The following is a 72089-nucleotide window of genomic DNA, read 5'->3' as shown; positions in this document are numbered from 1 at the left end:
TGCATACCGTGTGATCCCATTTACAAGACTTCCTGGAAAAGCAAAACTAGTGTCAGAAATCTGGTTAGCTTTTCCAGGATCTGGGGGAGGGAGAAGGTGATTGACTAGAAAGGGGCACGAGGGAATTTATGGGGTGACTGTGATATTCTGATATTTTGATTGTGGTGCAGCTTACAGGACTGAATTTGCCAGAACTCATAAAACTGTACATTTAAAAAGAGTGAATTTTATTGAATGTAATTATTCCTCAGTAAGCCTGACTGTAAAAACTAATTTGACATGTTTGTAGCTCCTGTATATGGAAATTGTTCCCATTGATCTTTTCTATCTGGATGTCCTTATAGAGAGATAAATATTAATAGTAACACTAATGATGATTATATATCAAGCTGACGGGACTTCGGGTGACATTTTGCATTCTTTATATACTTCTGTACTGCTTGATTTTTAATATGAATATATATTATTTTTAATAAAACAATAGTCATCCGTCTTTTGTTAAAAGTTCAAAATAAAGGCTCAAAAAATAGAAAGGATCAATAAGATCTGAACCAAGGGAATCCAGACCATCACTGAGATTCCCGAGAGAGAAGATATATTTTCACTGGGGGATGAAGTCAGTCTTTTTTCTGGGTTTCGGGTCACGAGATGGGCAGGTATTTTGTAGATGAGTCATCATATAGGTTGTTACATCTTCACAAGATGACCTGCTTCCTGTTATCTCTCAACATTCTTTAGTTCTAAACATACGCCTGACTCATAAGTTTCTAACATTTAGTCTTTTTTGAAGTCAGTGTATTCTTGGAATGCTCATATAATGGAAAGTTTCTTTAGTATTTTTATGTTGTCTACACAATCTTTTCTCAGTCTTTGGGAGAAATAATTACACATTATACATATATATTAAATATGTAACAATAAATAACATGTACAATTGTACTCGTACTTATGTTAGTCACTCAGTCAGGTCTGACTCTTTGCGACTCCTGGACTGTAGCGCACCAGGCTCCTCTGTCCATGGAATTTTCCAGGCAAGAATATTGGAGTGGGTTGCCATTCCCTTCTCCAGGGAAGCTTCTTGACCCACATAGCGAACACAGGTCTCCCACATTGCAGGTCAGTTCTTTACCATCTGAGCCATCTGGGAAGTCAATAATTATGTAATAAAGCTATAGTCATGCTACTGATTCCCCTACAGAAAAGCCAGCAACTAACCTAGTAGCACTGAATAAATTGATATCATATCCACCATCTGATCTCAACCTGTGCATCAGCTCTTCCACACCTGTCCTACAGTTATCTTGGGAATGACATCAATAGGAAGAAAAAGAAAAACCAAAATGTTCAAGTAATGTTGCTAGAAACGATGGTACCAGTTAGTAAAACTGAACATTGCAATCACTGGAACCAGTTCACAGGTTTCTCCTTAAAGCTCTCAAGACTTGAGCTAGAAGTAAAGATTCATAGTTCTTGTTTGTGGCCTTCTGATGGCATGCTGCGGATGTGTAAGATGCTTTTTTGTGAATTACATAATCTGAAAGCGAGGCCAAAGTCCACTCCTGCCCTTTCACGTTCCTGCCCTGCCTCCGAAATAAGATGCAGCCCCCTGGGGCACTTGCTGCTTTGGCTTATGCAAGCCTTTCAGAGTGGTCAAGACCATAATGAAGGCTTAGTTCAGAGTACTGGAGTGTTCTATGGCCACCCACTGAGGTTCAAGGGCCAAATCTTACCCTAGATCCCTTCTAGTCTCATGGATCCCATTCAGCTTATGAGATTATCTTCATTGCCAAATACACTTCAAAAGGCTAGCATTTCATAGTTTACTTTTCAAGTTTTTTAGACCTACCATCTACGTTACCATATATAAACTCAAAAAAGAACTAACCAGTTATTTTTATCACTTCTCATCACGCGCTTCAAAATTTTTAGGAAAGGATAAAACGTGTAATAATGTAGGCATGAACTTGAACACTTGGCTCTTTGTTTAGAATTTCTCTAGAATATCCTTGGCATCTCTGTAGAGAAAAAAAAGGGTAGGGTGATGAGTGCCAAATCGTGCTTCACACACACCCACTCCATTTTCCATTACACTTTTCGGGGATATCTTTTTTGGAGGAAAATAATTTGGCCTTATTCATATAAGTTTCCATAAAGATGCTTAACCTTAAAACTTTATATTTTTTAATTGCAGTATAGTTGATTTACAATATTGCGTTAGTTTCAGCTGTGCAGCAAAGTGATTCATCTGTATATATATTTTTCATCTTCTTTACCATTATGGTTTATTACAAGATATTGAGGATAGTTCCCTGTGCATGTGTGTTCAGTCACTCAGTTCTGTCCAACTCTTTATGACCCCATGGACTGTAACCCTCTAGGCTCCTCTGTCTATGGTATTTTCCAGGGAATAATACTGAAGTGGGTTTCCATTTCCTCCTCCAGAGATCTTCCCCACCCAGGGATCAAACCCACATCTCCTGCATTAGCAGGAGGATTCTTTACTACTGAGCCACCAGGGAAGCCCGATAGTTCCCAGTGCTATACAGTAAATCCTTGTTGTTTATCATCTATTTTATATCTGTTCATCCCATACTCCTAATTTATCCCTCCTACTCTCCCCTTTTGCAGCCATAAGTTTGTTTCCTATGTCTGTGAGCCTGTTTCTATTTTGTAAATAAATTAGTATTATTTTTTAGATTCCACATAAATTATATCATATGATATTTGTCTTTCTCTGTCTGACCTACTTCATTTAGTATGATCATCTCTAGGTATATCCATGTTCCTGCAAATGGCATGATTTTATTCTTTTTTATGGCTGAGTACTATTCCATTGTATATGTATCCCACATCTTCTTTATCCATTCATTTGTCAATGTAAATTTAGATTGCTTCCATATCTTAGCTATTGTAAATAGTGCTGCTTTGAACATTGGGGTGTGTGTATCTTTTCAAATTAGAGTTTTCCTCTTTTATGAATATATGTCTAGGAGTGGGATTGCTGGGTCATATGGTTGGTTTATTTTTGTTTTTTAAGGAAGTTCCATACTGTTTCCCATGATGATGTAATTTACATTCCCACCAACAGTATAGAAGGGTTCCCTTTTCTCTACACCCTCTCCAGCCTTTACTATTTGTAGACATTTTGATGATGGCCATTCTGACCAATGTGAGGGGGTTTTGATTTGCATTTCTCTAATAATTAGTGATGTTGAGCATCTTTTCATGCGCCTCTTGGGTATCTGTATGTATTTTTTGGAGAAATGTCTATTTGGGCCTTCTGCCCATGGTTTTGATTGAGTTGCTTATTTTTTTTTTTTTATTGAGTTGTATAAGTTGTTTGTATATTTTTGAAATTAACCCCTTGTTGTTGCATCATTTGCAAATATTTTCTCCAAATCCATAGGCTGTCTTTTCATTTTGGTGATAGTTTCCTTTTCTTTGCAAAAGATTTAAGTTTGATTGGGTCCCATTTGTTTTCCTTTTATTTCTTTTACCTTGGGAGACTGATCTAAGAAAATATTGCTACAGTTGATGTCAGATAAGACTTTTTATTTTAACATAAAAGGACAAAAGGGTGGCTCTCTCAACTTAGCATTCCTATTTAAAAGTTCTGAGTCAATCCATGGCACTTAACATTCCTTTTCTTATAAGTAACTGTTGTCCTTGGTAAACCATCTGACAAGCTGGTAAACACAAGGGTTTTCAAGCAAATGCAATGTGTTACAAGTGGACCCAGCAAGTCCATAGGCAAAGATGGAAAATTATGAACTGAGAAAGCATTTAGGCTGACTGATGACTTGCTCCCTGACTATGCCTAAAGAGTTTTAAACCCCTGCTAGAAACTCTTTTGAAAGAAAAAATGAGGTGGACAGCAAAAAAGTAGGATATTTTAGGCTGTACTGAGAGAGGTATACTATTAATGTGGTGCCGTCTGGTTCTGCCCCACCAGCCACTGCTCAGGCCAAATCTGGGACGTGGGATTCGGTGCAGGGAAGCACACACTCAAAGGAACTTAGAACCTGTAATAAGGAAAGGAAACATCATAATGAGAGGACTGGGACTCATGAGGCATAAAGGATGCTTAGCACAATCTGGGTCACTTAGCCTGGAACAAACTCAGCATGGCAGGAAGGGACATTGTCACCAGCTTCAAGCATCCGATGAACTGTGGTTTGATGGGAGGTGCATATTGTTCAGTGTGCCCCATATGGTGTCAGTTCAGTTCAGTTCAGTCACTCAGTCGTGTCCGACTCTTTGCGACCCCATGATTTGCAGCACGCCAGGCCTCCCTGTCCATCACCATCTCCCAGAGTTCACTCAAACTCACGTCCATCGAGTCGGTGATGCCATCCAGCCATCTCATCCTCTGTCGTACCCTTCTCCTCCTGCCCCCAATCCCTCCCAGCATCAGAGTCTTTTCCAATGAGTCAACTCTTCGCATGAGGTGGGCAGAGTACTGGAGTTTCAGCATTAGCATCATTCCTTCCAAAGAAATCCCAGGGCTGATCTCCTTCAGAATGGACTGGTTGGATCTCCTTGCAGTCCAAGGCACTTTCAAGAGTCTTCTCCAACACCACAGTTCAAAAGCATCAATTCTTCAGCGCTCAGCTTTCTTCACAGTCCAACTCTCACATCCATATGGTATAACTTAGACCAAAGGGTTGAAAACTGCAGAGAAACAGATTTCAACTCAAGAACAACCGAGGATAGAGGAAGAACCTTCCAGCCAGTCTCAAGACAGAAAGAACTGCTTGGGAGGTGTGAACTGGGTTTGTAGCTACTCTGGGGTCACTTTAGCAAAGACAGACTAGCCATGCAGTGGGAGCAGTAGACAGCATTAGCGGAGCAAGGAGATAGAGTCCATGGAACAAAGTGAGATTGTGGAGTGAGAGCGTGGGTGTACTCCCGTGATTAAAGACTCACAGTTCAATTGATGAAAAAAGAAAACACAAAAACATTTCTTTCTGCTAGTAGAACGCTGTATGGGCTGGGAAGAAAAGGTGCTGTGTGTACTGAGGAAGTCTTTGAGCAAACCAAATCACAGTATTGGAAGAAACACACTTCCCTCTTTCACACAGTTCTGAGGCTGTTATAAAGATTTGATTGTTTGAAGAGCTGAAAAACTACTGCTTAATGAACAGCCACAGTCTGGTTTCAGGAAGGGGAAATCACAACTTAGGGGCCATTCTAGACTGTGAGTTTTACTATTTAAGAGTTTGACACTGTAAAGTCATGCAAGGCGGTGTGCACATTTATGGACTAGAAACATTGTGGTTTGTTAAAAAATATTTTTCTTGCAAGTGATTTGACAAAATGTTATTTTTGATGTTTTAGCAAAATGGGCTACTATAACCTAAGTAAAACAGGTTAGCATTCTTAACACAGGGAACTGTAACCTAACAAGTTTTGGAAAGCCTGAGGAGTGGCAAGATCCTTCTAATTTAGGAAAACATTCTTCGGGTATTTTTATTATTGTTGCTAGCATCATTTTCACCTTCTACAGAGTTACCAATAAAATGTGATTACTGACCTTAATAACAAATAATCCACAATGCATCTGTGATTTTTTTCCCTCAAAAATTTTATCCATAAGGATAAACAACAGTTGGGTAGAAAGAGTTGCTTTTTTTTGTTTGTTTTACTGAATTATCATGGTTAAATCACACTATATATATATACACATACACATACACACAGACTTTGCATTGTTGTAAGTTTTCATTATAATTTTGATAAGCACAAATTTTATGAAACCTACCATTCTAGATTTTTTTGTCCTTCAGCATCCAACATGTTGTTTGTCCACATTTCTTAATTCTGAACTCTTATTGTGTTAATCTTACTCTGTAAAATGTTTTGCTGAGTGTCAGTGACTTGCAAAGATAAGTCTTTGTACAGAGTCCCAGAATCTGCAACTGTTAATTTATTTGGAAAAAGAGCATTTGCAGATGTGATTCTCTGGGTGGATCCCAATGCAGTTGTATGTATCCTTATGAGAGAGGCAGAGGGAGTTTTGAAAAAGACACAGAAAGGAGAAGGTGATGAAAATGAAGGCAGAGGTTAGAGTGATGCAGTCACCAACCAAGGAATGATGGCAGTCACCAGGAGCTGGAGGAGGAAGGAGCTGAGTCTCCCCTATACCCTCCAGAGGGAGTGTGCCCTACTCACACCTTGACTTTGGACTTCTGGCTCCCCAAACTGGGAGAGAACACGTTTCCTATGCTTTACTGCCTCTCCATGAGACATACTGAAGTTTTCTTTACTCACTTGTCACCTGGGCTCTCACAATTACTGCCTAACACACATTCTACCTCCTGCTTTCCTTCTTTTCCACCCCTAACCCTGGCAGATTAATTTTTTTTAACAATGTGTTTATTAGCATAGCATTCATTTATACAAAACCCGCTAATGGCTATCCATTTTCTATTGGATTCAGTGTATTCAATTCACTTTACTTCAACTGACATTGAAATGCTCTTTGCAGTACAAAAGTCATCACCGTGGCTCGCGTTTACAGTGTCCCTGTGTTCCAGGCACCATGAAGCCCTCCACAGAGCCTGCCTCCTTGTCTCCTTTGATCTCCACAACCCCCCAGTGTGGCAGGAACCATTAACATTTGATGGTTCTAAATAAGGATCCTGAGGGTGAGGCAGGATTAGACCTGATCCTTCTAGCTCTGCAGACTAAGGAGAGAGTTCAGCAAAGAGACTCCTCCACACACGCTCCCTTCCTGAGTCTGCCTGTCCCCGGCCCCAGAAGCCTCCCTGTTTCCTGACTTCCTGTGCTGATCACGTCCTCAGCTTTCTCATCTCTGCCTATCCAGCTCATCCACATCCTCTGAAGTCTGTGATGGGTACTAACTCTCTCAGAAATGGTACTGTTGAGCCTGTTTGCAGGGCAGAAACAGAGATGCAGATGCGGGGGAGCAGACTTGTGAACATGGGGGTGGTGGGGAAGGAGGGGGTGGTGGTGGGGAAGGAGAGGGTGGGGTGAACAGAGAGTGGCATTGACGCATATGCAACTATCATGTAAGATAACTAGCGGGAAGCTGCCGTCTAGCCCAGGGAGCTCAGCTCAAGGTTCTGTGATGACCTAGAGGGCGGAATGGGGGACCGAGGTGGGAAGGAAGTCCAAGAGGGAGGGGCTGTATCTATTGTTGCTGCTGTTCAGTCACCCAGTCGTGTCAGACTGTGACCCCATGCACTGCAGCGTGCCAAGCCTCCCTGTTCCTTACCATCTCCCAAAGTTTGCCCAAGTTCATCTCCATTGTATCAGATATATCCATGCATATAGCTGACTCAAGTTGTACAGCAGAAAACTAATACAACATTGTAAAGCAATTATACTCCAATTAAAAATAATAATAATAATAAAACTTTTTTTTTAAGGTCGCTTATTTTCCCCTTAGTGTATTCCCACCTCCTTCAAGTCCTCATGTGCCCCAAGGCCTCACCTGGCCCTTTCTAACAGTCCAGAGTTTGTGTACCTTGTCTCACTGTTGACTTCCACGCTCACTGACTCTGGCTCTGCCTTGTTATATCTTCTTCATTACAGGGCACACTGGACATAATAGTGACTTTGTATTTGTTGAACTTCAATGCCTAGCATGTCTGTCCTGCTAGAGGTAAGACTCTTTAAGGATAGGAACAAAACTATAAGCACTTTGGTGTGTTTTATGGTCTTAGAGACAGTGCATCATATATAGTTGACTCTCAAATATTGAATGAATGATGAATAAAAGAATAGAGTGAAAAAAGGAATCACATAAGCTCTCTGGGTTTGGTCAACTATGAAATAAGGGAATTGAGATAGACTGTCTCCAAAATTCCTTCAGATCTCAAATGTTATGAGTTGAAGATTCTGTCTATTCTAGTATTTCTCTTTTGCAGCAGGCAACAACAACAAAAAAAGTGAAAATACCCCCCAGAATTTAATCTAAGAAACCATTTTAAAAAAACCTATTTTCATACTTTATATTAAATTTGATACCAAGTTAATTTCTTTACTCTCATTTATACCAGAAATCCTTAAGCATCAAAGTGAACTAGAACATTTCAATTGTTTTAGAAGATTATCCTGAGTGTACAGAAGGATAATGATTAAAATCTTGATTACAAGAAAATATACATCTATGAAAGAACTGTGAAGTTGCTACTGTTTTAGAATCAAGTCATGTATCCTTAAGGGGTAGAGGTTGGACATAATGTAAAATATCCACTCAGGAAGTTCTACAGAATTTCCTTTTCACAAATGCCAAGCAATCAGTGTCAGTTATTCCTCAGAGCAGTGGCAGATTTCCAAAATTTTTGTTTTATTAATGAGGACTCTGATTGTAGACCTGTGTTCATAGGATCAGTGTACATAATAGCCAAAATGTGGAAGCAACCCAAATGTCCATGACTAGGTAAGGAAAGTATGGTGTATTCGTACAATAGTATATCATTCAGCCTTAAAAAGGAGATTCTGATGTACACCACAAGGTGGATGAGCCTTGAAGACACTGTGCTGAGTGAAAGAAGTCAGTCGCAAGGGATGAATATTGTATGATTATATGAGATATCTAGACTAGTTGCATTCACAGAGACAGACAATAGAATGGTGGTTCTGGGGGTGGGGTAGGGAAGAAGAGTTAATATTTTGTTGGGGGCAGACTCTCAGTTTTGGAAAAGGAAAGAGATCTGGAGATGGATGGTGGTGATGGTTTGCACAATAATGTGAATGTACTTAATGCCGCTGAAGAACTATATATTTAAAAATCGCTAAAATGGTAAATATAGTATTATTTATAGTTTACCACACACACACACACAAAGGGAACAGCGATTTTGAGCAGGGAAAAGGGCAACTATATCAAGACACAAGAACGAGGGAAGTATAGAATGTATCTTTCTCTGGTCCATATACTCTGACCAGATGTCATCCAGATCAGTGAAGAGACTCATCTTGGGTTTGCTCAGGTTGCTGTATGTGAAAGGCAGAAATAAAGAGACAATTCCGCATGAAATGAGGGAAAGTATTCAATACAATGATTTCTGTTGCATCATGAGGAAGAAGGATAAGAGGCAGGTCCCATTAGCCTTCGGCAATGGGCTGTCTTGTGCTGTCCTCGACTATTATGGACTGCAGTGTATATCTCCGGAGAAGGCAATGGCACCCCACTCCAGTACTCTTGCCTGGAAAATCCCAGGGATGGGGGAACCTGGTGGGCTGCTGTCTATGGGGTCGCACAGAGTCGGACACGACTGAAGTGACTTAGCAGCAGCAGTATATACCTCCGCCACCCCCACCACTCATAGGCTGAAGCTTTACATAGCGATGAAATGGTGTTTTGAGATGAGGCCTTTGGGAGGCAATCAGGGCTAGGTTAGAGTGTAGGGATGGAGCCCTCCTGATGGGATTCACTAAGTCTGTTCTCCTTCCTCACCCCATCCCTGAGTGCACACACCAAAGAAAGACCATGTGAAGAAATAGCCAGAAGTGACCTTCCATAAGCCAGAAGAGCCGGCACCTTGATTCTGGATGTCTAACCTGCAGAATTGTCAGAGAGAAGGTTCTATTGTTAGGACAGCCACTCTCTGGTATTTTGTTCTGGCAACTCGAGCTGATTCATGCATGTACTAGAGACACGTGTGTGGTAGGGAGGTTTGATGTAGGGTGCTGACATTTGCACCCTCGAGCCTGGTTGAAGCAGGTTGTTGTTGCTGTTTTTATTGTTTAGCTGCTAAGTCATGTCTGACTTTTTTGGCAACCCATAGAGTAGTCCTCCAAGCTCTTGGGTCCATGGGATTTCCCAGGTAAGAATACTGAAACAGGATGCCATTTCCTTCTCCAGGGGATCTTTCCAACCCAGGGATCAAACCAGTGGCTCCTGCATTGGCAGGCAGATTCTTTACCACTGAGCCACTAGGATTGAAGCAGGGTGGACAGGTTTAAATACAGCAAACACCACACCCTTTGCCACATCCAAGGTGAGGTGCCGGGGACTGAAGGCTGGTGCTGAAACACACCCAATAGAAGGGCTTGTGTTTGTAAAACTTCATCCTTTGCTGTGATCCTGAGACATCTGGGCCCCTCAGCACCTCATTTATGGATATTATGAAAGTCTGCAAGGGAGGGAATATATGTGTGCATAATTCTAAAGAGTGAAAATAGTGTGGGAACACATTAAAGGAGGAAAGATGAAAAAGAATAGAGCAAAAGGATCAAATGTGGAAGAAAATGTTGGCAGGGCATGTGGGGTGTGGAAAGTGGGAGTACGATCTCCCAAATGCTTCATGGCCCCCGGCATAGTCACATAACATAAAAATTAGATTTTGACTAATTTTCCAACATACGACTTGGCTGCAGAAGTAAGAAACATAAAGAGATAGTCATTTCTGTTATTAGAAGTCTGCAAAAATAAAAATAGATTTGAAAATCTCACCTCATCTTTCCAGTTCCCCAGACATTGTCTCCAGCCCCTTTGAGATTGGTCTTAACCCAGGGCAGCTCCATCCTTTCCAATTAAGCCACACGTTCCCCTGGAGACTCAGTCAAGGGTATCAGAGGCACACAGATGTCTTATCCACAAGGCACCAATTTCCCCCTTTAATTGTTTGCCTGTCAGAATCAATATCTCTCTGGGGTCTGCTTTTGGGGCCCAGCCAATCCGCTCCATGCTGCTGATACAGCTCAGCTTATGCCAAACGGAGCTGCCGCCTCAGTCCCCATTAAGGGGACAAAGCACACCATCATCCCAGACGTCACACCCCATGGCTATGGCAGACACTGTGACTTGAAAATCATAGACTGTCAGAGAAGGAAGGGGGTCTGGAGACTGTCTCATCCCAGCCTGGCATCTTCCTGAAAAAGAGACTGAGGGGAGCCCTCACACACACTGTGAGTTCCTGCCAGAGTCTGGCCCACACATACCTCTGATTCTCAGGCCGGTTCTGTTTCTACCCTGCCTAGTACCTCCAGAGCATCAGGTTTTAAATGATCTTCCCTCTGATCACATGGCACATTTACCTTTGATTTTAGACCTAATAAAATATGATTGGGCTTCCCTGATGGCTCAGATGGTAAAGAATTCACCTGCAATGCAGGAGACCCAGGTTCGATCACTGGCTTGGGAAGACCCCCTGGAGGAGGGCATGGCTACTCACTCCAGTATTCTTGTCTGGAGAATCCCCATGGACAGAGGAGTCTGGCGGGTGGCAGTGACTGAAGTGACTTAGTACATGCACACCACAAAATATGATTGACCAGTTGCATGCTTCCAAGAACCCAAGACATCGAAAAGAAAGAAGAGTGGATTAGAGCACACTGGAGACCAAAATTCTGACCATGATCCAACCTCTTATGAGTGACAGGCCAAAAAGGTGATGTCACTGAAGCAAAGGCAGCTGATTATATTAAGGTCAAGGTGTAGAGGACATTGTTTTGACCACCCAGCATCTTCTGAACTCAATGCCTAATCAAGCAATTTCCTACTGTCATGTTTGATCAAGCATGTTCCTACTGTCGGAACACCTAACTCTACTAAACCATTCCAATAAAGGTTTTAAAAAAGAAACATAGGGGACTTCCCTGGTGGTTCAGAGGTTAAGAATCCACCTGCCAATGTAGGGGACACGGGTTCGCTCCCTGGTCCAGGAAGATCCCATAAGCCACGGAGCAACTAAGCCCATGTACCACAACTACTGAGCCTGCACATCCTAGAAACTGCTCTGCAACAAGAGAAGCCACCACAATGAGAAGCCCACGCACCACAACTAGAGAGTAGGTCCTGTGCAGCAACGAAGACCCAGTGAAGCCAAAAATAATTAATAAAAAAAAAAGAATAAAAGCCAGGTTCACACTTGCCCTGGCCCCGTATCCCAGCTCAGCCTATGCTGCAGCCTCAGACATGAAGTAGGGGGCAGATAACCAGAGAGGTGAGATCTGTGGAGGACAGGGCAGTAATGGGCATCTGTGTCCCAGGCTGCAGGGGTCCTGGGGCCAGGGGTGGCATCATGGTGATGGCCCCACACCAGTCAGGAACCCTGACCATGTCATCCCAGTGCCTGGCAGCCTTCTTGCTCAGTGTCCGGGTCTCAGTGTTCTTGGCCCCAGACAGCACTTTGTGACTGGCCCAGACAAGGCAGCTGAGAGGGAAGGGCTAGGGGTCTTCTCTGAGAACTTGGCCATAACAATAAGAAATCTGAATATTGTGACTTCAGCACACTGTAGCATTAGTAATTTTTTCAGAGAAGTCAAATGTAGGCAGACTGTAGTTTTTCTTTTCCTTTCAAAAGTATTCTTAATGAAAAAGTTTGATCACTAATTTGTAGCGCAAACCTTCACCTGGATTGTAAATAGTAAGAGTTGATGAAAAGACTGTATTGGAGTGATTTGAAATCCCAAAAAAAGGTATGGCCATAATTATTCATCTCTGAAGAAGGATCAAGTGATCATTAGCTCTCCCCCCTCAAAGTTTTGAATTAGTCAGAGTGATCTCATTTAATGAAAATGGGTAAAACAAAGACTCTAATGGGTTCCATAGTGATTTTCTTGTGAAATTTGTTATGGGAAGCAGGTGGAAAAGAAAGATTCCCCTGAACTCATGCATAAGGAAATACACTTAAAGAAAATGGGTAATTTTATGCATCAGTGGGTTCTGAGTTCAAAACAAACTCTGAGAAGTGATTTAGTCACCTTTGCACCGATTAGTGTATTCAGCAGGTGTCAAGAATAAACAGGCTGCTGGATTAAAGGGAATAATAGTAGTTACTGATGACTGTATGAACACCTTCCCACGGAGCAAGGAGTGCGTCTTGAAGTGGTTTTCACAGGAAGAACAGGCTGTGATGGGGGCTGACCTCCGAAAGGCTGGAGACAAAGCTCAGGGTAAAGGAAATGCCAGTGGTGTTCTGCTTTCATTTAATCATGGACATTAACATCGCAAGTTAATTTGGAAAGCAAGGGGAACGTTCTGACAATGGGCTTTGTACCTTCTCAAACAATTACAAGAATGAGAACTCTAAAAAGGGAAGAATACCAGAGTAATAGAAATATTTGAGGGATTATTCATACTGAGAGTAACTAGACCCTTAATATGCTGATAAGGTAAAACCTGCAACAGTGGAATTTTCCTGAGCTAGCTTCTTTCAGAAATACAAGTAAAGTTTAACTTGGAGGATAATATTTATGTCAGTTGCACTGAGGTTACACATTATAGAATAATTTTCTTTGAACAGTTAATAACTGATTTTTGAGATATGGAAATTCCTTAGTTCTGACTTCAATTTACTGCTCTTTCCGTAAACACAGAACTACCTTGTGGTGTAATAAAATGATGGATAAAGGGTGTTGTGTGACCCCCTCTGGATGTTTTTATACCCCTTTGCTAGGCACACGTGCCTGCAATGTGTGTGCACTTACAGAGTCATGTCTTCTGCAGATGCTGCAGCCAGGAGGTTCTTATTTGAAGGATGACTTCACGGGAAAGTAGTATCAGTGTGTTGATGAATTTCATTCAACAGTTTCCAGCTACTCTGATGATACCTGTCCTCCGTTACATGAACACTTGGGGGAAAAAGTTACCACATGCCACTGATTAGTATGTATTACTGAACCACTGGAAAAGGTGTAGTCATTAGTAGCGACCATAAACATTAATGGTTGAAAAGGATATGCCTCACAACCTCTTCCATGTAGCCATGAATAAAAAAAAAAATTCATGGAACACTGATGGATATGGTTTCAAGCCAAGAAATAAAGAGAATTCAAAAGTTTAAAGGGTTTGACAGTTCCATAGCTGAGGTTAACATTCTACCTAAGCACAATGACTATAATACTATGACTTTTTGACATATAAATAGACTCTGTATCTTTAATGAATATTTTCTTATTAACACACTATTTCTCCAAGAAGACAGAACAAAGATTCTGATAATACATCTAGTTGTGTGATATCCAGGAAACTCATAAATATCCTATGCCATCGAAAGTTTTAAAATTTATATTGTACATAGATCATTCTGGCAATGACAGAGAGGGAATATAAGAAGGGAGATTGGAAAGGAAAATATTTCAGTAGTCTGTGTCAAAGAGTCTTGGAGAAGACTCTTGAGAGTCCCTTGGACTGCAAGGGGATCCAACCAGTCCATCCTAAAGGAAATCAGTCCTGAATATTCACTGGAAGGACTGATGCTGAAGCTGAAACTCCAATACTTTGCCCACCTGATGCGAAGAACTGACTCATTAGAAAAGATTCTGATGCTGGGAAAGACTGAAGGCGTGAGGAGAATGGGATGACAGAGGATGAAATGGTTGGATGGCATCACTGACTCAATGGACATGAGTTTGAGCAAACTCTGGGAGCTGGTGATGGACAGGGAGGCCTGGCATGCTGTAGTCCATGGGGTCGCAAAGAGTCAGACATGACTGAGTGAATGAACTGAACTGAACTGAACTGTGTCAAACATAAGAGAAGTCTGAACAAATGCCATGTGCTTAAGGAAGGAGAGACAGGGAGTTGTTGTTTTAATTTAGAAGTTAAATCTGTCATACTCAGTGACTCATTGAATAATGGGCTGGATGAAAGAAATAGAAGAATCAAGAATAATTCCTGGGTATTTCAAAGACAGTATTGCTTAGGCTTAGTCAGAGACTTGTGGTAAAATAAATATAAAATAAAGGCTACAAAAAAAATCATTAAACTAACTTGTGGCTTCATCAATTGGCATGTTGGCCTTATTGCATAGTCATTATCCCTGGGACAAAAATCAAAGATGAAGTAGGGATAAAATGAGCAGTGACATGGAAAAGGTGTCAGTTCCAAGTCTTCAGGAAAAGCAAAGCAGATTGTTTGAATGCTGTGAGCTTCAGTATAGAGGCCAAGGCATCCTATGATTTAATTAAGGTGCGTTGATCATAAATCTGAAACCCAATTGTCTACGATGTTCCACACATTGTTGTGCTGATATGATCAGAGAGTAATATCCTGAGAGACTCTTGCCTAGGGATTTGTTTCATTTTTAATGTGTGTTGTTTAATGGAGACACGCAGAATGCCAGGCTTTGGGTCAGTTTGGTACAATATTCTGTATGTGTGTGTATGTGTATGTGTGTGTGTGTGTGTGCATGTATGCTGAGAGAGACAGAGAGAAGAAACATTGCGATCGTTCAGACTAAGCATCTGATTCAGTAACTAAAAGCAAGGACTAAGTTTAATCCAGAGCCCAAGGATAGTCCAATGAAAGCAATGTGATGACCAAGTTGTCTAACACCATTTATAGACATCTATTTTTCTCTGGGTCAAGGCTGACCTCATTTGGTACAAATCCAACATCTGCAATTGCAACCAAATGAAACAAGATAGAAAAATTAGGTTTGCATTTATTTCCTAAATAATTAGCCCTGGAATTACCTTGTTCAGTCTAAAATGATGAAGCCATTTATAAAATGTAATGCCTAGCCATCTTTTCAGAATACATGTATTATGCAGAATGGTTCCAAAACCAGATTTTTCCCCTTGCTTTACCCAAAAATTTGAAGAGAAAAATTTCAGTGAAATCATTTATGGCAGAAATGTTTTTAAAATATTAAGGGGCTTTTGGGGGTAATTATATATTCTTATTACTTACATCCTCATATATAGAGAGTTTTCTAGCAATGGTTATAGGATTTTTGGTTAACATGCAAAGATAAATTTCTGTTTGCTAAATTATTCTTATTAAGGCAAATGTTGAAATATTTATTAGGTTTCAAATAATGAGTTAAAAGCTCCTTAGCATGGAAAGAAATATGTCTTTACTGGACAGTTCTTATGAGGTAGGCATTGAAACAAAATCTCAAGGTTAAAGTTTAATTGTTCAGAAAATACATGTAACCAAACCATTGGAAACCTGAATTTTGTGATTAAAAGAGCATCCTGCTTTCTTGTTATTTTAACTTTTAAGTCTTCAGTTTTACAGAATGTGAAACAGTCACCTCTTAATAAAAGTGTAAGTATGATAAGAAAGATCTATTGTGAAAAGGGCTGTCATGTGGATTGTCTGTCAATCAGAATTATTATGAGTAGTTTGCCCTATTCTTTGTAAATTCTATCAGGAAGTAATCTTTTTCCTGGAAATAATATTTTCAATGAGCATATTAGATATTTTTCTATCTGTTCCTCAAAATCTGGGTTAAAAATATTACTTGAGATAGCAGTGTTGAATAAGATGCCACTTTGCAATAATATTACTTTTTCAAAGCTCAATTTTCTGAGTGTCTCTTTGAGAAATACAAAAAGATAAATTATTTTTAAATCCTTTATTTACATATTTTCTACTATATTAAGATAACAATGGTAATATTAGAGGCTGCTGCTGCTGCTGCTAAGTCGCTTCAGTCATGTCCAACTCTGTGCGACCCCGTAGATGGCAGCCCACCAGGCTCCCCGATTCCCTGGGATTCTCCAGGCAAGAATACTGGAGTGGGTTGCCATTTCCTTTTCCAATGCATAAAAGTGAAAAGTGAAAGTGAAGCTGCTCAGTTGTGTCCGACTCTTAGCGACCCCATGGACTGCAGCCTACCAGGCTCCTCCATCCATGGGATTTTCCAGGCAAGAGTACTGGAGTGGGGTGCCATTGCCTTCTACAAGGTCTCAAACAGTTATTAAAGACGATATAAAAAGACCATCTTTGGTAAGGCTGAGATTAAAAAGAAATTCTAACTTCATAGTTGGAATTATAAATATATAATTAATATATAAACAGCATATACATTAATATTATATAATGATTTATGCCTATAAATCAATTATACATATGCACCATGCATGTTCAATCCTAATTGCTTTCTGTATCTTACTAAAGATGCTGTAGTAAAGCACCTCCTAAGGTGCTGGTTTTGTATTCTCTAAATTACTTCAGTTCACCTCTATTGAGAGCAAATGGTTTAGCTGTTCTGGGCTTTATGCGTCATTCCCAAATGGGATATTAATTCTGTGGCAAAGTAATTAAAAGCTCCTGCTCTGAAACTGGCTTTACCATTAACGAGTTGCGCACTTTCAGAGAGGCTACTTAACCTCACTAAGCCTCAGGTTCCTCATCTGTGACTTGCGAATAACAATAGCACTGATTCCATGGGGTGTTTTGAGCTTTACATCCATGGAAGCTTTCTGTGTGATGACTGCCTGGCGCAGAGTAGGCATGGGATAAATATCAGCCATCATCACCATTATTACTAAGAACCAAAGAGAATACAGAGAAGCCTATGTTCCATGGGGCCACAAAAGAGTCAGACTTGACTGAGCAACTAGACAATAACAACTGTATCAATTAACTATGAACATGACTTCTCAGGGGAAAAGGCCTGCATAAATATCTACTTCCCTTTCCATAAAAGAATAGCAGGGTCTCTGTTTATATACACGGAGAAGGCAATGGCACCCCACTCCAGTACTCTTGCCTGGAAAATCCCATGGACGAAGGAGCCTGGTAGGCTGCAGTCCATGGAGTCGCGAAGAGTCGGACACAAGAAGGAATGCTACGACATTGGGAGACTGTATTTTTGTGCTTCAGAAGTAGAGACAGAGATGGGGAGGGCTGTCGAAGCTTGTAGGCACCGATGAAGTGAGTGTGTCCCACCTCCCTGCAGATGTGCTAAATGGAATCCAGAGGGGCCCGAAGGAAGAGGCTTCTTGCTAACAGTGGTTTCTTCAGCCTCAGAACTGTGTGGAGAAGCTGTCTATCTCTGAGCAAGTAAAAAGCCTTCCCTTGGGTGACTGTATGTAATACCCAGAGGCAGGTAGGAATGAAAAAGACTGTTCCAGGGACTTCCCTGGTGGTCCAGTGGTTAAGACTTTGCCTTCCAAGGCAGGGGGCACAGGTTTGATTTCCTGGACGGGAAGCTAAGACCCCACAGGCATGCGTGTGTGCTAAGTCACTTCAGTCGTGTCTGACTCTTTACAGCTGCATGGACTGTAGCCTGCCAGGCTCCTCTGTCCATGGGATCTTCCAGGCAAGAATACTGGAGTGGATTTCCATGCCTGCCTCCAGGGGATCTTCCCCACCCAGGGATCGAACCTGTATCTCTTACATCTCACGCATTGGCAGGCAGGTTCTTTACCACTAGGGCCACCTGGGAAGCCCAAGAGCCCACGTGCCCTGCCGCCAAAAAACATAAAACAGAAGCAATATTGTAACAAATTTATTAAAGACTTTTAAAATGGTCCACATTTAAAAAAAAAAAAAAAACCTTAAAAAAATATTTTTTTAAGAGATCGTTCCTCTGACTCGGTATTTCTCTGAAATTTCTGATTAAACAGATAACAGTACACACAGCCCAACGACAGAAGCAATTTGTCAACATCTCATGCTGACATGTGTGAGATAATCTCAAATCCAATTTTGATATTGTGGAGTGAACTTGATGTTTCATTGGACCAAGAAGAGGAAAAGCACAAAACCATGCAGTTTCCCAGGGAGTTATGGCAAAGCTCAGGCCTCTAAACAGAGACATAACCACCTGAGACACCCAGCATCATGTAGGGGCAAAGCAATAACGCCAGCTTGCTGGGTGATCCAACAGTGACTGTGTCATGCCCGTAAATCAGCTGTCCCCAATCCGTAAGCTTCAAGCCCCTGGGGATAAAGGGTAATTTCAAGGAGTTCATAAAACAATCTAAATTGAGCTTGTTGATAAATGATATATATGTATGTATACCTATGCATACACAAAACATACATAATACAAATGCATATACATAATACTTTTATTGTGTGTAGCAGCTACATAAATATACTGTCAATGTTAGTGTTTTATTTTCTCCATCAAGAGATACTAAAAATTTTTCATTACAGAGATCTGTAGAATGTTTTGGCTCAGAAAAATGACTCTCATGTGAAAATGCTGGAATACACAGCAAAACAATATTCCATTCCTAAGACATAACACTCTTCTATCTCTGAAGCATGATGACGCACCTGTGAGAATGGTTAAACACTTGAGTTTGCATTTGGTTTTAATTGTCCTCTCTGTCTTTTTGTAAGTGTTTGCACATACTAAGTCATGACCTCATATGTATGTATGTGCTTATGTGCTCAGTCTGACTCTTTGTGACCCCACGGACGGTAGCCCACCAGGCTCCTCTGTCCATGGGATTTTCCAGGCAAGAATACTAGAGCCGGTTTCCATTTCCTTCTCCAGAGGATCTTCCCAGCCCAGGGACTGAATCCACATTTCCTGCAGTTCTTGTATCGCGGGTGGATTCTTCATCCACTGAGCCATCAGGGAAACCTGACCTCATATGAATCACCAAGTCCAAGACCACAAGGGCAAGACGAATAGCATAGTCAGGGTTCGTTAAACAAAAATCAATGTTCTCTGCTGTCAGAAGAATAAAACACAAGCTCATTTGGGCCCAGCAGAGGGAGAACGACCCTCTGCCTCAGCTGCATATTCGTCCTGAGCCCAAGGTAATAGTCCAAGTGATTTCAGGACAAAGCTAATTTGGGACAAGATTCACTGGCCTTACCACACTCACTCTGTTTTACTCTCAGGTAAGAACAGCAAAGTAAATATCAAAGTTATTCCAGGAGAAAACTGGGAGACTTGACTTAAAATGCTCAGACATCTCAAGGTCAAGAGCATGTGTGGAAACTGGAGTGAAGCTGTATTGTCTGCACTGTGATGGCTGAGTGTGGACCATGGCCGTTATCCTCAAACAAATGCTTTGGAGGCAGGACTGCTGAAGGGGAGATAGGAAGATGTCAGCTTAGTTTATGGCCAGTGTCCACAAGCAGAATATAAAAGCTACATCATCTATATAGATGCAATATTGCTGTTTGCTCTCACAAGCAATGATTTGTTTTATACATCTCCAGAATTATTCAATATTATTGAATTGGAACTCCATCCAAAATTGAAACAACTTTTGTTGTTTATTTATTGATGCTTATTTGAACCAACCCCTTTAAAGACATTGGAAAGTTACTTATAAATATTTGTGAAGATATTTGAGTCTGAACCAGAAAATTTTAAATCACTTTTGGCAAGGCTATTTTTTGGTCTGAAATAAATATTGCAGTTATTTATAAAGTTGTCATTCATAAACCATTGCTTAAGAATATGCTTAAGAATATAAGAATACTATAGCATGCTATAAATAAATAACCATCAATGAATCAATGAATGAAATATGCCCATTCTTCATATGATTCTACACATATCTGGGATTATATGCAGAACTCTGATTCATATGAATATGATAATATTATATCTGTATCGATATGAAAAGGTGAAGATCTTTCTTCTAATAAATAATTTTTTATTATTATTACACCCCAAATCCCCACTTGAGAGGAAAAATTTACATAGAATTATGGAATATGTGGAATTTATGTGGAGGATTTGTGGTTCATCCATTCCTTCAGACACTCACTCATCATTGTTGGTTGAAACCAGACCATGGGATAGTGGAGGTTCAGATCAAATTTCCTTCATAGTCGGTTTCCCAGCATTGCCTTTTGGTGTTATAATGTTAATTTTTGTGCTGAGAAACTATAAGAAGTAGCCATCTCAAATCCAGTATATGTGTACATACATAGTTTTGGAAGTTTCTAAACTTCATATGTAAAGATATACACTATATGACTATATATAAGTATATAAAATTATAGAGAGAGATCTCCACCAGTGTATGCCAATGCCAGCATATACCTACTCTTTCATTAAGAGCCCTGTGACCTAAAATTCCATATAAGAAAAACATTTTACTCAATTAATGAAAGAGTAAAATATTGAGTGACATCACACACCAGATTTTACTTGCTATGAAATGCTTAGAGTGTGGCTGTGTGATACAGCCTAATTCAGTAGAGTCCATATGTCTCAGCACTTAGTTGAGCTGGGAAGAGATTTAACAGTCTTTAGTGGAAGTTGGGGTGACTAAAATCCACTAATACCACACTGTTTAATTTATTGTTGCTCTAGAACACATTTTAAAATCTGGGCTAATCCTCTTTCATTTTGTTCTTTTTTTCTCTCAAAATATTTTTTCCTATTATTTTATCTCACCCTTTAAGTTCACTCATGGCTGAAATGATCTGTTCTATTATCTCTGTGTATGGTTTCTTTAAGTCTACTTTGCCCAGGGAAGTCCAGTTTATCCCTGTTGTCCCAGCATATTATTTCATTCTCAGAAGTGTCCAGATTCAGAAGATAAAGTATATGCAGTAAGTCCCCTACATACGAACCTTCAAGTTGGGAACTTTCAAAGATGTGACGATGTGGCCAGCCCCCGTGTGCCAGCCATTGTACTGTACTTTTCAAGGTACTGTACTATAAGATTAAACATGCTTATTTTTTGTGTTTTTATGTATTATTATTTGTGTCAAAAGTATTATAAACCTATTACAGTACTATATACCTGTAATTTATACGAACTAGGTCTACTCTGAGTGTGCTCATAAATCCAACTTGTAAGTTCAACAAACTTAGCTAGGTACCCAACTAACACAATACCTAGTTCGTATGAAGGGAACTTACTGTAGTTCCCAGTTCTGTCCGTTTTGTTCTTGCCCACAGCGCTCGCCATCCCCTGACTTTCCTGCCTCCCGGGTGTCCATCCAGCTTCATCGCCTATTTTGTTCCATCCTCCTGTATCCGTTCTTCCTCTGCCACCGTCTCTACTTTGCAGTCCTAGTGAATGTCCCCCTTCTGCTTTAAATGGCCTAAAACATGTAATAAATAATGAATAAATTAGCTAATCAATTCTCATGTTTCCCCCAAAATGTTTTACATTTATTTTGTCAAAATTCAAGAAACACCTCTATTGAAATTTTCTGCTTGTTGGTCTGGATATTAGTATTATTGTTGGTTTTGATCCAATAATTAAAATGTCTATAGTAGAACTTTTGTCTTGATTTCTAGTCCTATTAATGTCTTTGTGAGGCAAAATAAATTAATAAAGAACTAAAATTTGACATAATTAATGATATAAATTATGTTTAATTCTCAAAAAGTCTTTTTTTTTAAACTGATTTTGTTTCTACTTGGAGATCAAGTATATCAGTTTAGAAAAATTGGTAGTAATATGGTCATAAAAACATTTTGTATACTTTATCTTTTCTCAATTGAAGTAAAGAAAAGTTTGGTTTAAGTGGGACAAACCCTTTAGGTTATGCAGAGTGTTAAAATATAACTCCTATCCATATGTCTTAATAGTCTGGAATGCTATTTATTTTATATACTTTATAATCATCTAAAGGTGGCCACTTTCCATCTTTAAGCATTTCTACTTAGTCAAAGCAGGAGAGGATGGAGTGTATCCAAAATGAGAAGCTGAACCTAGATGGAAAAAACCATGATTACCACTGAGATCCTAGCAGCTGCTTTTTTTTTAAAGCCCTCCATTTCACCATGTTGATTTTAAAGAAAAATAAACTTCGGGATTTTTTTGCCCTGGAGAATAGCAAGAAAAAAAACTTGACCACTGACTAAGCGCTTGATAGCACGAACACTTTGAAATGTTAGCCGACACATAAAAGCATCAAGCACTAACCTTGCAGGATTGAATGTTACCAAATAAACAGCCGGATACTGCTGGCATTAACACCTACTATTGTGTTGCATTAGTTTTATGGATACAATAAACCCTCCTGGATGATGAACATTTTGTAATTCAAAGAATGACTCATGGAAAAATATAGTTTTCATTTACTAAAGTGCTGTAGGATTGAATTTAGAAATGTCTTGCTGTGTTGAAATTGATTCAATTTGAATGGCAATCCGAAAACTACAATAAATGTTAAAAATGTACGAGTATGTTTTGCTTCTTTTGTCTATTTGGGAAAACAGAAGCAAACAAATATAATAATGTTCCTGGGACCCACTGCACAGTTATACCTTATTACATAAGCAAGCATTATCTAAAACAGTCACGATATCGCTTCTGTTTGTGCAACAAATTAAACATAAATGAAATAAAGTCAGTTTCTGAAAGGTGTTAGATGGCATCCAATAAAGCATCGCAACTAAAGTTCATTCTGTCAAAAACTCTTTTGAATGTTTGTATATCTTGATTTGGGTTTCCCTGGTGGCTCAGTGATAAAGAATCCACCTGCCGATGTGAAAAATGCAGATTTGATCCCTGGGTTGGGAAAATCCGCTGGAAAAGGAAATGGCAATCTGCTCCACTAGTCTTGCCTGGGAAATCCAATAGACAGAGGAGCCTGGTGGGTTATGGTCCATGGGTTTACGAAGAGTTGGACACGACTTAGCAACTAAACAAGACCAATACCTTGATTTAGATTGACCTAATGGGACAACATCTGGATTTTTTGTTGTTGTTTAGTCACTAAGTCATGTCCGACTCTTTGTGACCCCATGGACTGCAGCATAGCAGGCTCCTCTGTCCTTCACCATCTCCTGGAGCTTGCTCAAACTCCATGTCCATTGAGTCAGTGATGCCATCCAACCATCTCATCCTCTGTCACCCCCTTCTCCTGCCCTCAATCTTTCCTAGCATCAGGATCTTTATCTCCTTGCTGTCCAGGGGACTCTCAAGAGTCTTCTTCAGCACCACAGTTTCAAAGCATCAGTTCTTCAGCACTCAGCCTTCTTTATGGTCCAGCTCTCACATCTGCACATGACTTCTGGAAAAACCATAGCTTTGACCATGCAGATCTTTGTTGCCAAAGTGATGTCTCTGCTTTTTAATATGCTGTCTAGGTTTGTCCACTGCAGATGGTGACTGCAGCCATGAAATTAAAAGACGCTTGCTCCTTGGAAGAAAAGCTATGACCAACCTAGACAGCATGTATGGATGTGAGAGTTGGACTATAAAAAAAGCTGAGGGCCAAAGAATTGATGCTTTTGAACTGTGAGGTTGGAGAAGATTCTTGGACTGCAAGGAGATCAAACCAGTCAATCCTAAAGGAAATCAGTCCTGAATATTCATTGGAAGGACTGATGCTGAAGCTGAAACTCCAATATTGAGGCCACCTGATGTGAAAGACTGACTCCTTGGAAAAGACCCTGATGCTGGGAAAGATTGAAGGCAGGAGGAAAAAGGGATGACAGAGGATGAGATGATTGGATGGCATTACTGACTCGATGGACATGCGTTTGAGCAAGCTCTGGGGGTTGGTAGTGGACAGGGAAACCTGGCGTGCTGCAGTCCATGGGGTTGCAAAGAGTTAGACCCGACTGAGCAACTGAACTGACTTATAGGTTTGTCATTGCTTTCTTCCAAGGAGCAAGCATCTTTTAATTTTGTAGATGCAGTCACCATCCACAATGATTTTGGAGCCCAAGAAAATAAAATCTGCCACTATTTCCACTTTCCCCCCATCTATTTGCCATGAAGTAATAGGACTGTTGGGCTTCCCTTGTGGCTCAGCTGGTAAAGAATCTGCCTGCACTGTGGAAGACCTGGGTTTGATCCTTGGGTTGGGAAGATCCCCTGGAGAAGAGAAAGGTTACCCACTCCAGTATTCTGGCCTAGAGTATTCCAGGGTCACAAAGAGTCAGACACAACTGAGTGACTTTCACTTCACCTAAATGGAACTGTATGCCATGATCTTAGTTTTCTGAATGTTGAGTTTCAAGCCACCTTTTTCACTCTCCTCTTTCACCCTCATCAAAAGGCTCTTTAGTTTCTCTTCACTGTCTGCTGTTAGAGGAGTTCTTTAAAGTATCTGATAAAGTCATATCTAAGGATTCACCAAGTGATTCTTTGAAGATAAGTCTAAAGCAACACAGTTAGACAGAATCAGTTTAAACTCAGAATCTGTACTTTGCTTTTATCTGATCTCAAGAATTAAAAGCCTTAAGCAATCACCTACCACTAATGATTTTCTCATTTCTTCTTGAGGATTTAATTAGATCAGACTCTAAGGAGCATAAAGACTTGTTGGTCATCCCAGCAAGGGAGCAGTTAGAGGAAATGATTTCTTAACACCAAGAAATGTCTTTCTTTGGGATCTTAAAACTAGAGTAGATTCTCATCATTCTGGATTTTAGGATGCATGAATGACTTTTCAAAGACTCATTCATTGCAATGGTTTACTTTGAATGCATTCCCAGAAAAATATTTTTTTGAGTTCTGAAGGTTAAATTTTTTAAAAGTTCACACAGCAAACATAACTTAATCTTCCCCTATGGGAGAGGGTTAACTCTAAATCACACTGAATTTAATTGCAGCAGGTCCTCATAAAACCATACAACTTTCTCAAGGCTTTCAACATACATACCTTCCAATATGTATAACTGTTTATATACAGAAATTAACAAAAAAAAGAAAGAAAGCAAAAGAAAATTTGGAGTGCCAAAATAGATACGTCTTCAAGTAGTCTCTTTCTAGTCTGAAATTCCATGATCCTGGGACTGGGTTGTTTTTACAACAACCTTGATCTTTTTACAACAAGCTTGATCTAATCTTTGCCAAAGTTGCAACATCCAGCTATAAGCAAAGAAACACAAGAAACACAAAGATTAGAAAACTGGACTACAGTGTCCCTTTTTCTCTGGGCAACTTAAAAAATCAGTACATTTTCTTTCCCTTTAACTTTGGGAAAAGAAAAATAATACTGTATCATTGCATTTGGTTGCTTCACTAAATCTCAGTTGAAAAAAAAAAAGTTGTACAGTACCATTTTCCCATTCCGGTGGAATTTCTATATACAGATCATCTTCAATATTCCACTCTTTCTTGAAAGTATGCTTTGATAATCCAGTCAACAGAGTTGCCATTCTAATATGTTACCTTAGAGAAGCCACAGGTAACTTTGCTGTATAACAAGTTACATAGTCACACAGCGGAATGTTATTCAGCAGCTGGTTCAGAGTTTTATGGTTTATAAATCGTGCAAATATCTGAGATTTGGAGATGAAAGGTACTATTATGTTATTACCATGAATGTACGATTATTTAAAATACTGTGGTGTAACCCAGGCCTGCAAGAATCTATTAAGTTAACATTATGCGTTCTTTGGGTTTTGAGGTTTCTGAAACTCATCCATCATTCAGTGCCAATTGAGATTTATAAATACCACAAAGGCTAACGATCAGGCAGCTTTGTTTCATTTCTTTGCTGCTCCCTCTCCCTCTTCCTGTTCCACAGTCTTCCTGACCTCTATAACCAATCATTACTTCTTTATAGTCATTTGAAAAACAGTGTTGAAATGTGTATACACAATCGATTTGTAATTAATTGGAAATGACTTTATGGGGCTGTCTGATGCCCGCTGGTAAAGGAAAGCCTGGGTTATGTCTAATGGGTTTCTTTCCACCTCGTTCAGCTATAACGTGTGACGAAAAGATTGTAAATGAAGATGGACTGTGTAATGAATTATGGCTCTCCAGATTGACATGAAGGACAGGGGAACAAAAGGCTTTCGTCCGAAAGGATGCTCCATAGAACAAAGTCACAGGTTCCCCTTTTCAATTCTTCACATTATTTTGAAAGGTTCTTTGGCCTTTATACCACTTTTAACAAAAATTTTATGTAATCAAGAGAACCAAATGAATGGCAGCTTTAAGAGAGATCTGAATGGAGCGTTTATTTTCCAAGCAACTTTAGCTGTGTTCAGTTTCATCTCCCGTGAGTCTGCTTCTAAGGGCATTCACATGTGCTCCATACGTGTTTTATCTAACACCTTGCAAAGCATTTTCTTAAAATGTAAGTCTTGGCAATATTTTGCATATTGACTCAAAGCCTAAAGTGATAATTAACTCAAAAAACCATTATGATGTATGGAAAAATCGTTGTGCATTGGAAAAAAGCCATCTATTTAGTGAAACAGTGTAGAACCTGGAGAGTACAGATAGACGGGTTGGATTGCAATCTCACACTGACATTTGATGTCTATTTATTTATTTGCTTTTCATTTTTACCTTTCTTTCCTTGCCCTTCCTTCCTGCCTCCCTCCCTTTTGCTCCTTCTTTTAGAAATATTTATTAAGAATTTCCTATGTGCTAGACTTAGACCAGAGAGAAAAAATTAATAGGTCCTGATGAACAGGCTTTAGGGTCTATTGGAGAGAGACATTAATCAAATAATTGTTTCACTGAAAATGTATAATTGCAGAGCAAAATATATATTCCAAATGAAAGGAACATAGCTCTATAATAGGGTTAAAAAAACAAACAAACAAATCTAACAGTGATAGCTTAGAATGTTTGACATCTGGAAATCGTGTATGAGGAGCAGCATTTGAGTTAGAATATGAAATATGTGGAATTAGCTCAATGAAAGGAGGATGGAGGAAGAAGTAGCATATGCAAAGATCCTGTGATGGGAGGTTTATATGAATTGTGTACCAGAGAGCAGAGTGAAATGGTCAGTGGTTTAAAATGAGACTGGATAAGGAGTGTGAAAAGGTGCTCGATATAGTCGTAAAGAAAATGCAGACAATGAAATATAACCTCATGCCTGTTATGATGGCTGTTATAACAAAATTAGGTAAGTTTTGGTGAGGATGTAGAGAAATTGCCGCTGTTGTACACTGTTGGTAGGAAGGTAGAATGGTATAGGCACTCTGGAAAAGAGTACAGGAGTTCCTCAAAAATTAAAAATTGAACTATCATATGATCCAGCAATCCCACTTCTGCATGTAAATCCAAAAGGGTTAAAATCAAGATACCAAAGAGATATCTACATACCTATGTCATTTGGAGCACTATTCACAACAGCCAAGATATGGAAACAATCTCAATGTTGATAAAGATGATGAAGAAAAGATAGTATGTACATATAATGGAATGCATGCATGCTCAGTTGCTCAGTCATGTCTGATTCTTTGTGACCCCATGGACTGTAGCCCGCCAGAGCTTCTCTGTCCATGGAATATATTCAGTCTTCAAAGAAGGAAATCCTACCATTTGCAACAGCATGGATGAACCTCGAGTTCATTATGCTAGATGAAATAAGCTAGTCATAGGACAAATGTTGCCTGATTTTACTTATATATCTAACATAGAGAATGGAATGGTGGTTACCAGGGACCTGGGGGGATGGGAAGAGAAATGGGGAATAGTTGCTCAATGGGTATAAAGCTTCTCATATGCAAGATGAATATGGTCTAAAGACCTGCTGTGCAGCACAGTGCCTATAGTTAATATTGCACTGTGCACGTTAAAACATAGTAAGGGGGACTTCCCCGGCAGTCCAGTTGTTAGCACTCCATGCTGCCACTAAAGGGTGCAACAAGTCCAATCCCTGGTTGGGGAACTAAGATCACACCAGCTGTGCAGTGCAGCCCAAAAAAATAAATAAAAAAGTAAAATATATTGAGGCTAGAACTCTTGTTAAATGTTCTTACTACAATGAAACACAGAAGAACACACATTTTTGGAGGTGATACATGTATTTAGTATCTTGATTGGGCGATGGTGTCACAGATGTAGACATATGTCCAAACTCACCAAAACGTATACATTAAATATGTGCAGATTTGCGTTTATCAATTTATATCTCAATAAAGCTTAAAAAGTTAATTAAATGAGGCTGGATAAATAAGGAGAGATCAGATCTCATAGGGTCTAAAGGGTCATCAAACTGCTGAAGGGTTTCGAATTAGAGAATGCCAAGACTCAATTTTTTCACTGTAAAAGGGCCATTAAGTTGCAATATGAAGAGTGGATGAGATGGAAACAAGAGTGAATGCAGAATAACTAAATGCAGAGGTTATTTCCGAGTCTAAGCAGAATGAGGTGGACTCCTATCCCTAATTATTGAAACTAAATTAGAAAAATAGGGTCATCACAATGGTCTTTGGTCTGTTTCCATCTAGGAAATATTTGCATAGATGTGGCTTCCCCTCTAGGAACTGACCAGAAATCATAGCAGGGAGAATGACTGGAAGAGTTATACTGAACACATCAGGCTTAGTGCCTCTCATACCCAACATCACTTTCCAGTTAAAGCCACCCAGTCACCTGCTCAGAGAAGTCATAGTCATAAGTTGCTCAGTTGTGTCCGACTCTTTGCAACCCCATGGGCTGTAACCTACCAGGCTCCTCCGTCATTGGGATTTTCCAGGCAAAAATACTGGAGTGGGTTGCCATTTCCTTCTCCAGGAGATCTTCCCAACCCAGGGATTGAACCCGGCTCTCCTGCATTGTAGGCAGACACTTTACCATCTGAGCCACCAGGGAAGTCATTGCTCAGAGAAGTACAGGGAGGCAATTCTTTAATAATGACTATCAGAGTTGATCAGATTAACCTCCCAATTAAAGGTAGTTCTGTTTATGGGCTGATTCTTGAAGTGATCTGCTATGTGAATAGAGTGTTTGATGCCCAAGATATGACACTCCAAGTACATCTTCCTTCGAATAGCGATTCTCAATGGGAGCAATTGTACTTTTCAGGAGGTATTTTCAGCATCTGGAGACATTCTTTTTAGTCCTAGGCTAGAGGTATCGGGTACGTAAAGGACAGTTGTTGTTCAGTCGCCCAGTCTTTGTGACCTCATGGACTGAAGCATGGACAGGGATACTAGTAAACAACCTCCAAAATGCAGGACAGCCCCACAGCAAAGAATTTTCTGGCCCCAAATATTAATAGTATGGAGGCTGAGAAATGCTGACTTCCAAGAACTGATGGAGACACCCATATACCAGGAATGTGTTCATGCATGCTTAGTCATGTCCGACTCTTTGCAACCCCACCAGGCTTCTCTGTCCATGGGATTTTCCAGGCAAGAATACTGGAGTGGGTTGCCATTTCCTTATCCAAGGGATCTTCCTGACCCAAGGATTGAACCCACGTCTCTTGAATCTCCCGCACTGGCAGGCAGGTTCTTTACCACTGGTGCCACCTGAGAGTAACATATCATGAATATGGAAGACAAAAAACAACTCCTCGTTTAGCCATGGAAACTACATAAGAAATGTGATGATTAAGGAAAACAGTCTAGACATGATCTAACAGGGTAGCAGTTATCTGCAGCACCTTGGATATTTATCCAGCCTTGTAACTGATGCATGAGTGATATGGATAGCCTGTCCGAGTAAGTCAGAATGAACCCACAGAAGCAGCGTCTCATACACAAGCCTCTAAACAAAATCAAAGCAGAAGCCGGAAGAAAACCTTTGTAGCTCTTAAGATGGTTCCAGGTGTCAGCAGAGCATTTGTGTTGTTCGCTGAGAACAAGGGATGTTGGGGGAATCTTGAAGAATGAATTCTTCCGTGAACTTATTCAGCAACATCAAGTCCTTTCTCTTATGGCCCAACATAGTCAACTGGTCTCCTAAAGCAGAAACTTATTATTATTTAGTTCAAGCTCCAACTTCCTTGGGAGATTGAAAACTATCTCTCAGATATTTGAGTACAAGAGCATTCTGCCTAGAAGTCTGTCTCGAGTCTTCCTTTCTCCACTGTCCTGTCCTGCTGAAAGCAGATGCTGGCCAGGTCCTTAAAGTGAGATGGGCACAGGTTCTGCATCCAGACAAAATTTTGTTCAAATCCCAGCTCAGCCACTAGTTAGATCTGTGGCTGTGAACACATTCCTTAATTTTTCTGAGCCTTAGTTTCACGGTATGTTCAATGTAGTTAATATCCCATCCTAAGCAGTTGATAATTAAATGAGATAATAGAAAATGCATGGGCCTTTTGCCTGTATAATTAAAAAAAAATTTTAATCCTAATTTCTGATTTGGAAAAGCAGTCAAAGTGAGAAAAGTAAAATACATACTGTACTAGAAGCAATTGGACACCCACAGGCTATTTAACCACTTCACAGAGACATGACATTAGATTGAGGTAACTTGAAAGACATGATACAGTGATCTAGCTTCACTGCTTACTGGCAGTCTTTTTATCATCTTTTTCATTTTTATTTCAAAGATGTCTTATTCCCTTCCTGTCCTCTTTCCATATCATGCATCTCTGGGAAACCCAGCCCAAGGTGACACATATCTGATGCTCAAAATTGCATGTTGAATTACATAAGTAAAGTGTCCTCTCTGCTTTTCCTATGACTTACCTTTCTTATATAATCACAGCAACATCAATTACTTCTGTCATAATGCTCCTAGGGTCATTCCCAATGGCTTTTACATACATTATTTCCTCAGAAATAGGGTAAATAATTTCTGGCCGTATGAATATATATTTCAGATTCTACCAACAAGCAAAAAAACTGACTACTATTCTGAACTATTATTCAAAGAAATGAATAACTTTAGCTGTCTTCATTAATGTCCTTCCTCATTAATCTTCCTCAATAATATGAATATTATTAGAATTTCCATTTAAGGAAATGCAGACTGTATGTCATTCGCATTGGATTAAAAGCAATTCTAAGAAAAATATTATAAAATCAGATAAAAATCGTGATGTTGTATGTCACATTGTTTTAAATATTAAAGTAGCAAAATCTTCCTAGTTCTAAATTCAGGATGTTTGGGATATTTAAATTGGTCTTCATAGTTTCTGTAAAAGAAAACTTTTAAATTCACTTCTTTTATAGATCGTGAATGGCCAGATAAAAATCAGAACTCAAACCAATTCCCACCATCTCTGATGTAAGCTCCCATTCTGCGAGCTAGATGACTTAATGGAAGGCTGGGGCAGATCATTTTACTGGAGCACAAGATGTCTCTGTCCTGTGATTTTTGTCCTGCCTTCGCAGCAAGTCCAGTCATATATCACACACCTACTTTGGCTGTAACTGGAGACAGCCGATGCACAATAGGGCTGAAAGAAAGGTGCTTTTTCAGCCAGGGAACTTTGTAACAGATTCTACTGCATCTAGTGTTACCACATAAAGTACTCCTATTCCATCCTTCCTAAAAGGGCTTGTGTGATTGAAAAGGAAACAAACAAAGCAGAATAGAGTGGGTATGTCTGAGAGAGTCTGACCACTCAACATTCCAAGTGTGATGCAGCTTAAATCTTGGAATATTCTAATTTTATTTTTTAACTGGCAAAAGACATTTACAAGAAAACAGTGTGTGTGTGTGAATTTTCACTAGTTTCCCTCAAGAAGCTAGGATGTTTCAAAGACTCAAGATGTTAAAACTGGGAACTTAATACAATTAATTTTGAATTTTGAATCAGTTCAAAATGTTGACTTATGAATCAAGGCAACATTTGGAATATTGAATCTTGATTAAAATGAAAAGAAAGAATGTTGCTCTTCTTTTTCTGGTAAGAAAAGTATAAGAAAAGTCATCTGCACAAATTCACAAAATATGTTAGTGCTAAAGATGGGTCATCAAAATGCTTTTGAATGACCTATTTAATGAGACTTGCTGTCATGGTGGTTTGAATATTGAATATGAAAAAAAACTAGGAGACTTCTACTTTTGTTGAGAGTCCCTCAGCCCATGGAAAGCAGACTTGGATGAAAATGCCGACACGTTCCTTGGCAATTATATCTGACTTCCTCTTCACTGAGGATACAGAAGATCAGAGAGGCAAAAAGCAGGTAAACCAGATAGCTCTTGGCTTAAGTAGTACTTTTGTGATATTTGTGGGTTTCAATTTTCTGTGGCTCTCTTCCTCAGAGACATTAGACAGCTACCCTTTAATCTTTTCCTGGGCAGCTTTAATCTTTCTCCACTTAGCCATTTCTAAATTGGGGATAACACCAATACCATGAGGATTAGCTAAGCATATTTGTAGGTACTTAACAATCAGTGTAGGATTTTTTTTTTAACTTTTCAAAATGTCCCTTGAACATTGAATCTCATTTCTTATGGAGCTGATCAAGTTAGCTATCTCCTAAGAGTGAACTGTTCATGAAGTGAAGATGAAAAACTCAAATACTTCAGAATGGTGGCTTTGAAAAAAGATTTCATTACATGGCTCCCTGTTATCCTGGGAGAGTATGTCTAACAATAAAGTTTGGAGAGAGGGAAAGAAAAAAAGAATGGGATCTATTTTAACTGGCACAGTAAGAAATAGTGAGACTATCCATGAGAAGTCACAGATCTATAAGATCCTGAGCTCATAGGCTACCACAAAGAAATTGACATTTATTCTTTTATCAGCCTGCCACTAAGCTGGTTGCTATTTTTAGCCAATTCTTTAATGCAGGATGCTTACAAGCCTGCTAGGATTTCACAGGGACACTGGGGGTCTTCTTGAAAATAAGTAGTCCTGCATTCCTCAGCACTGCGAGGATCAACAGTCTCCAGAAGCCTTCACTCCTAGATATTAGTTTATTCAGATACTCTACTATAGGTTCCACCTGTTACAGGAATATCATTGATTGCATTAAGCCACTCTATGGCCCCAAACACTAGTTAACATGGGGAAAATAGGAGTCTTTCACATCATGTAAAGCATTCTTCATCTTATGAACAGATTCAGTTGGCAACACAGTCCCTTAATAAGTGAGCTCTTGGTTCAGTTACCAGTCACCACAGCCCTAATCAGGCACATGATTAGGGAAACATGAAGTTTCCCTACAGGTTTGACCTCTCTGGAGATCAATGACCTCTCTGGAGGTCATGGACTTAGCATTAAAGATCATGGTTAGCTCACCACATGATCCTGCACTCCCTCTCCTGGCAATATATCTGGAGAAAAGCATGATCTGAAAGGATACATGCACTCCAGTGTTCACTGTAGTGCTGTTTATAATACCCAAGACATGGAAGCAACCGAAATATTAGCTCATAGACAGAGGAATGGATAAAGAAGATGTAATACATATATACAATGGAATATTACTCAGCCAATAAAAAGAATGTAAGAATTCTGTGATGGAAAAAATAGCAATGATCTGCATAAGAAGTTTTGTGAATTTCTGCCTCTCTCTTCATTAATTAATTCATGAATGCAACATATTCTTATAAAAGTTCAAGTGCCTGCAAAATGTATGTCTCTAAAAACTCAATGCATTAATACATCCACCCTATTGAAACATAATTTCCTTAGTAGCTAAGTTAGAGACATACTGATTAAATGAAGAATAACACATAAATATATTTAAATGGATAAATCATGTACAATTTTATGATATAATTAAGTGAAGACTTCTGTGTAAAATTGCACAATCATATTAAAGACAGTATTATGATATTTCATTCTTATTCAGAATAGAGAAGGAAAAAGGAAGAAGGAGGGAATGAGGAAAGTGGGAAAAGAGAAAAGAATCAATCTAGCAATAAATGTTAGTTGAGCAACTACTATATACACAACACTATTTCAGGAGCTAAGGAGAACGTTTTTGTCCTGAAAAAGTTTATAGTCTGATTATGGTAAAAAACAAAAAAAAAAGTATTAGACAAAAAATAAAGGAAAGAAAGAAGAGAGTGACAGAGGGAGAGAAGAAAATCATAACAAGGATATGTAAACAAATGGTCTGGTCTCAGTATATAGGTGTTCAGAGTACAGGAATAAAAATGGGAGAAAAACAATTCCTTTATGAACTTTCTCCAAGGTGCCTCTTAGGGAGGAAACTTATTTCATACTAAAACCTCGACAAAACACCTTAGGAAGCCATTTGGACTTTGAGGGCCCCAATGTCAAGAGGCAAAGAGATTACTTAGAAACAGCTGCACAACTCTGCTTATGGGATGGCATGGAATCTGTGTGAGGGAGAGCAGAGAAGGCAGTGGATACAGGGGAAGAAGGGGATTGATCCCCTAAAATCTGGAGAAATCATGCTGAGGACATCAGAGGGTTCAGGAGGTGGTGCTCGGTCATCCTGTCGTAACCCACGCCTGGTTTTACAGTGCCGGCGGCTACGGCCAGCAAAAAGGAAGGGCAGTGAGTCTAAGCTCCTCTAAACTCTGTAGGTGAGGATGATGACATATGTACGTCGGCCAGTGACTCCTGTTGCCATGAAAAAGAGGATCCTCTCACACTGTGTTAGGTCACCTAAATATAGTCCTATAAACCTTTGCCAAACCAATGCCATTAAGGATCTAAGCCAACTGCATGGCTTGTTCTCTTTATCCAAAGCCAAGTTTTTATTAGAAAATGTGAAAAGAACAGACAGTCTCCCCAAAGCATTTTTCTTGCGTTGCAGGGCTGCGTTCCCTGGGAGCGTCTGAGACCAGCGTCTGTGCAGACTCCCTGGAACAGACGGGCCACCCTGTATTCAGGTCTCGCCGTTTCTGGCCTATCCTCTGAAGGGAACACACCCTTTCCCAGCCGCTCATGAAGAGTTTTGCTGTCCATTTTAGATGCAGATGTTGAGGAGTCACTTGTCAATTATCCCTCTGTGATGTGTTCAGCTCTCTGTAATCAATACCTTAGCACTCATGGGGAAAGCAGAATTCTTCTTAAGCCTTCTGCTTTAAAATGCTCCTCCTGAAAATGCCTTCCTCTGCTAATTCAGTGTGTGTGTGTGATTACAGCATGGAAGAAGCATGTAGATTCCATGCACTCAATGCTCTGACGGCTGTTTTTAGCCACTCGTCAGAAAGACGAGATGGTGAAACATCATGGTGACTAATAATGGCCAATTTCCTGAAGGAATGTCTGAAACACTAGCACCCATACTGCCTTCAAAGGCAGCACAGAGCACGTGGATAATTACATTTTCATGTTGGTGGAAGCACCATCCACCCAGTGATTTTATGTCTCCTTTAGCATGACAGCGCTTTTACAGTGTTCTTGCAGACTCACTATGAAGTGTGGTGTTTAGCAGTAACCATTGAAGTAGCAGGCAGGGCTGCGATTGAATGACCTCTATGGGTCTATTAGCTTCCCAGAGCTGCTGTAACAAATTCTATGACTCACACAATAGGAATTTATTCCCTCCGAGTTCGGGAAGCCAGAAGTCCAAGATCAAGGTGTCAGTGGTGTTAGCTGTGGTTGTTCCCTTCTGAGAGTTGGCAGGGAGACTGTCCCAGGCCTCTCCCCTGGTGTCCAGTGGTTTGCTAGCCATCCTTGGCATCCCTTGGCTTCTTGATGAGTCACCCGCTCTTTGCCTTCATCTTCACATGGTGCTTTCCATATGCGTGTGGGTCTGTGTCCAGATTTCCCCTTTTTATAAGGACAGCTGATGTGAACAGCAAACAGTCGACTCATTGGAAAAGAACCTGATGCTGGAAAAGACTGAAGGCAGAAAGACAGCAGAGGATGAGATGTTTGGATGGCATCACTGCCTCAGTGGACATGAGTTTGAGCAAACCCCAGGAGATAGTGAGGGACAGGGAGGCCTGGCATGCTGCAGTCCATGGGGTCACAAAGAGTTGTACATGAATTGGCAACCCAACAATAACAACGTAAGGACACCAGTCGTATTGGATTAAGTGTCCACCCTCTTCCTAGCATGACCTCTTCTTAACTAAGTTAACAACAACCTATTTCCAAATAAGGTCACATTCTGAGTCCTGGGAGTTAGAACTTCAAAATATGAACTTGGTGTGGGGAACACAATTTAACCAAGAACGGTGGTATTATGGTAAAAGTAGGCCACCTGAAATTGGAATCCTTCTTGAAAAGATCATAAAGCTTAGATATAGGAGCTCACCTCTGACTGGCTGTTCACTCTCTCTAGCCTGCTGCGCTACATGCTTTCCAAAGATTCCAGTTTTATTCTACATCGAAGAGTTCTTCTTCAAAGCATTTTTCTCCAGAGGTTAAAAAAAAAATTAAGTCTTTAGGGAAGATATGTCCTCAAACTTTGCCCAGTAAGTTTCACTGGAGGCCTTCTCTCCAGCTGGCAATTTTGCTGGTTTTTCCTTTAACCCTCACACCCTCATTGGATAATTTGCTGCTGTTGTTGTTCAGCTGCTAAGTCGTGTCACTCTTTGAGACTCCATGGACTGTAGCCCACTAGGCTCCTCTGTCCATGGGATCCTCCAGACAAGAATACTGGAGTGGGTTGTCATTTCCTTCTCCAGGGGATCTTCCCAGATCAGGGACCAAACCTGTGTCTCCTACATTGGCAGGTGGATTGTGTAACACTGAGCCACCTGGGAAGCCCCATTGGCTAATATTGTAACTCAAAAGCTGTTTGAATAAGCATCTAGAGGATGAAGGGACTTCCCTTCTTTTCTTCATGTATTCATTCCACAAATGGCTCTGAGGACCTCTCTTGATGATATGACCTCTTCAGACCCTTAAGGATAAAAACATAAATAAGAGACTCTCCTCGCTACGGGGACTTATACTCTAGACTTATACTCTTGTAGTAAAGCCACTAAAGCCCTACGTTCTTCTCATTCAAGAGCCCATCAAGTGATGCCTATTTAAAACCATGAGACATAAGCCACCACTTCACTTTAGTAAGAAAAGGAAGAGGTGGCAGGGAGGGGAAGCGTGGAATACAGTGTGATCTGAAAACACGATGCTGCCCCGGGTGTCACTGGAAGTCAGTCCCAGACCGGGGTTCCTACAGTCAGCTCCCGCGCCTCCCACTTTCCGTGCAGTGTTAGCGGAGACTTGCTCATCTCTTCTTCCGTACAACATCTCCTATTCTCTCTACCCTTTCAAACTCAACCCCATTTTTTTTTCTGAATAGCATGTTCATTATCTTACTCCTGCTCAGATGCTTTCAGTGGTTGCCCACTTCTTAGAGTCTAGACAAGTAGTTATTAACATTTTGCAGTTCAGATATGGTTTTGATCATCTGAGAGAACCTGGGATCCTAAATGCACACACGCACACACCCTTATTCTGACTCAGTGCTCTTCGGTCCATCAACTCCAAGTTAAACCATTTGCTCAAGAAGATAAGAGCCCATACTTCTTGCCCCAAAAGTCAAAGCTCTCTCTCACCTACCATTCATTTCCAATGACTTGGCCATTGCTGAAATCTCAGTTGTAACTCTCCACTCTGATAATTATCTCCTTTCATGTTAGATGACTTATTCTAGTACTGCCGCTTCAAGAATTATTTATTTCCTTGAGAATTCCAGGGCATTGGCTCTACTAAGTTCTCATTGTCCTTCAGCTCTGCTTCCCATGTGCCGCTTTTCTTTCTTTTATAATTTGTTTAAACTTTTTGTTTTATGTTGGAGTATAGCTGATTAACAATATTGTGATAGTTTCAGATGCACAAGAAGCAACTCAGCCACACATGTATATGTATCCATTCTCTCTCAAGCTCCTCTCCCGCCCAGGTTGCCACCCATGTGCTATTTTTCAACAGCATGGTTGCCATTTCTTGTTTATGCAATCACCCCCTTGTATTCTCCCTTAATTCCTTTGTCCTTCAGTTTTCCCTTTGTATACTTATCTGACAATATACCAGTCTGGTTAAGCCCAACTCTCTAACTACTTTATATCTGATTCAAATAACAAATGCAACTAAAGAAATACACAGAAGCATGCTTATGGGTCTTACTTTAAGAATATGACTACACATTTCAACATAGGTCTTTCAACATAGGTCAACTATACACTGACATAGGTCTTAATATTGCCTGGCAATTGTAACAAATTTCCCAATCAATATTCTTGTTCACAATCCCAGAGAACTTTTTACTGATATCTTCTTTTTAAATTTTCAACCTGTACCCTCCAGCCACACAGTATCAGCTGATCATCTTACTTTATGCTTTTTTGAGAAAGCAGAAGTATTCTGATGAGAATTGCTTCGTTTTCTACCCCCAGTACTCCACTTGACCTAGATTTCTCTCCTCTTCCATTTTACTGTGGAGAAGGAAATGGCAACCCACTCCAGTATTCTTCCCTGGAGAATTCCATGGACAGAGGAGCCTGGTGGGCTACCATCCATGTGGTCGCAAAGAGTCGGACACGACTGAGCAACTGTCATCGACGCTCACTCCCTTGTATTGAATAGTCTCTCCTTCCGTCTGTAGAAGACAAGCCATTCCACTGCATCCTGGAGGTTTTACCTCTTTTACTACTCAGTACACATGCGATTATTTCTAATGTCTCTTGGGATCACTCATTTCTTCCTCTTCACTGTAATGGTTCCATCAGTGTTTGGATATGCTGTATCATTTCCCATCTTCACAAGAGAGTGCCTCTCCTAGCCCACATTCTCTGTAACTGCTGCCCCGTCTCTTTATTCCCCTTCCCAGCAGCAGTACCTGCATTGTGTCTCACTTTTCCAACCTCGCATTCTCTTCATTATCCTCTCCACCCTTTCTTCCCCATCATGTCAACAAAACCATTCCCGTCATAGTCACCGAATCCCTCCATCTTGTCAAATCCAAATGGAAAGTCAAAATGCCCTCTTCTTCCTTGACCTTGCAGTAGCATTTGACCCAGATGACATTTTTTTAACTTTTAATTTTATATGGACTGTAGCCAACTAACAACATTGTGATAGTTTCAGATGGACAGCAAAGGGACTCAGCCATACATATACATGTATCCATCCTCTCCCAAACTTCCTCCCATCCAGGCTGCCACATAGCATTGAGCAGAATTCCATTTTCTATACACTAGGTCCTTGCTGGTTATCCATTTTAAATAGAGTAGTGTGTACACGGATGACAGTTTTTTTCTTGAAGCATTTCTTATCTTCCAGGACGCCCCACTCCCTGGATTTTTCTCCTGTGTCACTGATGGCTCCTGCATCCTCTACCTCTACGTGTAGGAATGCTTCAGAACTTGGGCCTTGGTTTCCCACCTTTTCCTCTCCTTTGGTGATCCCACATGGTCCTGAGGTTCAAATGTCACTAAACGTGGATGACTCCTAAACATATATCTCCAGCCCCAGCCTCTAGTTTTATCTCCATTAGAGTCAACAGCCCAGTTGCCACCAGAATGACTAATGGGAGCTCAAACTTTATAAAGCCAGAACAATTGATTTATTAAACTCCTTCCCTACACACTTGCTCCTTGCTGATCTGCCCTTTAATCCTCAAACACTTGACCCATTCTATAGGCTCTTCCACCAGAACATATCAGCATCCTGTTACATTTTGCTGTGTCTACAACCAGGTCCTATAACTACCCCATCCAGTCCCCTCCCTTCTCACTGGACCCTGCCTTCATCTCATCGCTGTTTTCCCTGCTTCCACGGCTGCCCTCTTGCGTCCAAGAATAAACTTAGGCATCAATTCATATTATTCTTCTGCTTAAAATCCTCTAATGTCTTCTCAGCACATATAGAATAAAATCCAAATTTATTACCATGGTCTTTGTTGACTTTTATACTCTGACCCAACCTACTTCTCTGACTTTTTCTGTACCCCTTTCCAGCCAAGCTCGCCTCACCAGCTTGTTCCTACCTGGGGCCTTTATCCTGCAGAGTTTTCTATTGGGACACTCTCCCCTGCAGTTTTACCTGTTTCTTTCCCATCATTTGGGATTCTGTTCTTACTCCTCTGCAAAGAACTCTTCTACATCACCTTTTCTGAAAACACTGCACCTGGTTTATTCTCTAGTCTGGTAGTTCTCAACCAGGGGTGATCTTGCCTGCCAGGGGACCTTTAACAATGGCTAAAGACAGATTTGACTGATGCTACTAGGTGGGTGCTCCTCACATCTAGTGGGTAGAAACCAAGGATGCTGCTAAACATCCTCAAATGCACAGGACTGCCCCCTACAACAAAGAATTATCTGGCTCCAAATGTCAATCATGATGAAGTTGAAAACCTAAGCCATTGCTCTGCTTCATTATTATCACAGCACTTACTGGTGTAATAGTAATAGCCTCCATGGGTTTCAGATTTACCCTGTGCCAGGCGCTGTCTGTACATACAATAAAAACTCTAAAGCTTTTCATGTGTTTTTCTCATTGATCCTCACACCAAACCTACGAGGCAGGTACTATTATTATCTTCATTATATACATAAGACACCGAGGCATGGAAAGCTTGAATATCTTGCTCAAGGTCAAACTGGGGAACTGGGATTTGAGTCCAGACCGTCTGGCTCCAAAGCCTAGTACTTTCACCATTACATTACAGGGCTGTGAGCTTACGTTTTTGACTATGTGTCTATTATCTGTCTTCTCCTTCTGGTGTATAATCTCTACAAGAACGGAGGCCTTGTCTGTCTTATCTCTGGACCCTATCTAGACATGTAGTAGGCACTCAAAAATCTTGACTGAGTGATGGGTTCCCAGTAGTCTTCTAGCATTATTTCTCGTGATTTTCTGGAACAAAGTCAATTTCCCAGGTAATGACACCCTTCCTCTCTATCCTTGAGGCATTCCACTTTCTTTCCTTCTCTGTGGCTCAGCCCACACTCTCTCCCAAGTCTGGTTCATCTTCCTTACCTCTTTCCTCAATCCTTGCACAGTGTGGACCCTTTTCTCCAGCCTCACCTCAAACCTTACATAACACACTCCTAGATCCATATTGTCTTCTGCTGGAAAGAACTTTAGAGATCGTAAACAACCCAAATTATTTTGCATTTGGGAAGAATAAAACTCAGAAAAAGCTAAATATGATACCAACACAAAGCCCCCTTTCTCTTTCTTCTCTTTGGAATCAGCATGTAACTGAACTGCTGGTGGCAGGAGGTAATTTGTAGAAGCTTCTGGGACAGTATGTCCTCTATAACTTAGCAAAGTACTTTTCTCTTCCTCAAGTCAAGAACTGCATTTACTTAGCTGACTACACTTCCCCAGTTTCAAATTTTCTTTACTCCTATCCTTCTGGACAATGTGTCCTCATGTTCTTATTTAAAATAATTCCCACCTGTGCCCCTGCTTTATTTTTTTTTTTTAATAAGAATTATGGTTCTTGCCTTTAGGGAGTTTGGAATAGACAGCAAGAGACAATATGTGTTCTTATCTGAGATCTTCCTTTGTGATTCATGCTGGTTCATAATCTGAGGGAATTACTGGAAGAACAGGTCATGACACTCCAAATTGTTCTGATTATTTCTGGGATTGTAACAGAAGAAATGTGGCTTTGATTTGCACCTAGATGATGAACAGATGTTGGCATACTTAATACGTAGGACAAGAGAAAAGAAATTCCACAGTTAACCTGTGTAATACCATCAATATATCCTACGACACACATGGTTCAATTCAACAATAATTTATAGGAGACTTTGGCACTTCCTCTGATGGAATGGAATTGGATAAATGGTGTTTCTAGAGAAATACTCTCTTCTCAGGTTACGACACACGTTCAGGAAAGATGTACCCAGAAAAGCTTTCTAAGTTGCTTAAGGGCATTTCAGCGTGGACAAACCTGGTAGTTAGTTAGGAAACAAGACAGTCCACGTGGGACAAATAACCATCCTTCGGACTACCTAAGGAATCAAAGAGGAAAACCTTTCTTTAGAGTAGGAAGATCTGGCAGTCACCACCTTAACCAAAAGATCAAACGCAGCATGGCTGAAATTTGACATCATTAGAGTGTGACGCCATATAAAGCGTCACTCAGGACTCTGCCTTCCCCCAAACTGACAGACAGGATCTGCTCAAGCTGAAAGAACCAACTTCCAACTTAGGGGAGACAAAAAGAATGAACAATAACGTGAGCAACATTGCAAAGCGGCACCCACGCAAATCCTGATCGTGGGACATTTTACAAGACAGCTGGTTTGCTCTCTTCAAAAGTCAGTGTCATGGGGAAAAACAGTGGAGGGCAGTATACTTGATTAATGGAGACTAAATGCATGAGCCTCCAATATAACCTGGTTGAAGAACAAAAGAATAAAATCGTTAATAAGGAATAAAGAAGTTTGAAAATGAAATAAGATATTAGAGGGTATTAGGGAAATACTAATTTTCTTGGTTGTATGTTAATATTAAGGCTAGGTAGGTAATGTCCTTATTCTCCGAGTCTCCATATCTAGGAAAGAAAGGTGTCATAATGTCCACAGCTGAATTTCAAATACTTCTTCCAGACACACACGTGGGGATGTAGCAATATGACAAATATAATTGCTTTACAATGCTGTATTAGTTCCTGCTGTACAATGGCATGAATCAGCTATATATATGTCTATCCTCTCCCTCTCGAGCCTCCCTCCCACCCCACCCCATCCCACCACTCCAGATCATCACAGAGCACCGAGCTGAGCTTTCTGTGCTTTATTGCAGCTTCCCACTAGCTAGCTATTTTATACATGATAGTGTACGATACATGTTAATGATTGCATCTAGGTGGTGGATATCTCTTAAGCTCTTCTGTTTGTTTGAATATTGAGTGCAAAAATGTTGAAACAAAGCTAATGGTGGTGTTCTGGAAAATTGCCTACCATCTATTAGTTTGCTTTATTTCTTAGAAAGCATTTTATGAAAATTCTCTATCCTGTGAAATTACTTAAATAGCTATCTACTTTCCTTCTCTAAATCTGCTGCAAATTCTAATTAGCAGTTGGCAAAAAAGTATCAGAGGGCTCCAAGCAGAGGTATTAGGTACAAGATTAGAGCCATTATATAGATGCTGGCTTGGGAGTATCAAGATCTGGATTCCAACACTTTCACTTCCATTTGTTGTTGGCCAAACCACTTAAATACCTACATAGATTGAGCCCCAATTGAATTTTATTTCAAAGGATCTAGATTTCATGGTCTTCCATTCCTAACAGATGATTCCAGGCTGTGAATTTGTTTATTAATACAGTAAAATTAGATACTAGAAAGACATAGCATGTCTAGAATTTGGATCTGCAATGCATAGTGCAGAAGTCTCACGGCCCTTTGATGCATGTACACTTTTTACACTGTGGAAAATTTAAATGTGGCACAGAGTCATAAATATTTAACAAGGGAAACCTGGCATACAAAAAGCATTCAGCAACACGTGTGTGTGAAGCTTTGCTGAAAGCGGTCATTGGGCAGGCAGAGCAAGTGGCCTTATGTCCTGGAAAATGAAGAAAGTATAAAGGAGTATGAGTGTGAATTTTATAAAAGTCATTGGTAGGCCAATAAATATTATGGTGTGTCCAGCAATTACTAAACGTGTTTTCCCTTTAATCCTATGGCACAGGTAAATGTGGGACTAGAAGTGCCATCAACAGCAGAGACGTTTAGTATCAAATATCTGTTACAAATCCCCTTCTTACTGAATTCCTCAAATATAGCAATTAATAGTTCATGACTTCCCTCATAGCTCAGTCAGTAAAGAATCTGCCTGCAATGCAGGAGACCTGGGTTCGATTCCTGGGTCGGGAAGATCCTCTGGAGAAGGAAATGGCAACCCACTCCAGTATCCTTGCCTGGAGAATCCCATGGACAGAGGAGCCTGGCAGGATACAGTCCATGGGGTCGCAAAAGAGTTGGACACGACTGAGCCCAAGCACAACTAAAACTAACTAGGGCTCTGGGGACCTTGGGGCTTATGAATCACATTAAACTAAATAGTTATATATGTCATTGTGTTCCACACTGTACGCAAAAGTTAGTGTTGATTTGGGAAGGGGCCCTGAGCATTAAATAGAATATTGAGGGAATTCCCTGGCAATCCAGTGGTTAGGACGCTGTGCTTTCATTGCCAAAGGCCCGGGTTTGACCCTAGTCAGGGCATAGAGTCGGACACGACTGAAGTGACTTAGCAGTAGCAGCAGCAGGGAACTAAAATCCCATAAGACACACAGTGCGGTCAAAAAAACAAGAATATTGACCTGTAGCAATTATTAAAATAAACATCAGAGCAGCACTTGTCAGATTGCTTGGAAGCTTATTTCACCTATTTGATTCTGTCCACTAGTTAATACAGTGACAGTTACAATGAGAGGTTGACCATTTACCAAGCATTTATGCTGCTGCTGCTAAGTCGCTTCAGTCGTGTCCGACTCTGTGTGACCCCATAGACGGCAGCCCACCAGGCTCCCCCGTCCCTGGGATTCTCCAGGCAAGAACACTGGAGTGGGTTGCCATTTCCTTCTCCAATGCAGGAAAGTGAAGTGAAAGGGAAGTCGCTCAGTCGTGTCCGACTCTTAGCGACCCCATGGACTGCAGCCTACCAGGCTCCTCCGTCCATGGGATTTTCCAGGCAAGAGTACTGGAGTGGGGTGCCATCGCCTTCTCCTAAGCATTTATGAGCTCTCTGCAAACAGAATCATGTTGCATAAATGAGGAGGCCAAACCAAATGTACAGAGAGAACTATCAACATGTAAAAGTGTGCCATGTTAATTAGCAACAGTTTAAACTATCTCCTCAAAACTTGTGATTCAAGTCAAAAGGAAGCACATTGAATGGGCCACATTTTACATCACAAATGAAGAATGAAGATAAATCCCAAGCTATATCCTGATCGTTGCACAATTTTGGTGAATCTTTGAGAAGGATATTTGATTTCACGTACAGCATCTCTTATGGCATTCCACTTATCACATTTTTATAGGAAAAGTGCTTTTCATTGCCACTTTCATTACATAGTATTCTTGTTTTTCTCATCAGTATTCATTTATTCATTCAGCAGTTATGGAGAAGCAGGAAAGCATAAGTAAACATGGTCCATGTGTTAGAAATATGAACAGGGGGCTAAATGAGATTGAAGGACATGTAATCCATGCTGGGTATGTGTGTAAGCTGTGGACAGAGTGAACGGGGATTGCTGTAGGATCTGACATGCCAAGACCGAGGTGTTAGGGGTAGAAGTAAGGAAGTGATTGGATGGAGGAGATGCAGGACAGTGAACCAGGTAGAAGCAGCAGCACTCAGAAAAGCTGGAGGAGCTGTAACAATAAGATATGTTTGGCAGCCTATAAGTAGTTCAAAATGAGTGAAATATAGAGGGCGGGCACAGAGGCAATTAGGAGAGAATCTCACATATTGAGAGGTGAACAGAAAAGACTTTGCAGTCTACAAGGGAGCTGGACTTCATTCTGAGAACACAGAGCTATCTAGGATGTTATTAATACTAACATGAGTAAAATGGGTTTTAGGATGAGAATGCTGGCTTTTATGTACAGGTTGAATGGGGTGGGCCTAGGGATCTGTCCAACGTCATTGTTGTAATCTGAACAAAGCAATCTGAAAAATGTGAATTAAGACAGTTGTGAAGATGAAGGGGGAAAGAGGTGGTTTGTAAAGAGCAATAAATGCACAACGATGTTTTTAAGTTTAGCTCTCTGAAAAAATCCACAGAGCGTGAAGCATAAAAGTCATGATGAGAGTTAGCTGTAGATATGAATTCCAGAAAAATCAATGCGTGACATTTATTGAGCAGTCATGTTTCAAAATATTTTCCCTTGGTAGACAATGTTCTAATCAAAATGTCAGCAAAGGGAATACAAACCAAACCAAATGAAAAACAAAACAAACTTCCATCTCCTCATCTACCTTATTTTCTCTCCTAAATAACAGATTCACTCTTTTAAAAATATATCAATGGAAGAAGTTCAACACGATGTCCATCTGAGCCTGGTTTGTGGACAGCGTGTATTTTATAGCATGCATCTTTAAAATGGGAAATATAAAGGACTGAATAAGATGATAAAACCTTCTCCAAAATGTCAGTTAGCTTTTTATTTTATCAAACAGATAAAAGATAATTCAACAGAAAATGAAAAATTATGACCCACTGGACTGCTCCCTGACTCCAGAACTTATCCTTCGTCCATGTATCAGGGTGATAAAACCAGACACCTCTCCCTGGGCAGTAACCCGAAGCTGGGTCCCAGGGCTAGACACTGTCACCCCCCAGTTTCTACCCCATCCTCCAACAGCCAGACACCCATGGCAAGGATGGGATCAAAGGAGAAAGGAGAACGCTTGCCTCCACAATTCACGCTCCTGGCGCCTACAGCTCTTCCCCTCCCAGTTTTCTTGAATTCTCTCCCCATCCTCTCCCTGCTCCCTCAGCAGAGGGGTGCAGTCCACATATATGCTCAGTCTCCAGTGTCCACAGTCATGGGACTCTTAGGGGATGTGTTCTATAGATGGAGAAATTTTGCAGCCCTCAGTTAGTTTAGCCTGGAATGAAAACTTTTGTCTCCTCTAATATCTAAGTCCCCTTTGCTTTCAATTTCCTAATTTTCCTCCAGTTCCAAGCCTTGGGAATGAGTTTATGTTTTTTCTTCCAAAGTAATTCACCTTTCCTCTGGCCTGAGCCATCTCCCACCATTTAAGAGCCAAAACAGCAGAGTGAGAAAGGGTGTGAGCTCTAGAGTTAGAGAAACAGGTTCCAACCCAAGCCTCCTCATTTCAGATTCTACAATCTTAGATGAGTCTGACCACCTCTCTGTTCTCTCATCTATAAAATAGAGGTTGCAAAATCCTTTCTCCCTTGGGGTTTTTTAAGTACATTTAAATGAATCAATTCATGTAATATACTGAACATATGGTCCAGCACCAAGGAAGTGCTAATCTGAATACATTATATTAATTCTGGAAGCAATTGCTTCTTTTTCTGTCTATCTAGACCTCTCTGGTTAGTTTCTTTGGGGGTCAGGAACTCACATTAATGCAGTCCGAGACTCCTTCCTGATCTAGCTTCTCCACTGTTCTCATTTTTAATGTTGTGTATGAGACCAGCTCTACTTACCTGAACCTCTCCAATCTCAATCAGTCCATTCTGGTTTAAGTTTGTTTTGTTTTGTTTTTTATTTATTTACATAGGATCTTCTCTGAAACCTCTGGGCTTCATTATCATTTTCTCCCTAAATTTAGGCCCATCTCGGGGAACAGTTTCACGTCTTGTAACACACATCAGTGTTCCCTTCCTCTTCTGCCCATCTGTCTTGCTGTTCATTCATTCATGCAAACGATGATAATCATTTTTTCCTACATTCAAGGGGTTCAAAGTGTGATGGGAAGATGGATGATATATTGTGATGAGTAGAATGATGAATTTCAACTTTAATGAGAAAGCATGTGTAACATACTTACCTAAGAGAGCACCCGACAGGTAGTAAAGATCACCAAGTATTAGTTATCTTATTATAAGGCATAAAGAATATCACTGAAAAGAAGCACGTAACTCTTGAGTTACATGTTCAGTGGTGAAGAGGAGATTTCTGGGAAATAGGAGGAGGAGGAAATTCTGCCTTCCTTGTCAAGGAAACAAGACGTATAAAGGCAAACATGGGGGAATACAGACTAAAACAGCACTTAGTGTTTGCAAATTTCAAGTATTTCTAGAGGATAAAGGGAGAAGCGGGTAAAGGACTGGTGGAGAGATGAGGCTGCTAAGGCAGGCAGATGTCGGATAGTAAAAGTTCCTTTTCACTTTGCCAGGTATCATGTTTGAACTGGAGTCTTGAGTAGAAAGAACTGTTCCAAATTATTAAATGCCTACTCTGCAGCAGATGGCATCATAGATATTTGACATTCATTATCCTATTTAAACTTCCTATGAAATGCAAGGTAGATAGATAATCAGTCTTGTTTCACTGATATGGAAATCAAAGGTCAATTGAAAAAAATAGTACAGACGGGATTTGAATGAAGGTCACTGGATTGAAAGTTCATATTCTATTATACCACATTTTGGAAGAGATTGGACTAAGTTAGTGGGAAGTGAGGAGTTGTATTAAGAAAATGAATAATGTGAATACATTTGCTTTTTAAAATTGTAACTCTGTAGCAGTGGAGAATAGATTAGAAAAGGGAGAACCTGGAAACAGAAAAACCCATTAAAACCAGAAGCAGTAAGTTGGTGAGAGGTACAGGAGTCTAAACAAAAATGGGGGCAAATTCAAAGAAAATGCCAAATCTGAGATCTATTGGGGAAAAATAACTGACAACGTCTCATTCTCAAAATATTCACTGACATTTTATCACATGAGGCCCATCTTATGGAGGGTCAACCATCCCACCATGGTGATCAGAGAACAAAAAGAGGGGAAGGAAAGGACAAAGAGTTTTTGCTGTAATTGGTAACTGGTTCCATAAAGAATATTTTGGGCTGGGACTTCCCTGGTGGTCTAAGTGTTAAGACTCCATGCTTCCATTGAAGGGGCCATGAGTTCGATCCCTGGTCGAGGGAATAAGATCCCACATGCCACGTGGCCAAAAAAAGAGAATATTTTGGAAGCTCCCTGGTGGCCTAGTGTTTGGGCTTTGGGGCTCTCACTGCCATGGCCCAGGTTCAATCCCTGGAGGTGTGCATCACAGCAAAAAAAAAATAATAATAATTAAGAATAAAGTTTTCAGCATCAGGCTACAGCTCAAAATTCAACCTATTTTTTTTAATAACAAATAAGGACATACTCCCAGATCTGATGAATAAAATGAAATTATAGGCAGATAAAGGATCAATTTTTAGAGAGACTCTAACCAAGGGGAAAATTTACAATTTTGCTACAGTTAGTAAAAGGGAGACCAACCTGGGTTGTAGAAACTGTATTGATGTGCAGGCTGAGAGTTTTGAGGCAGTTTTTATGAGTTATTTACAGAGATTCTTTATTCAACTCAAATGTTAATATTTACCTGGTGCTTCTGTGTGCCCAGCAGTGTGACTGGGCAGTGGTAAGTGTCCCTGCCAGGATCCCAGTGATGGGTCTTTTTTAATGCATATTTGGAATCTTAAGAAATACAAGACCATGCTAGGAATAACATTTTTAATTTTTAATACACATTTTGACATGTTGAGAATTTCTTATGTGTGTGTTTTTTTTTAAATTAGCATTGCATGTTTTTCCACTAGGAACAAGCAGAGTGTGCTTTTAGAGACAGACTCTTCAGGAGTTGTCCAGAGACCTTTACAAGGGGCGATCGGATCTTACAGTGATGACTGTAGGGAGCTCAAAAGTCCCCATGAATGAATTATGAACGGATCAGAGTCTCAGATAGTTCAAGAAGAATCTGGATGTCCCCCAACGAACATACAAATGTTTCCCTATAACTGCCAGGAGGAAGGTGTCTAATGGTACACTTTAAAGAGAGTAAGGAAGGATGGATAGTGCCTTAGAATGACTGATCTGCAGGTCATAAATCCAGACTCCCCCTTCAAATAAGCCCAAAGCATCACACTAGAAAAAAACAAGACTGCATTTCTGGGTAGTGCTCCAGCAGACTCACTCCCTTGTTTTCCATGACCTATATCAGAGGGATTTGATATTATAGTAACACAGAGCTAGTTGTTCGTTCACAGGCAGGCCCCATCACATCACCACTCAGGCATAGTATGGAAAACTTACACTTGGCTTCCTTTCTCAGTCCATGACAAGGATTTTGAAAAGCCCTGAGAAGGGTTTACAACATCATGAGGGATGAAACTGGACTGCTCATACAATGCCTGAAACTGGCTTTCTGTGTTTCTAATGACGAGTGGGTGGATCACCCAGGCTCATTCCAGACATCTTCATCTGACTTGAGAAGCCCAGTTCACTGCCTGGCTGGTGTCCTGAGGTCTCTGCCTTTTACCCCTCTTCTGGAAGCCAACCTCACCTCCTGGCTGGTGTCTTTTTATGACTATTCCCACCAGCCTTCCCTGACATGGAACATTCTAGACTTGGCTCCTCCACTAATGAGAGCAACCTCTTATGGAACACTTTATCAGAGCAGACTTATCAGATCTGCTTGGGCAGTTCCCAGGTATCAGCCGTACCATGAGTATGCCAGAACACATTGACCTGAGGCTTCTGAGAGATGCCGAACAAAAGTAAATTCTTCCTAATTCACAGATTTTATTGCAAGGGCCAGTTGAGGCTATGAATTCAACCACTTTACTCTTCATGTAACTTAGCTACCTAGTAGCTTGGTAGTTCCACATACATACATTGAGGAGCTTCTTGGGAAACGGAGTGTGTTAATAAGTTGAACAAACACTTATGTAATATTTTCTATGAGACAGGCCTTTTGCCAGGCAATGGTAAATTTGAAGTCAGCCTCTGTCCTTTCCCTGGAAGAACTCCAATCTGGGTAAGGAAACAAACAGACATCTCCAAAGCTCTAAAAAGAAGGCAGAGAATTGAAAGTGGTAGAATAGAAAAGTTAAAACAGCTTTTCATAGTGTCACTTTATTGGGAGTGGTATTAAAGGTAGAATTTAAGACACTAGGCAGTGGGTGGGGTTGACCTTGGAACCACCAGGACCCTCCTGTCAGCAAACCACCTGGCCAGTGCCCTAAAGTTTCAAGTAGCCAGCAGGCTCCTCTCTGCATTCCCTAACAGGTCGGGGCAGAGCAGTGAATGGGAGTTAATTTTAAGAAAATCAAGGAGGTGCGGTTGAGTTACCACGAATGGGAAGAGTTTTGAGGGTTTCACAAATGTGAAGATCATTCCTTTTCAGAGGCTGTATTGACGTTCTAAGACCTGTTTAGGTCTAAGTTGAGTGTGCCTACAAGCCAGCATTAGTTTTCAACAAAGCTACATGTTACATTATCTCCTCGCGTGCATCCTGGCAAAAATAGTTGTCATAAGAAAAGTAAACATTTTGCTCTTTCCCTTAGATTTTATTTTCTGTCCCCTTATTTATTCCCCTTCAAGGCAGTAAATAAGTTCTTCCCAAGAACAGCATGAGGTCACTGCCTGCAAGCAAGCATCTTCCTAGGTGACCGAGGAAAACAAAGTGTGTGTGTCTCACGTTTTCTCGCCACATTGCTAACTACCGAGGCTTTCTCCTTTACTTAGGACCCACAGCCCAATTTTATGTTCCCAGTCAACCCATTGTCTCTGTGTTTATTAAGTTATCCTGGTGTGGTAAGATGTGTCCCAGCCTTCAATGGGTGCTTCTTCTCTCAACAGCATCCCCTTTCGCCTGCACTCTCCACCTCCCCACTACTCAGCATTATCCCATCAGCATCTGCTCCTAGGTGCTGCCCAAAGACCAAGGTGTAACACTATCTTCAGGTAGTCTTGCCAAGGCTATTTGCATTTAAATAGGATTCAGAGCATTACACTGAAGGCATTGCTCTCACAAGGCAGAAATTTAGACAGTACTGGGGAGATGGAAGAGAATGGAAGGGGTGGAGGACAGTGATGAGCTAACAAGGGCCCTTCTGCTTCTGCTGTAGTCAATCCCCTCTTCTAAGTGTAAAGAATAATCACGTCTATGCCCAGTCAACCCCAGGGAGGTCAGACTTGACTTTGATATCATATCTTCTTAATTACACCCTTCTCCTATTTACATAAACTCCCAATAATTATGTGGATTCCTCTAACTCTCACAAGCCAGGCAGGAAGGGCTAATCTACCTATGTTTACAGGTAGCTGGCAACGCCAGGACTTAAGCCAGGTCTGTCTGGAGCCAAAGGCCAGTCTCCATTCATTATTTTATCCCCACATAGCTTCAGGGGAAAAATGCTCCTTCTTTTACTTTAATTCAATCCCTTTAAGCTGTCTCTTGCTGACTTAAAATGCTTTATTGACTCCAACCTTAGTTTTTAAAACTATATTTTGCCTGTTCGTTTTATTCTTCCTTTAGTAGAAATCCATGTTACATCATCTCAGGTGTAAGGACACTTCTTACAGTTCAAGACATCACCTTTTCCTATTCTTTTCTGCAAAACAACACTGATTCCTGTATTCCCATTACCATTCATCAAAGTTGCTAATGAATTCTCTATGGTCATCCAGTTAAGTGGCTAATTTTATGTTCTCCAAAGCCATGTCTTTTAAACAGAGAAATAAAAGAGCAATAATTTCATATATATGAAAACTATTTTATTGTATAGTTGATTTTTAAATTTTAAAACTTAAAATTATAACTTTTATTATGATGAATGTATTGTATTACATATAACTAGTGACTTTTTAAGTTTAAATAGTGGTTTTGAAACATTAGCTATACATAATTACCTTTATTTTTTATATACTATTCTATAAATAAAATCATACATCTTATAAATATTTATAGAGCCTGAAAGTCACAAAGTGTGCCACAATACATAATTGATGATGTTACAGAGGCAAAGTGTATTTAGCTCCACAGACCATAATGAATAAATAAATGAATAAAAACAAGGATAAGAAAATACCACAGGCCTTGAAATTCAGAAACTATAATCAATGCCTTAATATCCCCCCTCTTTTAAAAGATACACAAAGAATCTGCATTACTTAAGAGAGCTTGCAGATATATAATATGAAAATGTTAGTCCTGACAATTAGCTATGGAGATTAAAATGTTAATGGGCCATGCTTTTCCAAGATAAGAAAATGAAGCAAAGCACTTCTTGTATTCATTTCTGCTCCCTAAGACAACAGTTTATCTCAACTTCATTCGGGCCACCATTGATAATCCACCAATGTGTAATTTCAAATGTCCCACAGAGGATAATGGACCACTTGCCATATGACTAACAATCTAATGTCTCAGCCATAAATTAAATCTTGCTTAATGTATGGTACATGATGGAAAGCCTCTGCTCTATCCGTTTCTTCCAACAGATAACTGATGCAGAGGAGAAACAAAAGAAGGGGCTTCCTCTAAAAAATAAATGCTCCACAAAGCAATTGCCTGCCTCACCTAATGCAATACGTTTCTCATGGGTCTTTTGTTACCCTGTAACATATTAAATTATCCTGCCAATTACCTTGGCAACTAAAACAAGAGCTTCTAATATGCTGATGACTTTTGGACGATTACACCAGCTGTCAGTAAGAAATGATAATTAAGGTATCTTAATTATTAAGCATGATGAGAATATGCAAAATGTGTGTGTGTGTTTTAATAAAACTTGTGTCTAAAGCACAGAGCAATCCTCATACTGACAAAATTCTCTTTCTCTGCCTGAGATCATCTACGTGGCCCCTTTTCTCTCTGAGACTAGCAGACAGCTGGATAAATTTCAACAACCTTTGAGATATGTAGTCTTGCCCTCACCTCAGCCTCCCAGTTATTTCCCTGGGTCTCTTTTAGTTATAAATGTAGCAGACTGTGATGATTTTAAAGCTACGTTTTTGGCCAGCTTACCTTCAGAACAATAGCAACAATAACAAAAGAGTCAGTCCTAATAAAGGGTCTTTGAACAGTCAGTTTAAACCACCTAAAAGTGTTCTTTTATGCTGCTTATTACTGTCTCCCCCGGAGGTTAACCGTCTTAAAAGGCTGGCGTTTAGACTGAGACTAGGAACAAAGCATCTCTAGAAAGCAGAGAGCTCTTCCTCTAGCACCAGCATCTGTACTTCCCGAAATTCTCAAGAAATAATAACGACTCAACGAAAAAGAACCGATACCTTTGAGTGAGAACATTCCAGCACAGGGATACCGTCTTGCTGGCTGCTGTGTAGAATGAGCTGCTTGGGCATGTATCTCTCTCTTCTTAGCTACGGTGTCTGCTTGGTGGCCGCTGCCAACATAGGCAGTGTTACAACATGTATGTGGTGTTCGTCCGCAATAAAAGCAGACTAACCAGCCCAGCTTGGTGCGGCTTGCCGGAGGCATCAGATCTTTAGACCCTCGCCATCTGATTGGCTGCTTCCTAGTCTCACTGTACTCGGCTGCCTTAACCTTCCACTGTGTTCAATATATTTTCCCCGGGGATACAGTCCGAGAATTGCTGGTTAGGGAATCAGAGGCAGGTTAAACTGAGTTGGTTTCAAAAAAGCAGTGACGTGATTTTCTGTGAACACGTCTAATGTTTAATTTTCCAAAGTTCTACACAGCCTATCCTGGAGAAACCTAATAAGATGGATATAATTTAACCATCGCAATTTTATGTTTCCTCTCTGAAAATACCTCCGGTTTAATGCACGAATAACACAGCACTGAAGTGATCAGGTGGCCTCTTGCGATGTGGCATGTCTGTATAATCAACATTAAATCAAAACAGATGGGGATGACAGAATATATTAAGAGGGTTATTAGAAATGCCAGACGATGCTGTTGAATAAGGCTGTTGAGGCCATCTAAAGAAAGTGTTATAAATCACTTACACAAAACACTCTTAAAATATTTATGGTTGACTTTATATAGCTATGAAAACCTAAAGATCAATGACAAACAATAAATGCCTTGTTACCATCTCTAGAAGAAAAGTGCCAGGAAGAAATATCAAATCTGGTATTCTATGAAAACAGGCCGAACTAGAAAGGAGTGAAAAAGTACACTCTTATCATCTCCTGTCCACATATTAGGTTCAATTTTATACATGACATTGGCCAAAGATTTAGAGTATTTAAAACTAACCACTGGTATTATATTATTTTTTAAAAATAATCAAATGATTTATATCTTCAAATTAAAGATAGTACATTGATTGCATATATTTAATCTTCTCTTCTTCATAAGACCTCACTAAAATGACAGTAAAGTTTTTATTTTAAAAGCCATAAACCCATAAAGACAAAGAAATAGGTAAAGTTTGCAACCAAATTTAGAGAACTAGAAAGCAGATGGAGTGGTGGTAAGTGAACAGGGAAAGCTGAATCCCAAACTAACAATGTACATAGTCAAGAAATGACAAAATTTGCAACATACCGACCTGAATAAGCTCTGGAATTGGTGACATAATGAATATTTGGAAGTGGAAATAAGGTGGGGCTAAAAACGGCAGGTGCTCAGACCGCCCATGCTTCATCTTAGCAGAACACTGGAGGTTTATTCTCTGGAGATACTAAAAGGATCTCTCTGGACTAGCATGGTTTTTTGGTTTTTTGTTTTTGTTTTTTTTTTAAAAAGATAGTATAATGAAAATATGAGAATTAATGAGAAATGGGTCTCCTTTCCTGCACTTATCTCCTGTGAGACAAATAACAGTATGTAGACTCTTCAAAAGAGTGCTCTCTGGGGACTTGACCTTCCCAAAACGTTAAGACTTCAAGGTGCTAAAATTGGACCTTGTTGTTCAGTCACTCGGTCGTGTCTGACTTGTTGCGATCTCATGGACTGTAGCCTGTCAGCCTCCTCTGTCCATGGGATTCTCCGGGGAAGAATACTGGAGTGGGTTGCCCTTCCCTACTCCAGGGGATCTTCCCAACCCAGGGATCAAACCTGAGTCTCTTGTGTCTCTCGGATTGGCCTGCAGATTCTTTACCATTTATGTCACCGGGAGCCCTCTATTTCCGAGTTTGCTCAGATTCCTGTCCGTTCAATCGGTGATGCCACCCAACCATCTCATCCTCTGTTGTCGCCTTCTTTTTCCTTCAATCTTCCCCAGCATCAGGGTCTTTTCCAGGGAGTCAGCTCTTTGCATCAGGTATTGCCAAAGTATTGGAGCTTCAGCTTCAGCATCAATCCTTCCAAAGAATATTCAGGGTTAATTTCCTTTAGGATTAACTGGTTTGATCTCCCTACAGTCCAGGGGACTCTCAAGACACTCCCTAATAAATTACGCAACCAGATGACCCAGCAATGAAACCACATTGATAAGCTCTATACGTGAGATTTATTCATTTGTTTATTCATTTATTTATTTGTTGATTTATTGGCCATGGAACTTGTGGGATCGAATCTATGCCCTCCACAATGAGAGTACCAAGTCCTAACAACAGGGAATTCCCTACACATGAGATTTAGTGCCCCACTCTTTTGTATCTGTGCGTGCATGCTAAGTTGCTTCAGTCACATCTGACTCTTTGTGACCCCATGGACTATAGTCCGCCAGGCTCCTCTCTCCATGGGGAATCTCTAGGCAAGAATACTGGAGTGGGTTGCCAGGCCCTCCTCCAGGGGATCATCCCAACCCAGGGATTGAACCTGCGACTCCTGCATTGCAGGGAAATTCTTTACTGATAAGCCACCAGGGAAGCCCCACTCTTAAGTATAACAATTATCTAATATCAAAGCAGAGACCAGACCAAAAGAAACAGGCAATAAACAGGCAGACAAATAAATATGGAAAAAGTAAACCGGAGGAAACAATGGGTGTATAAATGCTGTCATTAACGCCGTTGTCGAAATGAAAGATGCGCAAGCAGCTGTCACTCTGCATGAGTGTCCCCAACGAGCATGACTATCAGTTACACAGTGCAGTTCATAGTGCAGTCCCCTGGTAACGCAGCTCAGATTTCAGTTACCATGGCATATTAACTAACGGTAATTGCACAGTGTACAAACTTTTCTGTTGGCTCTTCTGCCCTGACTGTGGAGTCTCTTGTAGTAATAGGGGCACATTGTGCTCAGGGACCAATCACATCACTTCCTTCAGCCACTCTTGGCGATTGGGCACTGCCCATCTGTTAGTTCACTCCCAGACAGCAGAGTGCGTAGTCATGTCACCATGTTGGTCCCAACGATAAACCCATGTGACATTTTCCAGAATCGATAATGGAAAGAGGACATCGGCCAACAGAGACGAAAGCACAGCAGTAAAATGAAAAAATGGTCACGGTGATACTGCCCTGCACTTTTCGTTGTTGTGTGATGTCCTTGTCTGCATTTGGTATCAGGGTGATGGTGGCCCTGTGGAATGAGTTTGGGAATGTTCCCCTCTCTGTAATTTTTTGTATGAATCAGAGAAGGATAGGTATTAGCTCTTCTCTAAACATTTGGTAGAGTTCGACTGTGAAGCCATCTGGCCCTGGGCTTTTGTTTGTTGAAAGATTTTTAATCACAGTTTCAATTTCAGTGCTTGTGATTGGTCTGTTCATATTTTCTATTTCTTTCTGGTTCCCACCTTTCTCAAACTGTGGTTCTCTCATGCATTTCTTTTTAAATCTCAAGCAAATGTGATAGTTGGTTACATAATATCTATTTTGTGAGAAGTATGCTCACCATCCCAAACTCAAAGAATGGACTTGGAGACAGAGGTCCAGCAGGAAGCAAGGCTTTCATGACGGTCTTGCAAGACTGGGTGTCTGGTGGGCACACACCCAGAGTTGTTACACGGAGCAAGTTATCCCGCACATGCAAGCCCCTCCCCCAGTTCCCCATTGACTAAGGGGTGAACAGCCTTCCTGGATATCACCTAGGTTTGTTCCCTCCCTCTTTGTGGGCTCACCCCTCCCTGACATCTTGTTTCCTCCCTTCCTGTGCACCTATTCCCATTCTTATGCTTTGAATTCATCAATAGAATGAACCCGCACAAAAATCCTAGGCGTCCCACCCTCCCGTTGTTTGCCCACCTTTCCAGTTTTGTAAGCCTTATGGTTATCACACACGCTAGCAATGTCATGCTCAAAATTCTCCAAGCCAGGCTTCAACCTTATGTGAACCATGAACTTCTAGATGTTCAAGATGGATTTAGAAAAGGCAGAGGAACCAGAGGTCAAATTGCCAACATCCGTTAGATCATAGAAAAGGCAAGAGAATTCCATAAAAACATCTACTTCTGCTTCATTGAATGCACTAAAGCCTTTGACTGTGGGGATCACAACACACTGTGCAAAATTCTTTAGGAGATGGGAATACCAGAGCACCTTACCTGCCTCCTGAGAAATCTATATGCAGGTCAAGAAGCAATAATTAGAACCAGACATGGAACAATGGACTGGTTCAAACTTGGAAAAGGAGTGCATCAAGGCTGTATACTGTCACCCTGCTTATTTAACTTCCATTCAGAGTACATGATGTGACATGCTGGGCTGGATGATGCATAAGCTGGAATCAAGATTGCCAGGAGGAATATCAATAACCTCAGATATGCAGATGACACCACCCTTATGGCAGAAAGTGAAGAGGAACTAAAGAACCTCTTGATAAAAGTGAAAGAGGAGAGTGAAAAAGCTGGCTTAAAACTCAACATTCCAATAACTAAGATCATGGCATCTGGTCTTATCACTTCATGGCAAATAGATGGGGAAACAATGGAAACAGTGACAGACTTTATTTTCTTGGGCTCCAAAATCACTGCAGATGGTGACTGCAGCCATGAAATTAAAAGATGCTTGCTCCTTGGAAGAAAAACTATGACCAAAATAGACAGCATATTAAAACGCAGAGACATTACTTTGCCAACCGAGGTCCACGTAGTCAAAGCTACGGTTTTTCCAGCAGTCAAGTATGGATATGAGAATTGGACCATAAAGAAGGCTGAGCACTGAAAAATTGATGCTTTTGAACTGTGGTGCTGGAGAAGATTCTTGAGAGTCCCTTGGACTGCAAGGAGATCAAACCAGTCAATCCTAAAGGAGATCAGTCCTGAATATTCATTGGAAGGACTGATGCTGGAGCTGAAGCTTCAATACTTTGGCCACCTGATGCAAAGAACTGACTCACTGGAAAAGAACCTGATGCTGGGAAAGATTGAAGGCAGGAGGAGAAGGGGACGACAGAGGATGAGATGGTTGGATGGCATCACTGACTCAATGGACATGAGTTTAAGCAAGCTCCAGGAGTTGGTGGTGGACAGGGAAGCCTGGCGTGCTGCAGCCCATGGGGTTCGCTAAGAGTCAGACACAACTAAGGAACTGAACTAACTGAACTGAACTATGGCTATTTCATCAGCAAGCTGTCACTCAAAGTTAGCTATTCTTGAACATGGACCACTTAAATTTTTTATTTCTTAAAGATACTTTGCTTGATATTGCAAATTATGGAAACTAATATAGATGCTCAATATCTAAGCACTTTATTACTCAGTTCCTGCTTAATTTCCAAGATTATCTCTGTCTTAGTGGCAAAAATTGTGAATTCTGCTTGGAATCCTCCACCAAATATAATGTTTGTTGGCAGCACTCTCTGTTTCAGATACGTCAATTTCAGTCACTTTCTTGTTAAGGGAATTTCAGAAAAAATAACACATCTTAAAATCAATGTTAGGACATTCAGATGGCATGTTCAAAATTCTGAAGTGATGAAAAGGTGAAATAAAATTAAACAGCATTTGAGAGAAACATACAAATATGTTCAGGCTATTTTTCTCCAAAATATTTATAATTATTCTAAAATAAATGAAAAACTAATTTACAAATGAGAATCTATAAAATAAGTTATACTACTGCTTTAACATGAGGTGAATTTTATGAAATGGTACACATAATTTCAGTTACATATTTTACCTCTTAATGATTTTTAAGCAAATGAAAGCAAAGTTAGTAAAAAATTTTAAATACCTATTTGATGATTATTAATGATTATTGAGGAATTTTAAGAAGGTCAAGGATACTTGCTCCAATTGCAAAGGATTTGGCCACCACAGAAGATACCTGTTTAAATCAACCTTTTTGGTTAGAAATAAAATAAGCATTCCTTTAGTTTTACATAAAACTAAAAGTTTACCTAAAACTTTTTTTACCATTACCTTCAGAATATAATCTGTAAGACTAACATTATAAAAGATGGCTTTTCACAGCTGACATTTCATGCAATCATATATTCATTTAGTTATTCATCAAACATTGTATGCCTCCTTCATGATGGCACCAGGATTTGTGTGGAACTGTGGATTTCAAGGTAAAGAAAGAGAGGAAAACTGGAGGAAACAGTACTGGAAGGAACAGACTGATCCATCCTATACTGCCATCCATCTGGTCCACCCTACGCCCTCTACGTCATGTGTAGGATGTTGCATGCTCAGAGATGCCCTTTAAATTTACTTTTCCTATGCCTGTGTAGTCCATATAAGCAGATAGTTTTCATGTCTTTCCAGGTTTAATTGGGGCTTGCCATGAGTGATGACAGACTTCCTATGCAGATGTAGAAAAAGGACTTGTGGACACTACAGAAGAAGGAGAGGGTAGGATGAGCTGAGGGAGTACCATTGACATATATACACTCCCATGTGTAAAATGGTAAAATAAAAAATGTGTAAAATAGGTAGCCAGTGGGAAGCTGCCGTATAGCACCGGGGACTCAGCTCGGTGCTCTGTGACAACCTAGATGGGTGGGATAGCAGGTAGGGTGGGAGGGAGGCTCAGGAAGAAGGGGAGATGCATTGCACAGCAGAAAACCAACCCAACATTGTAAAGCAATTACACTATAATTTTAAAAAAATAAGATGTGGCCTATAAAAAAGAGAGAATTGAATAATAAAGTAGCTTCTACCATATGGAAGTGAAATAACTACCTTAAAATGGCAGACTGCCTATTTCACTGATTGAATTTGTATTAATACATGTTTAACAGAAGCTTTACCATAACCTATGGGAGTCTCTAAAGTTTTGAAATATAAATGTTAACTGCCAGTTCCAAATCTCAAAACAAGGCTGCAGAACAGACTTTTGGTAATTAACCCAGGGTACCAAAAAGCAGCCCCTTTCCTTTCTCCACACACACCCTCTGTTTACAGTGGTTTAGTTTTTTCAAGTCTATCACTGCTTTTGTCTGCTCACTTCAAAGCCATGTTCAGCTGCAGGTCTCAAGCACAATGCAGAAGGCTGGTGTCTGCTTACGAGAGCCGCATGCTTTGTTTCAGAACTGCCTTAACATCTAAACTTATTGGTCTAGATTTACCACCTTGACCTACTTCATTCATTTATTTTCATGAAAATGGAGACTTCTGATGCTGATGCATTCACATGAAAGGCATCCTTTAGATGAGTGCGCAGATAAAACTAATTATTCTTCTGATAAATTGCTCCACTCACATTAGCTCTTCTGGGCAATAAGCAGCGGATGTAAAATACTTACATCTCTATAAGCAATTCTGGGGGACACTGAGGTCTCTACTTAAAACATGTTTAAAAGCATCAATTTAGTCCCTGATAAAAATAAATCATCCCTCAGCTAAACTCCTTACTGACTCCATCCCCTTCGGATCCATTTACATCCTAACCATGTCCACTATAGCCCTTGCCATCTACTTCTACAAAGAGCAAATCATGTGCGGCTGCGGCTGCTGGTTTTCAACACCCTCTGAAAGGAGTTCAGGGTGGACACGGCAGAAATGAGGCACTCTGTGCTCGGGTGGGAGATGGGCGAGCTGGCAGGACAGGTCTTCAGAGAGTTAGATACTTTCAGGAGCCGATTTTAAGAGTCCGATTCTTGTATCTCCGCATATCTAGAAAAGCACTTAAATTGTTCATGCTGACAACTGTTCCTTATGACTAGCAAAAGTTTCAGGAGACTAGCAGAAACCTTCTGGAAAAATATGTGTCTGATTGCACGTAATCCCCCTTTACCAAAATCGCATATACACTGACCTCTCCACTCTGTCTCTTTGGAACAGTTTCTCAGAGCTACCTGAGGTGCTGTCTCCTGGGCTGCAGTCCTCATTTTTCCCCCAGTAAAACTTAACTTACAACTCTCATGTTGTGCACTTTTTTAAGTCAGCAACCACCTGCTGTTAACACTTGACCTCCCATGAAAACAAAGGAAGATGAGGATAAGACAGGATTTTTTAGAAATAGTGGAAGACATGATTACTTATATAGAAGACACATTGAATTCCGAGCAGGATGAATATATGCATACCTACACTCACATTAAAACTACATAAAGTCAAAAATAAAATTGTAAAGATAGAAAGGACAATTTACCTACTCAGGTAAAGCAATTGGGTAAACAGCATCAGTTCAGTCCCTTAGTCGTGTTCGACTCTTTGTGACCCCATGGACTGCAGCATGCCAGGCTTCCCTGTCCACCATCAACTCCTGGAGCTTGCTCAAACTCATGTCCATCAAGTCAGTGATGCCATCCAACCATCTCATCCTCTGTCATCCCCTTCTTCTCCTGCCCTCAATCTTTCCCAGCATCAGGGTCTTTTTCCAAGGAGTCGGTTCTTTGCATCAGGTGGCCAAAGTATTGGAGTTTCAGCGTCCAGCATCAGTCCTTCCAGTGAATATTCAGGACTGATTTCCTTTAGGATTGACTGGTTTGATCTCCTTGCAGTCCAAGGGACTCTCAAGAGCCTTCTCCAACAGCACAGTTCAAAATTTCCAAATGGGTTCCAAAATGAGTAAACAGCATACTTCTCATTAATAAAAAGAAACGTGGAAATATTATAGAATAACATCTTCAAACTGATGAGAGGGGAAAAAACACCTCTCAGAGTTAAAATTCTAAATACTGCTGAAATATTAATTAAAATAGAGGGGAGTAAACAGAAGTGAGGATTAACACCAAAAAGGACACTCACTGAGAGCTTAAAGTAGAAATTCATGGCCGTGGTGCTAATTGTTGAACACCTACCAAATTCCATGATCTATATCATTAAAGGCAGCTAAGCATTTGAGAAGCTTCGAATTGAACAATCTTTCGATTTGTATGTGTGACTCTATGTCCAGAAATAGCCTTTGAAAAATGTGGTATTCTAATTATACTTCATGCTCATACCAGCTATTCATTATTTTAATTATGATTTTATTATAAAACCCCATAAGGGAAGAGACCAGGGCTGTCTTAGTCATCATTTTATTCCCAGCTGCTAACACATTGCTTGGCACCTTGTAGGAATTCAGCAAACAGTTACGGGCTAAATAGATGAATTCTTTGTCTAAATCTACCTCTACAACTTTTCACCCTCCCTGTCAATATTCTTCCTGAAGGTTAGAAAAAAAATATTCTCTTTTTCTTAATCTGCTACTCTTTTGCATATGGTATGGAATCTGTTTTTTCTTAAAAAATGCAAGAAGTACCTTTTTTTTTTTTTCCTGGAAAGAAGGATAAGAAATTAAGAAACTGTAGAGTTGGAATTAAGAATTCCAGAATATATTTAAATAAGACACAAATTTATTACTCACCCTCTCATTGAAAGCAAGTCTTGAAGTCAAATTTCTTAAAGGGCTAGACAGATAATAGCTAGAAATGTTTAGGACTTCCCTGGTAGACTGCAGTTCTACTGTAGGGGGTCACAGATTCCAGCCTTGGTAGAGGAACTAAGATCCTGCATGCCACTTGGCACAGCCAAAAAAAAAAAAAAGTTATACATGTTTAAAAAGAACAGATAGAAAGCAATAGAGAGTGCTGTGACCCATGAAAATACAATGAAAATATACTGAAATTTACTTCCCCAAATACTATGGATTAGGTATTCTGGAATGCACCTCTTAAAAATCTTTTTAAATACCAGAAAAAAAATGCAATAAATATTTAAATCCTCCATTGAACTTTAGCTGAAGGAGCTGATTCTATTTCTAGGTGTTTAAACAAGGGCTAATATATTGAGGCTCTGGAATTGCTTGCTGACACCAGGAGGCAAGGGGTTAGAGGTGAAGCTTTGTTTAGGTCAGCACATGGTGGAGTGCCAGAACTGAGATTTCTTCATAAATCTAAAGTCCATAAGATATTAGACCTTTCATGGTAAAAGAATGGGTTAGGAAAAAAATCCTCGTGTCAAAGGGAAAGATGCGTCTTTCTCAGTTTCAGATCTGAGTGAGGAAAAAATATATATTGTAATTTTAGGCATGGCCATACGAGTTTGTGCTTCCCCTATGACTTTTCAAACCTCCAAATGAGAAATTGGAATATTAGTTCAGGATTGAGGATGCCCTCAGGGATACGGTAGAAGCAAGTTCTTTCTAGAGTCATGGTCCTTCAACCCAGGTCTCCTAGAGACTCACTAGATTTCAGTTAGTCGAGTAAACCAGCCTGTTGTGTTGGTACCAAAAGACTGATATATAGATAGATCTTTCTAGGTGTGAGCAAGAATAAAAGTACATTTTAAAAAGCAGATTCAACTCATACATGGTTTGAATTAATGTATGTAGGATTAATGTTAAATTATTTTCAAAGTGAGTGGTAAAATGACAAAGAATGTACCATTGCAGTAAAGGCTTTGCACGTGGTTTTGACTCCATGAGAGGAAAGGTAGATATTCAGCTAGAAAGAGCACTTTATGACTTTACCAGAGGACATATACAAATGCCTCAGAAATTACAGCTTTGTATCATTTCCAATAGCCTTTCAGAGGGTATTACTTACAAGCTATACAGTGGACTCATTCATTCTTACAATATTTACTTAAAAAAGAAAATTTAATCTCAAAAAATGAAATAGTCAAGTGGGCTAAAAATGGCTCTCTTCCTCTTAAAACCTTCTGGAGAGTCCGACTCTATCAAACGAAGTTGTAGGACTGAAATGTTTCTTAAGGTCACTTCCAACTAGGGCTTTCTGTCTGTCCAGTGTGGCTTGTACCAGAAATCTAAGGTTTTTGCAAGCTGATGTCATAGTAATTTCAAATCATTGGAAAACACTTAAGTGAATTTTCCAATGTCTGTTTTCCTATAATGTTGCAAATTATCTTGGTGCTTGATAACACTGAAATTAACGTGATAGAAATAGAAAAAAATATTTATTTGATAAATTTCAAGCTATAAGCAATCCTTGTCCATATTATTAGAAATCTTACTCTATTAACAAGACAGGCAACAGCTTATCTAAAGAATTAGCAACCAAATCAGCAGGAAATTTTACTTGAAGCATTTTATGTAAGCAATCTGGTTCTCAATTCTGCATAAAATGAAAGCAAACATGTTTTGGAGGTTGTTTTGAATTGAATAGAATGACATTCACACCTATATATAGCAAGCCTCGCCAAGCTGTGGAAACCACTCTAGTTAATGTGATTGAAAACCTCAGTAGTGGAATTCTTTTTGCTTCAGTTTCACTAGAGCTTTACAGGAAGAAAAATATTTCCAAATGGGTGGAAATTTCATTTAGCACTGACTACTTTTGGCCCTATTTTCCTAGAAAATCCATATCGAATTGTCTAAGGCATTTCTGGCACAGGCAAACTGCGAGCAAGTCATTTATGTACCCAAAACGAACTTTGAAAGTGAAGCTGGGCTGAAAGTAGGCAAAAGGAACCATAGACTTTTTTTAAAATGAAAAACACACAAAACTCAAACCGTTTTTAGAAATTCAAGTTTAAAGAGGAAGAATCAGCAGAGAGATAGCGATTGTTTGCATCTATTCTAGGAAAGTGCAGTTCAGTTCAGTTCAGTCGCTCAGTTGTGTCCGACTCTTTGCAACCCCATGAATCGAAGCACGCCAGGCCTCCCTGTCCATCACCAACTCCCAGAGTTCACTCAGACTCACGTCCATCGAGTCAGTGATGCCATCCAGCCATCTCATCCTCTGTCGTCCCCTTCTCCTCCTGCCCCCAATCCCTCCCAACATCAGAGTCTTTTCCAATGAGTCAACTCTTGGCATCAGGTGGCCAAAGTACTGGAGTTTCAGCTTTAGCATCATTCCTTCCAAAGAAATCCCAGGGCTGATCTCCTTCAGAATGGACTGGTTGGATCTCCTTGCAGTCCAAGGGACTCTCAAGAGTCTTCTCCAACACCACAGTTCAAAAGCATCAATTCTTCAGCGCTCAGCCTTCTTCACAGTCCACCTCTCACATCCATACATGACCACAGAAGACACCATAGCCTTGACTAGACGAATCTTTGTTGGCAAAGTAATGTCTCTGCTTTTGAATATGCTGTCTAGGTTGGTCATAACTTTCCTTCCAAGGAGTAGGCATCTTTTAATTTCATTGTAGGAAAGACTGGAACATAATTCTTCACTAATTGCTTACAACAGGACAGGTCACTCACTCCCATGATTCATTTAAAAAAAAAAAACACACACCACAAAACTTTACAATTCATTCCTGCTGGTCTGTAAAGGCATGTTGCTTTGCACTTATATCATTCTCTGAGTTCTAATAAGGTTGTGGAATGAACTCAGGTCTAAAGCTTATTGGGGCCTTGGGAAACTGGGAGGGGGGCATGAATGTTTAGGGCACCAAGAAGAAGAATCATTTCTTTCTAATATATACAATCCTCAAAGAAGTTTTGTTAGGTTCAAGTTGAATATCACGGAGTTGAGTCGAGTTGAATTCAATCTAAATGAATCAATCGTAGATCACACTGTTGATTTCTGGAATAAAATTTTTTTTTTTTCTGAAAGTGTCCTTGAAGCCTGTCCTTCAACAAGAGCCAAGAATGTCTATTGTTAAGTTTTTCCTGAGAACAGTTAACCGATTTGACTTGGGAATAGGTGGCTTCCTCTTACTATAATGAAAATTTAAAATTGAAATCAACAAATCAGGATAAAAAAGGAATGATTTCATCAATATCTTTATTATGCAGTATTAGTTATCTTTCACAATCATTTCTTTTTCCAGTTAGAACCACGAATAAAGTGTTTCTTGCTGTGTTGCTCATTAGCATCTGACTCTGTGCTGTGCTGTGCTTGGTCGCTCAGTCGTGTCCGACTCTGTACAGCTAGATTGTTAAGATCCGGGAGGATAGGGACTCTGTCTGTTTTGGTCACCCTTCCATCCCAGGACTGGCTTAGTGCCTGGCATACAATAGCTACGTCATAACTACACAGTAATGGACACTTCGTTGGATTCTGACCCCTCCAATTCCCACTTCCCCACTTTCCTAGACGGGGTCACAGGATTCACCACATAAACTATTCGCATTTAAACTACTTGTCTGGTTATGGTTAAGGGGAACCCAATTCAGACAGGACATGTCTTCAAAGACTGCCTGTCGCTTCTCTCCTAGCAGATCCAAACTTCTCTTCACAGTAATATCAACGCTTCCTGTGTCCTAAGGTGGTACCACTGCTTTGGGAGAAAGCACCTTGCGAGTTATGCTTGGACCATAGTAGAGCCTCCATTGGAAACTTACATCACCATTTCTGAACACTTACCCAATTACCATCCATCCCTGTATCAATAGATATTTGCTCTCTGAATCATATGCTCCCTGCTGCTTCTCTTTGGGTCTTGCTGTCACTTTTCATGTTCTCACTGCCTTGTTCTTGTGGCCCTCACCCCTGCCTAGAGATGCCAAACTGAATGCCATCTGAAGTCAGGCAGTAGCTCAGAGGGTATTCAAGGAAGCCAGGAAACCTTGTACCAAGCAGCCCTCCAGATTTTTTTTTTAATTTTATTTTATTTTTAACCTTTACAATATTGTATTGGTTTTGCCAAATATCGAAATGAATCTGCCACAGGTATACATGTGTTCCCCATCCTGAACCCTCCTCCCTCCTCCCTCCCCATACCATCCTCTGGGTCATCCCAGTGCACCAGCCCCAAGCATCCAGTATCGTGCATCGAACCTGGACTGGCGACTCGTTCCATATATAATATTATACGTATTTCAATGCCATTCTCCCAAATCATCACACCCTCTCCCTCTCCCACAGAGTCCAAAAGACTCTTCTATACATCAGTGTCTCTTTTGCTGTCTCGTATACAGGGGTATTGTTACCATCTTTCTAAATTCCATATATATGCGTTAGTATACTGTATTGGTGTTTTTCTTTCTGGCTTACTTCACTCTGTATAATAGGCTCCAGTTTCATCCACCTCATTAGAACTGATTCAAATGTATTCTTTTTAATGGCTGAGTAATACTCCATTGTGTATATGTACCACAGCTTTCTAATCCATTCATCTGCTGATGGACATCTAGGTTGCTTCCATGTCCTGGCTATTATAAACAGTGCTGCGATGAACATTGGGGTACATGTGTCTCTTTCCCTTCTGGTTTCCTCAGTGTGTATGCCTAGCAGTGGGATTGCTGGATCATAAGGCAGTTCTATTTCCAGTTTTTTAAGGAATCTCCACACTGTTCTCCATAGTGGCTGTACTAGTTTGCATTCCCACCAATAGTGTAACAGGGTTCCATTTTCTCCACATCCTCTCCAGCATTTATTGCTTGTAGACTTTTGGATAGCAGCCATTCTGACTGGCGTGAAATGGTACCTCATAGTGGTTTTGATTTGCATTTCTCTGATAATGAGTGATGTTGAGCATCTTTTCATGTGTTTGTTAGCCATCTGTATGTCTTCTTTGGAGAAATGTCTATTTAGTTCTTTGGCCCATTTTTGATTGGGTCATTTATTTTTCTGGAGTTGAGCTGTAGGAGTTGCTTGTATATTTTTGAGATTAGTTGTTTGTCAGTTGCTTCATTTGCTATTATTTTCTCCCATTCTGAAGGCTGTCTTTTCACCTTGCTTATAGTTTCCTTTGTTGTGCAGAAGCTTTTAAGTTTAATTAGGTCCCATTTGTTTATTTTTGCTTTTATTTCCAGTATTCTGGGAGGTGGGTCATAGAGGATCCTGCTGTGATGTATGTCAGAGAGTGTTTTGCCTATGTTCTCCTCTAGGAGTTTTATAGTTTCTGGTCTTATGTTTAGATCTTTAATCCATTTTGAGTTTATTTTTGTGTATGGTGTTAGAAAGTGCTCTAGTTTCATTCTTTTACAAGTGGTTGACCAGTTTTACCAGCACCACTTGTTAAAGAGATTGTCTTTAATCCATTGTATATTCTTGCCTCCTTTGTCAAAGATAAGGTGTCCATATGTGCGTGGATTTATCTCTGGGCTTTCTTTTTTGTTCCATTGATCTATATTTCTGTCTTTGTGCCAGTACCATACTGTCTTGATGACTGTGGCTTTGTAGTAGAGCCTGAAGTCAGGCAGGTTGATTCCTCCAGTTCTATTCTTCTTTCTCAAGATTGCTTTGGCTATTCGAGGTTTTTTTGTATTTCCATACAAATTGTGAAATTATTTGTTCTAGCTCTGTGAAGAATACCGTTGGTAGCTTGATAGGGATTGCATTGAATCTATAAATTGCTTTGGGTAGTATACTCATTTTCACTATATTGATTCTTCCAATTCATGAACATGGTATATTTCTCCATCTATTAGTGTTCTCTTTGAATTCTTTCACCAGTGTTTTATAGTTTTCTATATAGAGGTCTTTAGTTTCTTTAGGTATATATATTCCTAAGTATTTTATTCTTTCCGTTGCAATGGTGAATGGAATTGTTTCCTTAATTTCTCTTTCTGTTTTCTCATTATTAGTGTATAGGAATGCAAAGGATTTCTGTGTGTTGATTTTATATCCTGCAACTTTACTATAGTCATTGATTAGTTCTAGTAATTTTCTGGTGGAGTCTTTAGGGTTTCCTATGTAGAGGATCATGTCATCTGTGAACAGTGAGAGTTTTACTTCTTATTTTCCAATTTGGATTCCTTTTATTTCTTTTTCTGCTCTGATTGCTGTGGCCAAAACTATGTTGAATAGTAATGGTGAAAGTGGGCACCCTTGTCTTGTTCCTGACTTTAGAGGAAATGCTTTCAATTTTTCACCATTGAGGATAATGTTTGCTGTGGGTTTGTTATATATAGCTTTTATTATGTTGAGGTATGTTCCTTCTATTCCTGATTTCTGGAGAGTTTTTATCATAAATGGATGTTGAATTTTGCCAAAGGCTTTCTCTGCATCTATTGAGATAATCATATGGTTTTTATTTTTCAATTTGTTAATGTGGTGTATTACATTGATTGATTTGTGGATATTGAAGAATCCTTGCATCCCTGGGATAAAGCCCACTTGGTCATGGTGTATGATCTTTTTAATGCGTTGTTGGATTCTGATTGCTAAAATTTTGATTAAAAAACCATCATGGAAAACTCAGACCATAGATACACCATGGAGAGAAGCACCAGACAACTGCTTGGCAGGCAAGTCCAGAAGGCACCAAGAACCAGGCTGGACACAGGCGGGATCACATTTTAGACAAAATGAGGATCTAGAGACTTTCCCAGGCTTCCCTAGTGGCTCAGACGGTAAAGAATCTGCCTGCAGTCAGGAGATCCAGGTTCAATCACTGGGTCAGGAAGATCCTCTGGAGAAGGGAATGGCAGCCCACTCCTGTATTCTTGCCTGGAAAACCCCATGGACAGAGGAGCTTGGTGGGCTACAGTTCATGGGGTCACAAAGAGTTGCACAGGACTGAGTGACTAACACACACACATACACACAGAAACTTTCCTGGGGTCCAGTTGTTAAGAACCTGCCTGCAGGGGACACAGAATCCATCCCCGGTCTAGAAAGATTCCACATGCCTTGGGGCAGCTGAGCCTGTGCTCCACAGCTACTGAGGCTGAGCTTCAGAGCCCACCAGCCACAACGACTGAGCCCTTGTGCCCTAGAGGCCGTGCTCCACAGCAAGTGAAGCCACCACAATGAGAAGCCAGTGTGCTGCAACTGGAGAGGAGCCCCTGCTCACCACAAGGAAGGAAAGCCCACGAAGCCAAGAAAAAATAAATTTATAAAAAATGAGGATCTAAGGGAGTGATTTCCCTAACTTCCCTTATGACAGTGAGAATTTCAAAAAAGAGGCATCTATTTCCTTGCATAGCTTATTCAGCATTACTTACAAAGATACCCATGACCCTAAAAGATAAAATAAGAACCAACATTAACCAATACTAATTATAAAAAGCGATCTAATCTTCTGACTAGCACAATGCCAATATAAAGAAAACTGCCTTTTCCAGCTTTTTCCCTCCATAGAGAAATTATAAGCATATATAGTAAGATTTTAGGTAACCAGGTGGATTTTAGCAAGATGAATCAAAGAATATGCCTTCTGAAGTATATATTTCTAAAATATATATTTCTAAAGTTATTCATGGCTATTTCCTTTCAAAGCTTAACATGTGCCAAGATATGAAACGATACCTTCGCCCAGTATTCCTTGCAGTCATGGAATCTTAGAGTTCTAATACCCTTGACTAAAATATTGCTTTAGTAAAAATTCAATTACAACCTGATGTATATGGAAAAATCCCAGAATATAAAATCCCAGAATATAATTGAATTTAAACTGGCATTGGGTATTCTGTGCTTTTATTTATTTATATCAAAAAGTCACATTATCAAAATGTTGGCAAATAATTTTAACATCCAGTAAGGAAGGCAAAATAAACATATCTGTTATTTTTTTTAAAGAAAGTTACATTCCTGAGAAATTTTAGTATGCTTAAAAATTAAGCATAAAAATATGTTGTTGTGCAGTCGCTCAATCTCATTCAACTCTTTGTGACCCTGTGGACTGCAGCAAGCCAGGCTTCCCTGTCCTTCACCACCTCCGAGAGTTTGCTCAAACTCATGTCCATTGAGTCAGTGATGCCATCCAACCATCTCATCCCCTGTAATCCCGTTCTCCTCCTGCTTTCTATCTTTCCCAGCATTAAGGTCTTTTCCAATGAGTCAGCTCTTCACATCACATGACCAAAGTATTGAAGCTTCAGCATCAGTCCTTCCAATGAATATTCAGGACTGATTCCATTTATAATTGACTGGGTTGATCTCCTTGCAGTCCAAGGGACTCTCAAGAGTCTTCTTCAACACCACAGCTCAAAAGCATCAATTCTTTGGCACTCAGCTTTCCTTATGGTCCAACTCTTACATTCATACATGACTACTAGAAAAACCATAGCTTTGACTAGACAGGACTTTGTTGGCAAAGTGATGTCTCTGCTTTTTGATATGCTGTCTAGGTTGGTCATAGCTTTTCTTCCAAGGAGCAAGCATCTTTTAATTTCATCCAGCAAGGTTCTAAGTCGTTTTATTTCCTCCCATCAGTCCCAGGCTCCAGTCACCATACACAAACCCTTTTCTGCACATAGTTCTTAGGCCAGCTTTATTTCCTGGCTTCTGGGATGTAGAGGCACCTATTATGATGGCATTTGAAACAGCCAGTTTATACGTAAAGGCAACACTCTTAATCTGATCTCTTTTTTTACTTTGGCTTAATGGTAAGTCTTTGAGAAAGGTTCTGAGAAACAAGAGCTATGAATCTACTGTTGTTTGAAGTAGAGACATGGGAGGTATTTTCAACCCCATCTGCTCTGTTTCATCTCTGCTTTTCAACTTGTCAATTCTTGC

This window comes from Bubalus bubalis, chromosome 1 (assembly GCF_019923935.1).
Source record: "Bubalus bubalis isolate 160015118507 breed Murrah chromosome 1, NDDB_SH_1, whole genome shotgun sequence".
In the NCBI taxonomy this organism is placed as follows: domain Eukaryota; kingdom Metazoa; phylum Chordata; class Mammalia; order Artiodactyla; family Bovidae; genus Bubalus; species Bubalus bubalis.
Note: the sequence above shows the minus strand (reverse complement) of the source record.